The sequence below is a fragment of the Cupressus sempervirens genome, chromosome 2, assembly GCF_028749045.1.
Source record: "Cupressus sempervirens isolate cs-2001-9-10 chromosome 2, ASM2874904v1, whole genome shotgun sequence".
In the NCBI taxonomy this organism is placed as follows: domain Eukaryota; kingdom Viridiplantae; phylum Streptophyta; class Pinopsida; order Cupressales; family Cupressaceae; genus Cupressus; species Cupressus sempervirens.
The window spans coordinates 274,863,345-274,935,433 of NC_143119.1; the positions used below are offsets into that span (position 1 = coordinate 274,863,345).

The following is a 72,089-nucleotide window of genomic DNA, read 5'->3' on the forward strand; positions in this document are numbered from 1 at the left end:
ATCTATGCTTTGGGTTTTTGGTGTTGATTAGGTGTTGACCAGTCTAGGACGTACACCAGAGGTTTTTGTGAGATTTTTGTTATACCATTTATGTGGCTGGATGTTATGATGTGTTTTGTGATTCATATTGGAGATTATATTTATGAGGTTTATCTTGTGGAGCATTTATGTGTACTTGAATGGGAGAGCCATCTTATTATTAGGTTGCCTGTTAAGGAACCAAGTTTGATCTTTATGGGTGTTGTGGTATGGGACACAACTATGTGTTTATGTGCTTAGGAGAGGTTGTCTAGGTACGTGACTTGGGAGTGGCTTTCATAGGGGTCCGGGACCCAAAGTGGTCAGTACCAAGGTAACCTAATGCAAGTTATGTAAGAATTGATAATCTAGTAATTAAAAATTTATGGGAGAAACACACTAAAAAGATAAGTTAGAGATATTTGATCCACCCATGCCTTTAGTGCTTATATAGACTAAGGATGGGAATTAGATGAGTGCCTCATCTTCTTGAGAGGGCTTTCTAGTTTCCATATGTGTGATGTTGAGGGTCCGGGGTTCAGAGTAATCAGTCCTAGGTAACTCAACGCTTGAGGGTCCGTGGTCTCTTAAGAGATCAGTCCAAGGTAACTCAAGCAGCCATGTGATGACACTCCCTAGTATGTAGCCTAAGTCTCCTCTGTAGTTTTTGTGTATCTCTGGTGGTGTAATTATTGTTGGATGTGGTGTACTTATTGTTGGTGGTGTATCTATTGTCGGATGTGTTTATTATGGTTATTTACTTTCATTGATGATGATTGGTGATTCATGGATGTTGTACTTTTGACATGTGGCTTTTGACTTGAGGTGATTATCTTTCGTTGATTTTATCTTATGATCTTGGTATTTGGTTTATACTTGGTTTGTGTATGATGTTTGGTTATGTGGTGTCGGTATTGGATTGAGTGTTCTTTCTTTGGATTATTTTATCTTCTTGAGTAGTATGTGTTACCTTTGAGGTAGTTTTGGCTATTAGGGGTACCTTGCCTAGGAATGTTTTATGTTTGATAGCCGTATGTGGATCATTCATTATCTTCTCTGCATGGTGGGAGTGGAAGTGTGACTAGGTAACCACGCGGTCGGGAGGTAGTGCCTTCTTACCATTTGGGTCCCCCTTCAAATTGCTAGCTGTTGGATGTTTGTTGCAAAAGATGTACCTTTATCATTCTTATTTCTTATCTCAGAGACTTCTTTTCAGATGATGTATATATGTTATCATGTATTTCGATGTATTATATCTATTCTCACATACCCTGCGATATGTGCAGTGGATGTTATTTAGTGGATGTACTTTCATTGTATTGTTTATACTTATGCGATTATGTATCTGTTATTTCTTTATGATCTTGAGACATTGTACTTGAAACTTAAACTAATTAATTTAAAATTATTAAATGTGACTCAATGTAAAGGAACCTTTAAGGAATTGAAACTATATCTATAATTGCAAATGTGTATTTGTTGTGTATGTTCATATTGCTTCCGCATTAACGTTATCTTGATGTTGTTTAAACTTCAAAAAAAAAACAGTTTAGTAAACATTGTAACATGTTAGGTTTATTTCTCTTGGGTTCTCGAGCAGGGCGTTATAGGTGACACCTTCCAGCTGGTTCTAGAAGCATTCTAGAGGTTTCCTGGGAGCTCTTTATATTCAGGCATTGCTTAGAAGCTTGGACATAGTGTGGATAGCGTGGTTAGTGTGGAGAGCAATTGGAGCATTGGAGGATTCGAGAATTTTGATGAAGGGAGCTTGCTCTGTGGGTTATCTGAGGAAGAGCGAGTTAGCATCAGAATTCAGGTAGATTCTTGTGAATTCACTTAAGCTACTTCTACATCTTGTTTTCACTGTCTTCTTTGTGTCTTCCGTATGTCTTCATTATGCATTTTCAATTTGGGCAATTAAAATTTATTTGAGGATTCTATATGCTTAGATCTGAAAATGACACAGGCTAGGGTTGCAATTCATGGACAAACCCATTAGAATTAGTTATTAGAAAATTTTGAAAAAAAACAAGTTTCATAGAGATTCTGAAAATTAAAGCTTGTATTCATAAATTATCATTTTTATAAATATACTGTGATTCTTTATATTATATATATATATACATATACTTATATATATACATATATATATATATATATATATATATATATATATATATATATATATATATATATATATATATATATATATATATATATATATATATATATACATACATACGTATATATATAATATATATTTATATATTCATATGAGTTAAAAGTCGAATACTTTACTATGGGCGGAAACATTTTTTGCAAATATAAAATCGCGATGCGATTGTTTGTTTTAAAAAAATATATAAAAATGCACATTTGGGTGGGGGCGGAATTTCACCCCCGAACCCATGCTCAATATGGTCGCGTGGTACCTCCTACGCAGCGTACCCACGACAATAACAGTCACAGGGTACCTGTGTCAGCAGGATACCCGGGGCAGGTGTCACTTCAGTGACAGCCAACGGCTACTACAATTCAGCTTTGTTAAAGAAAATTTGTTATTCAATTTTGATTGTTATGAGATATGATTTGAAATTAATATTCGATTTTTATAAAATGCGAAAATAAATATTATATATTATATATGTATGTATGTATATATTTAAATATATATATATATATATATATATATATATGTATATATGTAATATATAAATATGTTATTAAAAGATTTAAAATTGCTGATAAAAGATTTAAGAATTCATCTTTATAATGATGAATAGTTTTGTAATTTTATAATTTTAACTATTAAGATTTAATTAATAGTTTTAGATCATAAAATATATAAAGTATATGAAAATTAAAGTTGGTGGGAGATGTTTTTTTTTAAATATTATAATTGGAAACTGAAGTTTAGAGGGAACTTTTAATCCATCCAAAAATAGTACAAGGGTAAAACGTACAAAAGGTTCCCTTAAATTCTTTCTCTAAACTTGGAAACATAAACTGAAATTTGGCATTTGAATTTAAATTTGAAAATTTAGCAAAACCAAAACATGTGTTTACATTGTGTATTCCTTATGCTAATGTTTTGGGTTTCGGGTTGACTAGTGTTGACCAGTATAGGACATCTACCAGAGGCTTGGGGGTTATGTGATTGTGATGTCATGATGATGTTTTATTTCTCGATCTTTATAAACCCAACCATGATTATGTGATGGAATGCTCTATGTATTGGTTGTGTTTACTGATTGTTAAAGTTGAGAATCCTATGTTTGAGACCCTTGACTTAACCATTATTTTTGGTCATCGATCAGTTATCCTTGGTTATATTCTAGTCGCCATGATGGGACTAATATGTGCATTTAATCTTGATGATGTCATGTTGTGACATGTATGACTCAACCATTTTGGAGTCTTCGATCAGTATGTTTTTGAGACATTCTTGGTTGCTTGTTGAGAACTAATGGATATGGTGATCTATTTTGAGATATACATTCTGGTTATTAAGAACCAATGGATACTTTGATTACCAGTCATACTTCAGTTGCCAATAGAGAGCTGTTGTAGTCATGATTTTCTATGGATATTGCTCATGGAGATTTGATGCTTTTATGCGTATTTGATGATTCTTATTGTGGATATTTGATGATTTTATGAATTTTCCTTATGATTATGATACCATGAGCATTAGGGTAGGATATTTGCATGTAGTGTCGGGAAGTGGCTTGCAATGGGGGCTGGGGCCCAAAGAGGCTGCCAGGGTAACTCATTGTAAGTTGGATTAATAAGTGATAACATTCACACTTAATACTAACTGAATGAACCTAAAAAGATAAGAGCTTTGGTTCTCACCCATGCCTTGAGTGCTTGTATAGGCTAGGACGGGAGTAGAGAGAATGCATGGTTGCGACCTTGCATTCCATAGTATGCCTTGTCAGTATGAAAGGATACTAGTGGTTGCATGAGATCTGTATGGACCCATGGAGTTTAGCTAACTGTCAGGGTAACTTGTATAAGATAAATGCGATGACACTTTTTCGCTTGCATAGTAGGTTCCTACATGTCATTGTGTGTCTCTGGGAAGTAGATGTCTGTTTTGTGATTGGAACCTTTGAGTTAGTATACTTTCAGGATTCCTGGACTTTAGAGACTTGTGCTATGTGATTTTGATAGCCTGTTTGGGACTTGAGATTATCTCCTCAGCATGGTGGGAGTGGACCACTTAGGTACCACGTGGTTGGGTGGTAGTATATTTTCCACTCTTATCTTTTGAGATTCATTGAGACATCGTGGTTGATGTGTCCTTCATGATGGTGGATATGTATCCTTTCATTGATGATTAGCATATGTTAGATAGTGTTATCTTATGCTTATATTTTCATGTTAGATTACTTTCTACATATGATGTTGTATTTATTAGGAGTGACATTCCTACTATGTTAATACCAATGATCTCTTCGATGATTTGGGATGTTATGCACAGAGGGATGGCTAGGGCCCACGATGGTCTAATGATGCTATTAACGATTGGGAGGAACCGTGCACTTAGTTTATTTTATTTGATCTTTATGATGGATGTATATGACTTTTATGATTTTGTATCATGTGTATCATGTGATTATCTTTACCTAGATGTATCATGGATTAGAATAGAATGATGTACCTAGTTTCACATATGTATATTCTTTTAAGCCTTCATACCCTGTGACATGTATAGTGGATGAATGAGCATTTGGATATGTAATAATTAAACATTGGACTTATCATTATTATTTCATGTGGATGTTGTACTAGTTAGATTCATGTAAGTAATTCAACGTTAAGGGATCTTAACGAATGTAACCTATTGTGCATATTATGTTTACTCTCTAGATGGACATTGCTATTGCTTCTATTATTGTGAATGAGTTATATGTGGTATTTACTTTCATGTAATTTTGAAAAAAAAAAAGAAATGTTACCAAACTTAAAGAATTCTAAGTTAATTTTTTGGATTCCTTGGTGGGGCATTACATTTGGTATCAGAGCTCAAGTTTCTACATTGGGAGCTCTGGGTAAATTGGAACAACTAGAACTTGAACTAATAAGTATATCTCTTCAACTTGAAACTAGGTGAACTGAAAATAGAACTTGAACTATTACTTGTATGTTTTTCATACTTCAACACTTAGTTGTCAAAACTAAAATTTTACTTAAACCTAAACATAGAACTGAACTTAGTCTATTGTAACATGTGTCTTTTGTTTGTAATAGTACTCTGTACTGTTGCAGGATGGTATTTGGGACTAGGTCTTCTGTTAGAGGTCATGGTTGTGGAAGAACCGTTAGTGCCCATGAGTCTGCCCATGAGGGATCGACTCGTATAGAGAGCAGGGAAGAGCACTCTAATAGGCAGCAGGAAGAGAGCCGTAGAGAGGACCAAGCTGAGTCTGAAGAGGTTGTTCTGAGACAGTTGATGCAAACTATTCTATAACGTCTACCTCTTATTCAAGAACAACCTAAAGTACATCAGACCGAACAAGAGCATAGACCCAGATCTAAAAAGTCCTCAAAAGGATCGTTAGAGGTCCATTGAGTCCACTTAGATGAAAGATCTTTTAAGATCCAAGGTTAAGCCTTTTAATGGGCAAGGATCTGGTTATGTGGCTGAACAGTGGCTTATTTCTCTCGACAGGATTTTTTCTTTGTAGGACTTTGACAACAATGTTAAGGCAAGATTTGTGATCACCAATTTAGAGAATTTTGGGGCCACTTGGTGGACAATTGAGGAGAAGAAGCTAGGGATCGATATGAGCAGTGTCACTTGGGAAATATTTTTAGAAAGTTTCCGTGAACGATTCCTACCAGAGGAATGGAAACAGCAAAGGGAAGATGAATTTCATAAACTCAAGCAGTACACTATGTCAGTGACCAAGTATGAGCGTAAGTTTTATGAGCTCATGTCTTTTTCAGGGTTTAGTGAAAATTCATCTCAGTTGACACAACACTTTATTAGGGGTTTGAACAACCGTATTATTGGGGGTGTCAAAGTATTTGAGCCAAAAACCCTCAAGGATGCGGTACATCAAGAAATCCTTGTTGAGCAAAGCGTCAACCTTGGTCAAGGTGGTTTTGTAGGAGCGCCAGCAACGTCAGGATCTAAAAGCAACTTCAATTCAGGTGGTAACAAGAAGCCTTTCTTTGCTAAGGGAAAACAGTTTCAACAGCAGTCTCAGCAGATGCAACAATAGAAGGGATCAAACTCTCAGGCTCAAGGTGGTGGAAAAGGTTCTAACTTTAAGAAGAACCGCAATACTCAACGCAATAAACAAAATCAGCCCAATCAGCCAGCTCAGAGTAGTCAGTCATTTGTTAGCAGGAACAGCCGACAGCAATCAAATGTACCACCTATGGGTAGAGGATCTGGCAGGAATACAGAATGTTTTTCATGTGGACAGATTGGTCATTATGCAGCTCAGTGTCCACAGTGAGCACCTCAGTTTTTAGGACCTAGGCCTATAGCTTCAGAGCCTATAGTTGGTGATGCAAGTAGAGCTCATAGAGTATTTGCATCACTTGATCACCGTTAGGCAGATCATCAGGGAACAGTGGTTGAGACCACAAGTGCTATTCGAGGTATATCTCTTTCAGTATTATTTGATTCAGGAGCTACAAACTCATTTATTTCACCATCTATAGTTTCTAAGTGTAAGCTGGATGTGGGGAAGCAAGATCATGGTTGGAAAGTGGAACTAGCCTCAGGTATCAAGGTCTCCACGAACTCTGTAGTTCATAAATGCGGGCTTAGCTTAGGGAGCTTTATATCCATAGTGGATCTTCGAGTCATACCCCTTGGTTCCTATGATGTGGTTTTAGGCATGGATTGGCTTGGAACTCATAAAGCCAATATAGATTGTAGGAAGAAGATAATTATGTGCCAAGATGACCAAGGGAATGATGTGAATATAGTTGGGATACCAAGGCCTATATCTCTGCGGATGATTTCTGCTATGTAAATGAAGCAAAGTTTCCGTAAGGGATGTCAAATATTTGCTATTATGGTAAATGATCTTAATGAGGAAGATCCTATGAGGAAGACTTTAGATCACCTGCTTTTGCAAGAGTACGCAGATGTTTTTCCAAGTGAGATTCCAGGCATGCCTCCAAAGAGGGATATCGACTTTAGCATTGATCTAGTTCTTGGAGCGGAGCCTATCTCTAAAGCTCATTATCGCATGACTTCACAGGAACTGAGAGAGCTACGTCTTCAGTTAGAGGAACTTTTGGCCAAAGGGAGCATTCAACCTAGTGTATCACCATGGGGAGCTCCAGTGCTCTTTGTGAAGAAGAAAGACGGTTCCTTGCGCCTTTGTATCGATACAGACAATTGAACAAGGTGAATATTAAGAATAGGTATCCTTTGCCTAGGATTGATGATTTATTTGACTAGATCAAGGGAGCTACAATTTTCTCCAAGATTGACCTTAAGTCAGGATACCACCAGCTTTGTATTAAGGAAGCTGATATTCACAAGACCACTTTTCGAACTCGCTATGGGCATTATGAGTTCACAGTGGTACCTTTTGGCTTGACTAATGCTCCATCAGTGTTCATGAGTTTGATGAATGGTGTATTTAGATCATATCTTGATAGGTTTGTACTTGTGTTTCTTGATGATATATTGATATACTCTAAGAATCAGAAGGAGCATGAGGAACACCTATGGTTGGTATTGCAGTGTTTGAGAGACAACCAGCTTTATGCTAATGCAGCTAAGTGCAAATTCTTCAAATCAGAGATTCCATATTTAGGGCATGTCATCTTAGGTGATGGTATTTCAATGGATCCTACAAAGATTCAGGTGATAATAGATTGGCTGACACTGACTAACGTATCAAAGATTCATAGTTTCATGGGTTTAGTTGGTTATTATCACAGATTTGTCCAGAAATTCTCTAGGATAGCACATCCTATCACTTCTCTTCAGAGGAAATGAAAGAAGTTTGTGTGGATAGAGAAATGTGAGGAAGCATTTTAGAAGCTCAAGGAGCTTTTGACTAGTGCACCAATTTTAGCAGTACCTGATCTAGAGGGAGATTTCATGGTGTGTACAGATGCTTCTCTTGAAGGGATTGGAGCAGTGTTGATGCAAAATGGACGGGTGATAGCGTATGAATCACGCAAGCTCAAGGATCATGAGTTAAATTATCCTACGCATGATCTTGAGTTAGCAACAGTAGTTCATGCTTTGACAAGATGGAGACATTTCTTGTTGGGGCACAGATTTGAGCTACACAGCGATCATCGTAGTCTTTAGTATATTTTTACTCAGCCTAATTTGAATGCTCGCTAGAGACGATGGATGGAGTTTCTATGGGGGTATGATTTTGAGGTTAAGTACATACAAGGTAAGCAGAATGTGGTGGCAGATGCTTTGAGTTGTAGGAGACATGTGGTATCATCTATGACTCTTAGTGTCGATTTGAGGAGTCAGATTCTTTAGGAACTTCCTACGGATTCATGGTATCAGGAAGTGTGCAGAGAGATAGATTCAAGAAGACCCTTGGAAGGGAAGTTTGTAGGTTATGTTCGAGAATTAGATGGTCTTTTGAGACATTTGGGGAGGATTTATGTGCCGTTATTGGATGAGCTTCACACCCTGATTCTAGCAGAAGCCCATCGTACACCATACTCAGCACATCCAGGTGTCAAGAAGATGCATGCTAATTTGAGACATTTTTTCTTTTGGTCTGGAATGAAGTGAGATATTGCTGATTTTGTGGCTAGGTGTCTTGAGTGTTAGAGAGTCAAGGCAGAACATCAGCACCCACCTAGACTTTTGCAACCAAATCTCATTCCTTCTTGGAAGTGGGATATCATTTCTATGGATTTCATTGTAGGATTACCTATTACCGTTCGTCGTCATGATGCTATCATGGTCACCATTGATCGGTTGACTAAGGTGGCACATTTTTCACCTATTAGGTCTTCCTACACAACAGCTTCTGTAGCTAATATCTTCATGCGTGACATATTTAGATTACATGGTATTCCTAGAAAGATCATTTCTGACAGGGATCTTGTATTCACATTTGCATTCTGGACATCGTTGCATCATGAGCTTGGAGCACAGTTAAACTTTAGTTTGGCATATCATCCAGAGACTGATGGTCAGACAGAGAGGGTGAATCAGGTTTTGGAGGATATATTATGGATGTATGTGATGGATAGGCAGACATATTGGGAGGACTATCTCTATCTAGTGGAGTTTACTTATAACAATGGGTATCACAGTTCTATTGGCATGACACCTTTTCAGGCGTTATATGGTCGTCCTTGTCGTACACCCTTGAGTTGGGACAACCTTGAGGATCACATTCTATTGGGTCCTGAGATGCTTCGTGATATGGAGTAACAGGTAGTGCATATCCGTGAGCATTTGACTACGACACAGGATAGGAAGAAGAAGTATGCTGATGCTCATAGGACTGATAAGCAATTTGCAGTGGGAGATAAGGTTTTCTTGAGAGTGCGATCGCGAAAGAGTCTGATCCGTTACGAGAAGGGTTCTAAGCTAGCACCTCATTTTGTGGGACCATTCAAGATTCTAGAGAGGATTGGCCCGGTTGCTTATCGCCTTGCTCTATCGCCCAACCTAGCTCACATTCATGATGTTTTCCATGTTTCAGTGCTTAGGCAGTATATTCCTGATATTGTGCATGTTCTTGATTGGAATGTGTTGCAGGTAGAGGATGGGCAGCTGGCTTTGGAGCCGGCTCGTATTCTGGAGCAGCGGGAGATGACCCTCAGGGGTCGAACCATCGAGAAAGTAAGGGTCTAATGGGACCCTACTGATGATTCTTCGGCTACTTGGGAGGATGCAACTAGATTGAGGGAGTTATATCCCTACTTGTTTGTAGGCTTCCAGGAGTAAGCCTAATCCAAGGGGGGGTGGATGTAGTGCCTACCCTCATTCACATCTTTTCTGGACATATTATTGCTGTTATTATCAGACTATGATAGACTAGCTTTATGCTAATGGATTAGTGGTATTGTTTTGACACTATCAGACATTATGTTATGGATCCAGTTGTTATATGATGAGATCATTTAGACTTTACATTTCATGTATGTATGATGATCATTATATTTTTATTGTTGATGATTAGTTAGATGGTTTATTATCTCATGTGTGTTATTATGGATACTTACCCCATACTTGCATGTGTATGGTGTGCGTGTTTTCTTATTGTATGGCATTTCTGATGTGGTTAAGGAAGGGAGTCGTAGTCACCTGCTTAGTCAGGATCTACACGATGCACCACTTCCTACCATTGTCTGTTTAGTTTAGCATTATATATATATATATATATATATATATAGCATGTACATGCATGGTTTTTCTGCAAGTTGCAGGTACCAGGTATTGACTTCCCTGAATTGCCAGGATGAGCGTACCCTATTATACTATCTCAATGATAAGAGAAGGGAGATAAATTCTCAAGTCCAAATCCCAAACCCTAAAACTATTTTTCCTAGTGAGTTAGGACAACTATCAGAGTTGAGCACCCACTGAATGTGTCAGATGACATATTTCATGATTTTTAATCCTTTAGACTGGTTTTGTATGAATTGTCCTATGATGGGTTTTCATATCTTATCATGAAGGTCTATGGTGAATTTTCTATTAATTAAGTCTTAACAAATAGATTTAATTAATAAATTAATTATTTGAGAAGATTAAATATCATGATTTTTGATATTCTGATTTATAATTAATTCAAGGAGAATTAATTGAGAGAAAAGAATTAAATAAAAAGAAAATTAGGAAATTAAAATAAATAATAATTATAAAATACTAATAAATTAATAAACAAATAATAATAATAAAATTTATCAAAATTACAATGGGAGTTATAAATATTTAAATGGAATTTATTTAAAAAGTAATTGGAGTTATAAGCTTGCATGGAAATTAATGTATTTCTCCATTTTTCATGTGTCAACAACACGGAGGTTAGTGCATCAATTGAGCACATGGTGTCTACAACCCTAGGGCTCATCAAAAAGGTTGGAAAAAGACACATGCTTAGTTGGTGACACCTTCCAGCTGGTTCTAGAAGCATTCTAGAGGTTTCCTGGGAGCTCTTTATATTCAGGCATTACTTAGAAGCTTGGAAATAGCGTGGATAGCATGGTTAGTGTGGAGAGCAATTGGAGCATTGGAGGATTCGAGAATTCTGAAGAAGGGAGCTTGCTCTGTGAGTTATCTGAGGAAGAGCGAGTTAGCATCAGAATCCGGGTAGATTCTTGTGAATTCACTTATGCTACTTTCACATCTTGTTTTCCCTATCTTCTTCGTGTCTTCCATATGTCTTCATTATGCATTTTCAATTTGGGCAATTAAAATTTATTTGAGGATTCTATATGCTTAGATCTGAAAATGACACAGGGTAGGGTTGCAATTCATGGACAAACCCATTAGAATTAGTTATTAGAATTTTTTGAAAAAAAACAAGTTTCATAGAGAGATTCTGAAAATGAAAGCTTGTATTCATAAATTATCATTTTTATAAATATACTGTGATTCTGTATATTATATATATATATACATATACTTATATATATATATATATATATATACATACATATGTATATATATAATATATATTTATATATTCATATGAGTTAAAAGTCAGATACTTTACTGTGGGCGGAAACGTTTTTCGCAAATATAAAATCGCACTGCGATTGTTTGTTTTTAAAAAAAAATATAAAAATGCACATTTGGGTGGGGGCAAAATTGCACCCTCGTACTCGTGCTCAGTATGGTCGCATGGTACCTGCTACACAGCGTACCCGCGACAGTAACAGTCACAGGGTACCTGCATCAGTAGGGTACCCGTGGCAAGTGTCACTTCAGTGACAGCCGACGGCTACTACAATTCGGCTTTGTTAAAGAAAATTTGTTATTCGATTTTGATTGTTATGAGATATGATTCAAAATTAATATTCGATTTTTATAAAATGTGAAAATAAATATTATATATTATATATGTATGTATGTATATATTTAAATATATATATATATATATATATATTTATATATGTAATATATATATATATATATATATTTATATATGTAATATATATATATATATATATATTTATATATGTAATATATAAATATGTTATTAAAAGATTTAAAATTGTTGATAAAAGATTTAAGAATTCATCTTTATAATGATGAATAGGTTTGTAATTTTATAATTTTAACTATTAAGATTTAATTAATAGTTTTAGATCATAAAATATATAAAGTATATGAAAATTAAAGTTGGTGGGAAACATTTTTTTTAAATATTATAATTGGAAACTGAAGTTTAGAGGGAACTTTTAATCCATCCAAAAATAGTACAAGGGGAAAAACGTACAAAAGGTTCCTTTAAATTCTTTCTCTAAACTTGGAAACATAAACTGAAATTTGGCATTTGAATTTAAATTTGAAAACTTAGCAAAACCAAAATATGTGTTTACATTGTTTATTCCTTATGCTAATGTTTTGGGTTTTGGGTTGACTAGTGTTGACCGGTATAGGACGTCTACCAAAGGCTTGGGGGTTATGTGATTGTGATGTCATGATGATGTTTTATTTCTCGATCTTTATAAACCCAAACATGATTATGTGATGGAATGCTCTATGTATTGGTTGTGTTTACTGATTGTTAAAGTTGAGAATCTTATGTTTGAGACCCTTGACTTAACCATTATTTTTGGTCATCGATCAGTTATCCTTGGTTATATTCTAGACGCCATGATGGGACTAATATGTGGATTTAATCTTGATGATGTCATGTTGTGACATGTATGACTCAACCATTTTGGAGTCTTCGATCAGTATGTTTTTGAGATATTCTTGGTTGCTTGTTGAGAACCAATGGATATGGTGATCTATTTTGAGATATATATTCTGGTTATTAAGAACCAATGGATACTTTGATTATCAGTGATACTTCAGTTGCCAATAGAGAGCTGTTGTAGTCATGATTTTCTATGGATATTGCTCATGGAGATTTGATGCTTTTATGCATATTTGATGATTTTATCATGGATATTTGATGATTCATATTGTGGATATTTGATGATTTTATGAATTTTCCTTATGATTATGATACCATGAGCATTAGGGTAGGATATCTGCATGTAGTGTCGGGAAGTGGCTTGCAATGGGGGCCGAGGCCCTAAGAGGCTGCCAGGGTAACTCATTGTAAGTTGGATTAATAAGTGATAACATTCACACTTAATACTAACTGAATGAACCTAAAAAGATAAGAGTTTTGGTTCTCGCCCATGCCTTGAGTGCTTGTATAGGCTAGGATGGGAGTAGAGAGAATGCATGGTTGCAACCTTGCATTCCATAGTATGCCTTGTCAGTATGAAAGGATACTAGTGGCCGCATGAGATCTGTATGGACCCATGGATTTTAGCTAACTGCCAGGGTAACTTGTACGAGATAAATGCGATGACACTTTCCTGCTTGCATAGTAGGTTCCTACATGTCATTGTGTGCCTCTGGGAAGTAGATGTCTGTTTTGTGATTGGAACCTTTGAGTTAGTATACTTTCAAGATTCCTGGACTTTAGAGAGTTATGCTATGTGATTTTGATAGCCTGTTTGGGACTTGAGATTATCTCCTCAGCACGGTCGGAGTGGACCACTTAGGTACCACGTGGTCGGGTGGTAGTGTATTTTCCACTCTTATCATTTGAGATTCATTGAGACATCATGGTTGATGCATCCTTTGTGATGGTGGATATGTATCCTTTCATTGATGATTAGCATATGTTAGATAATGTTATCTTATGCTTATATTTGCATGTTAGATTACTTTCTACATATGATGTTGTATTTATTAGGAGTGACATTCCTACTATGTTAATACCAATGATCTCTTCAATGATTTGGGATGTTACGCATGGAGGGATTGCTAGGGCCCACGATGGTCTAATGATGCTATTAATGGTTGGGAGGAACCGTGCACTTAGTTTATTTTATTTGATCTTTATGATGGATGTATATTACTTTTATGATTTCCTATCATGTGTATCATGTGATTATCTTTACTTAGATGTATCATGGATTAGAATAGAATGATGTACCTGGTTTCACATATGTATATTCTTTTAAGCCTTCATACCCTGTGACATGTACAGTGGATGAATGAGCATTTAGATATGTAATAATTAAACATTGGACTTATCATTATTATTTCATGTGGATGTTGTACTAGTTAGATTCATGTAAGTAATTCAATGTTAAGGGATCTTAAAGAATGTAACCTGTTGTGCATATTATGTTTACTCTCTAGATGGACATTGCTATTGCTTTCGTTATTGTGAATGAGTTATATGTGGTATTTACTTTCATGTAATTTTGAAAAAAAAAAAATGTTACCAAACTTAAAGAATTCTAAGTTAATTTTTTGGATTCCTTGGCGGGGCATTGCAACGTGACTATGGAAAGGCAACAAGCCACTAACTCTTCAAGAGAATTTTTCAGGTAGATATAAAGCATATGAGATCATGTTTTTTGGTATTTTGCTACTTACAGCCATGGAGGCCTAGTAGAGGAAGGCCATATGTAGTTTGAGTCAATGATTCAAGAGCATGTCATTATTCCTTTTTTTCTCACGATGCATGTATGGTAGACCTTCTTGGTTGTGCTAGCTAATTGGATGAGGCATAGAACTTGATAAACCATATTTCATTTGAGCCTACTACATTAATGTGGGAGACCTTACTTGCCACATGCAGAATCCATAATAACTTGGAGTCGGGTAAACACTTTGTAGAAAAGATTCTTGAGTTGGAAATACATCCTCCTACAATGTATGCATTGATTTCAAAAATACATTATGTAGCTGGTAAGTTCACTGTTGTAGAAAAAATGAGAAAATTAATGATATACAAAAGGGTGAAAAAAGAGCCAAGATTTAGTTTGTTTGAGTTAAATAACAGAGTTCATTCATTTGCTATCAATGATAGATCACATCCACAAATTGACAAGATCTATTCAATATTGGAGGAATCGATGTGGCAGATAAAGAAGACAAGTTACTTTCCTAACACAAATTTTTTTGACATTATTGCAAGCACCATGCCAGATAATGCAGGTTCAGATTGTATTGAATATGAATCTTTGGAAACTCTTCAAGTCATATCATTTGACTTATCCCAATGTCCAATGTTTCCAAAGGGCACGCGGGTCGTTGATCATGAAAATGCCTCAGAATATGATCTCATTTGCTTGCCATAACTGCAGAACATCCTAACATAAGGTCTCATGAATGTCACTTTTATAGGAGTGCAAATTATAGGCATAGTAAATGATATTAGAATAATCAAGAAGATGATATTGGCGTAATGTATCAATCTAGGCATAGAAGAAGGCTTATGAATCCACCAAAACATGTTTACATGTGATGAAATTTGAAATCTAACAACCATAAAACATTGAGGACGTCTAGAAATCCTCCCAGCATATATAGTGACAAATGTATATTAAAAATGGTGGTTGGAGGCCATGCCCAAAATGAATTTGGTGCTTTTGATTATATATCGCAATTATGAGTATGTTGCTGAGTATATGAAGTACGAAAGTAATTTACTCAATGACATACTATTTCATTTGAATTTTTATTGTATAAAAGATACAGGTGAACATAAGGTAAAAATAACATAATTTCACTTAGAGGGATTGACACTTTTCTGTTGTTTTCCTGAAAGAAACATCTTCATATGAGAACCAACTCATAGGATATGTGCTACATGGATATTGTTCAATATAAAATGAGTTGAAGAAGAATTTATTTGATCTATAAAAAAATAAAGGCTTTACAAACCAGTCTCTATAACATATGATCACACAGTGTAATATCCCCTTTTTAGCATTCATAGCATGATGTTGTCATTAACCTATTTCTCCACGGTCCCATAGGCTAACCAGGACATTAAAGGGGCTTAGAGGCCATTTGGCCTAGATAGTTTTAGTTGCAGGTCTTTCTAAGGGCTTTTGAGGCAACTTTAGGCATCTTACTATTTATAGTAAGTCATCTTGGGCATGGGTGGACATCCAGTGGCAGCAGTATGTCGATGGTAATTGTTTAAAATTGGCAAGAAGACTTGTTTATCATTGATAAGATTTGTTTTAAATTGATAAAGCTATTTTATAAAGTTAAATTTAAATATTTAACTTTATTAATGCATAGACTATAGTTTGTGGAAAATATCTTAAAATTAAAAGAGTCCCCTTTATTTTATAACACGTTGGAGACATAAGTTACATAAAGGGAGTTATGTTTTATCCCACATTGAGAAAACGAAGGATGGAGCTCTTGTGAGAACACTATAAAAGAAATGAAAGAGCTTCTTTTAAGCATGCTTGAGAAAATCAAAGAAATTGGAAAATTTTTTGGAGATCATGTCTCAATAGTTTGAAGGACGAAATCCCTTCAAGTTGAAAATCTTGATGCCATTGAAAGATATGGTCTTGAGATTCAATAGGGTAGCAGTCTGAAAAAAGAAGATACGAAAAAGCACCCCGAAAAAGCAGAATCAAAAAAGTATGCCGAAAAAGTAGCCCGAAAAAAGCAGAACCAAAAAAGCAGGCAGAAAAAGAAATCCATAAAAGTAGTTCAAAAAAGTAAATCTGAAAAAGCAGTCAAAAAAGAAAATCAAAAAAAGCAAAGCAGAAGGGGCAGCATTGTAGAAAATTATTACAACCATCTACAATCAGGTTCTTCACTTCTCATTTGGCATATTTTCTGAGAAATGTAGGTTTTCAGCCGAGTACAAAATATAGCATCAACACTTCACTATTTTCATATTGTACTTGTCTTTGTTTGCCATTTGGCATTATTAGTATCAAAGGAAGACAATGATTTTGCAATTGAAAGAGCATTGTAATTTTTAGACTATCTATATTGCAAACCTAGAGTTTGATGATCAACTTATTAGTTTGCATGCCAATTGTTTGACAAAATGTCAATTGGCTGTAAGTTCTCTTTTTGGCATAAACAATGTCATAATTTTGCATACTAAGTGTTTATATTAATGTCACTTGGTTGTAATTGCATAATGCCATCTTAGGTTGCATCCAAAGTATTTTTCATAATCACTAGTTGTTGTAGCTGCATATTGTAAGTAGTTTAAGTCACATATTTGTATTGAATATTGCCAAAATTAGTTGCACATTCATGTTAGGTCATTTTTTAGACAAATCTGGAGTCTTGTAAGCATTCTCTTTGATGCAAATCGAAACAAGAGTTATTGCAACAACCTAAAAAGTTATATCATTCATATGACCCCTTGTATGCAAAGTGTTTGACAAAATTCGTTGAGCTTTCATCAGCATTTTTGAGGGCAGATTTGAGGAGGGTCATTATAGTGGTATCAGAGCTTGCTTGCAAAGTGTTTGATGAAATGTCAAACAAATGAAGTATAAAGATTTTGGTGTTTGAAAAAGTTATAACCTATTGGGGTTATTACAGTGGTATCAGAGTAGTTTCCTGCCATCCTGTGGAGGTCTTATTGGGAATTTGGATTAGCCAGATAGAGAGAAAAATGTTTGACAAAATGAATGCCAGTCCAAATCAGGGAAAGGAAAGATTCTTACAATTATTAGACACCTTAGCATAGGGACAATGATCAGCAGAGAAAAGAGCACAGGAACAGAGTCAGAGATTGGAGCTTATGATGCAGATTATGGCTTGTCAAATGGGGTTGAGTGCTAACGTAGGTGGAGAAAATAATCAGAATGGTGATAATCAGAATGGTAACAATCAGAATGGCAATAATCAGGATGGGACACATAATGGAGGCGAACAAGTTGGAAAAAATTTCGTTCATGCACCCCAGCAAGCTAGGATAGTGAGTTCGAGGCCCATGATTCCCACATTTCCTCCTAGAGCTCCAGAGCAGCCTGTACTAGAGCCCCAGATCACTGATATACAAGACCATCTGAGGAGAGATTGGGAAGCTGGAGGTCCAAATTTTACTGCTGCAATTACCTTTAGAGAGTATATAGATGTGCGGATGAAGCATATGCCACATGGACATGATAAGAACTAGAGCTATGAGCTACAGAAGAAAGTAGGGAAACTTCAGTTACCATATTATGATGGCTCAGGAAAGTCTACAGCAAGAGCTTGGGTTCAAAAGCTTGACACATACTTACAATTGAACCTTATGCCTGAGGAAGAAGCTATTAAGTATGAAAAAATTCACCTGGATGGGTTAGCACACAAGTGGTGGCATCATGGTATGGTCACTATGGGTCATGCACACATTACCTCATATGTGGAGTTTATAGAGAGACTGATTGAATGTTTTGATAGGCCTAAGGATCATACTTTCTCTATGATAGGTGAAAACTTGTATGAGGAGTTTAACAGACATGCAGATTCGATACAGGGAGACTTCAGCACATCTTCAGGTAATGGTTTATTTGCATCATTTTCATAGGCAGAAGGGGTTTCAAATGTTGTGTAGGTTGAGCCAGTTGCATCAGAAGGTGATATCATAGGCACATTAGATTGCATGATTGACACAAATAGTGATTCCAATATAGTTGGGCTGGATGAAGTTACATCAGTTGAGGATACTGTCATGTTTGAGGATAGTATGGTTGATCAGAAAGTGAGCATTCAGGACTTTGCAGAAAATGAGTATCAAGCACAGTTGGATGCTTCTTCACATGAGATAGAGGCTAGTAGCTCTTCACTTGGTTTGGCAAGCCAGCTAAAGACAAAGGACAAGGATATTGTCACGACTTTATCTCATCATGACAGGATACATGGATTGATTAAGAATCAAATTTGGATGATTCAACTGCAGGAGAGACAGAAAGGAGTCACAACAGGTTCTTCTTGTGACGACTTACAACAGATCAAGAAAGATGTAGTGAAGAAGGAGGAGAAGGAGGTTGACCGACTTTTTCATGAGCTAGAGGATACTCAAAATTCCTTGGTGTGTACTCGGTTGGCTCTCCAAGATTCTAAGAGACACGTGGATGAGCTTTGTCTTGAGGTGAGTTCAGTTCGAAAGTTAGCACGTATAGCAGGGACTCAGTTTTCTTTTATAGTCGGGTCACATGATGATGATATGAGTATGTCTAGCATTCACACCCTGGATTCAAAGATTGTAGATAGGTGCGTGAAGTCAGTTGGTATTGTTCACATTACTTAGGTGAGAAGTTTACTTGAATTGCCAGCTAGTTTCCATTCATGGATTAGATGTTGGGATCCTTATCTTAGTACTTGGGATCATTTTGACCAGAGATATCTATCATTCCTTGGTAGTAGTATCTATTGCACCATCATGGAATTGATTAGTAGTTTGCTAGGTGTAGTTCTCATCCATGCCATCAACTTGTTTGATGCTGAAATTAGTTTTTACACACTTGTGTTGGGCATTGTTCATATATCCAGTCGACCATTCTTGTTGGAATGTGTTGATGATCTCTCAGATATGACAGAGTTTACAGAAGAGTCCCAATATCCGAGTATTAGAGATGATAGCTATTCTGAGGTTACTCCTTTGGACAGTGTACCAGGGATAGAGTATAGGAGTTCGACTAGTCGGCACAATCATGTGTCTAGTCAGCTAAGAGTTGGCGAGCAAGACATTTCTATCACTTGCGAGCATTTTGATGCTGCTTGTCAGTTGTTAGCAGTTTATGGATGGGGTTATCCTACTAGTGATGAGCAGGGAGGTAATTATCTTTCCTTGATAGAGATCCACTCTTTATGGGAGGCTATCCGGATTCTGAGACAAAATTATATGCAGTTGGTAGCCAATAGAGATTATCTTATGGAGTGGGGGAGTACAGCATACGATGCATTATTGGCCAAGGAAGATGAGGTGAGTGAGCTTACTCAGCAGCTCGAGGTGACTTTTGAGATTCTTGAGAGTACACAGTTGGCTTTTGAGGAGTCATAGTTTCATTTGGCTAAGGTGACCATGGAGTTAGAGCGATTTTAGTCTTTACCAGATTCTGTACAATCATAGACCGTGGTGTCTGGTGATCCATAGATGTCCATGGTCGAGGTTGATAGACACAGTGGAGATGAGGATATATCTGTCCATGACACTACTATTGGCATATTTGGTCCATTTCCACTAGAGGCAGGTTCAACTGAGTTGGGCGCTACAGCTGAGTATTGTGATATGTTTGACTTGGAGGGCACAGAGACTAGTGATGTTGTTGTTGATTCTACACTCTTGGCTATATCATCCTCTGACTTAGCTGATGATCAATCATAGTTGGTCATATCACGTCTGTAGGATGAGTCTTTGACTGAGATTGGTTCTTTTTACCAGCATTATACTAAAGGATATGTTCATCGGTTTTCTTTTGATCCATGTGTTGAGGAGTTGATGGCAGACAGGTTTGGACTGGGCTCTCATTTTTGCTATCTAGCATGTAATGACTATTCACCATCAGCAGTGCATGGGTGTTATGGTTATGAGACAATGGCTAGTAATTTGCAGAGTTGTGTTAACTGCAGCAGATGTACAGTGTGTGGATTCTCTGTATTTGGTGCAGTTTCATGTGGGAGTGGTCACTATTGTAGGAGAGTTGGAGTGTGCATTCCACATAACACGGTGGGTTGTGTGGATGGTGTTTATTATGCTGATAGTCTGGGTGATCTACTCTACTTGGGGTCTAATATTTTGAGAGTTTGTGCCTCGTGGGTTCCTGACTGTGGCAGCAGTGGATTTGGAGTTCAGTTGCACCGTGATTCACGATTCATTTATGGATTCCTCTTGGTTAATTTTCATAGGTTTTTGCAGGAGCCTATGTTGACTGACAACAATATAGTTCATGACTACATTTGGGATCTAGGTGGATTGATTGGATTGTTGTTCGGCCATTGCTTGGGGACAAGCAATTTTGGGAAGGGTGGACTGTAATGTCCCCTTTTTAGCATTTATAGCATGATGTTGTCGTTAGCCTATTTTCCCACGGTCTCGTAGGCTAACCAAGACATTAAAGGGGCTTAGAGGCCATTTGGCCTAGATAGTTTTAGTTGCAGGTCTTTTTGAGGAGTTTTGAGGCAACTTTGGGCATACTTACTATTTATAGAAGTCATCTTGGGCATGGGTGGACATCCAGTGGCAACGGTATGTCGATGGTAATTATTTAAAATTGGTAAGAAGACTTGTTTATCATTGATAAGATTTGTTTTACATTGATAAAGCTATTTTATAAAGTTAAATTTAAATATTTAACTTTATTAATGCATAAACTATAGTTTGTGAAAAATATTTAAATTAAAAGAGTCCCCTTTATTCTATAACACATTGTAGACATAAGTTACATAAAGGGAGTTATGTTTTATCCCACATTTAGAGAATGAAGGATGGAGCTCTTGTGAGAACACTATAAAAGAAATGGAAGAGCTTCTTTTAAGCATGCTTGGAAAAATTAAAGAAATTGAAAAATTTTCTGGAGATCATGTCTCAATAGTTTGAAGGACAAAATCCCTTCAAGCTAAAAATCTTGACGCCATTGAAAGATATGGTCTTGAGATTCAACAAGGTAGCAGTCTAAAAAAAGCAGATACGAAAAAGGAGCCTGAAAAAGTGGAATCGAAAAAGCGGAAGCAGCCCAAAAAAGCAGAACCGAAAAAGCAGGTGGAAAAAAATCTGTAAAAGCAGTTCAAAAAAGTGAATCTGAAAAAGCAGTCGAAAAAGAAAATCGAAAAAAGCAAAGCAGAAGGGGCAGCATTGTAGAAAATTATTACAACCATCTACAATCAGGTTCTTCACTTCTCATTTGGTATATTTTCTGAGAAATGTAGGTTTTCAGCTGAGTACAAAATATAGCATCAACACTTCACTATTTTCATATTGTACTTGTCTTTGTTTGCCATTTGGCATTATTGGTATGAAAGGAAGGCAAGGATTTTGCAATTGAAAGAGTATTTTAATTTTTAGACTATCTATATTGCAAACCTAGAGTTTGATGATCAACTTATTAGTTTGCATGCCAATTGTTTGACAAAATGTCAATTGGCTGTAAGTCCTCTTTTTGGCATAAACAATGTCATAATTTTGCATACTAAGTGTTTATATTAATGCCACTTGGTTGTAAGTGCATAATGCCATCTTAGGTTGCATCCAAAGTATTTGTCATAATCACTAGTTGTTGTAGCTGCATATTGTAAGTAGTTTAAGTCACATATTTGTATTGAATATTGCCAAAATTAATTGCACATTCATGTTAGGTCATTGTTTAGACAAATCCAGAGTCTTGTAATCATTTTCTTTGATGCAAATCGAAACAAGAGTTACTGCAGCAACCTGAAAAGTTATATCAGTCATATGACCCCTTGTATGCAAAGTGTTTGACAAAATTCGTTGAGCTTTCATCAGCATTTTTGAGGGTAGATTTGAGGAGGGTCATTACAGTGGTATCAGAGCTTGCTTGCAAAGTGTTTGACGAAATGTCAAACTGAAGTATAAAGATTTTGGTGTTTGAAGAAGTTATAACCTATTGGGGTTATTACAAACAGGTACTTTCTTTTTACTACCCACCATTCTCTGTCTCCTTGATCTATTAAACTTTGTTTGTAAACAATGGAGCGGTATAAATTCAATTTGATGTCATATGGTTTTATTATTTAATTTTATCCAAACTACAATAACTAACTGTCCCATGCTTTCCTCTGACAGAGATTTTTTATGGTGAAAAGTAATACAAATATAGAATTTATTTCAGCAAACCCACCTACATTATGTTAAAACAGGTCATAAACAACATAAAAATCAAAGTGATAACTGTTGTAATGTAGAAACTAGGGCAAAACAGAGTAAAAAAATAGAGATATATAACTAATAAACAACACTACATTAATCTATCTTGCTTACGTACACCAGATTTTCAAATATCTTCTAACAATGCACAACTTATATGTCCATATCACATATTCATACATGTAATACCAAAATCTAGAAACTCCTTTTCTAGAGTATTCTATATCCTAGAATGTTCTACATCTAATCTGGACTGTACAATGGAAGGCTCTAGGAAGTCTCTTCTCTAGATTCTTCTAGACAATCGTAACCCTTAACATCCCCCCTTAAGATTGGCTACAAAAAAATACAAAAGAGGGGAAGAGGGGAACATTATATGACTATCCACCCTTAATGTTCACCTCAATCATACCGAGCATACTCCGTAGCTTGAGAAATTTAGCCTCAAGCATACTCTTAGTAAATATATCTGTTGTTTGATCTTCACTTGGACAAAATTGAAGATTAACAGTATTTTCTTGAACAAGATCCCTGGTATACTGAACATCAATTTCAATGTGCCTTGTTTTAGCATGAAAAAGAGGATTGCTTGCAACTTGTATAGCACTTTGATTATCACAATACAAAGTAGTAGCCGAACTTTGTTCAAACCCAAGCACACATAAAAGATGTCGATGCCAAACTACTTCTTTTCCTGCTTCTTTTATTTTTTATTTTATTATATATGTAGTAGTCCATTGATATGATTTTGTTCAATTCCTTATACTAAGTATTGTTTAGTTACATTGCACAACAGCCCGTCAATTGAAAAGATCAATATCTTTCATAGATGCTCCATTCTTAAACACCACACATTTTCTTGATTGAAAAGTTAGGCATGATTATGATTTTGAGTACACAGTGCTGGATGAAATTAAGAAAATCATTTCTAAAGATTAGAGTGTCTTTACTATAGGCAGCATATTTGAAGATATGAGAGTTTGTATCATAGAAGGAGGTCACAATCCTCTCTAGGGAATTTATTTGTTTTTACTCAGCCCTGGGGGAGCTTAACGAGAGCCTATAATGGCAGTGAAGTGGACTATGATGGGGTGTGACCATAGAAGGTAAAGAATTAGATAGAAAAGAGAATCAAGACAGTTTGACCTTATGAACATGCAGAATTTAGTTAAGGCATATGGTGTTTATCATTGTTGAATGCTACTTTTCTTCCACTTTGTGGTACCAATTTGTGCGTTACATGTGACACCTCCTTTAAGTCATGTCCAATCACTGTTTGATTTACAATCCAATTATTTCTTCGTTTGCATGATTACCTTGTGCTTAGTCTTTTCAACTTATCTACTACTAGTCATCAATTTGAAAATAGATTATCAATAACCCATGGACAAAAGTCATCCTCAACAAAGCATATGAGAACATTCCTGCAGTCTTCATTGCATACATATTTCTTCATGATAAACACATGTAAACATACAAGTACCACCTACTTGAGTTACAAACTGGACTGTCATTTCTTAGAGACACTAATACCATGCTATGCTAGACACATCAATGGGCAAAGAGATAGCAACAGATGCATTTTAGAACACAACAATAATAAGGTACAACTCAATCTTTATTTTAATCATTATGTATTATTTGTAAAGGATTCCAGCACTACAACTAACTAAACTAACAACTAGTATTGCATATGCACGAAAATCAAAATCTGCATAAAGCTACGATTATTACATGAACATTTTAAAAAAAATTAAAATTTATTAAAAACACAATTTAGGAGCACATGGATGGATGCTTACTACATTGACTTGGATCTATAAACAACAGAGCTTATTTATGCTAAGATTTCTAGAATATGATTTGACCCATTTGCAATGGACCCCTCCAAGCCATCTTCAGTGTAAGAGGTCCAGCTGGTAACTCAAGAAAAGATAGAAAAATGGGAAAGAAACATTGTCTATTATAAAATAACATTCAGAGACGAATAATTTTTTCTGTCTTCTCTCACTATTACATATAATGCATTTCTAAGGGGCACACAGAAATGGCATATGAAATTCATCACTCATTCCCTTATTCCCTCCTCATTCTGAAAATGGGTAACATGTCTAATTCAGAATGTTGATGCAAAATCTCAAACATAGTTAAATCGAAAAACTAAAAATTATCATTCATAGTCTGTCTTCTCTAAAGAGATGAGCTATTGCTCATTGAAACTATAACTACTTAAGTACACGTTTCAATAAAATTCACAAGGAGAACAATGCCCGTGATGATTGTGATAAATCTATCAAAAATAAGGATACCAACGACAACTTGGTATAATATGAAGACATTATAGTTGGAGCTTTCTTAACTCCAAAATGGAAGTGCAAATTTTTTAAAGATAATTAAAAATCAGTTGAACAATGAGAGCAGGCCAAACCATGTTACACCAATATCCATCTATATTGTAAAAGTCATAATGGTCTCACATGGATGCAAGAAGATTCCATATAGTGCCAGCCACATAATATCAGTTCATAACTACTAGTAACAAAACATGCAGAACAATTTTTTATCCAAGGCAGTACTAATATAGGAATTATGCAACCTTAATCTTTGGTAACCTGCAACTCTTTAGTGTTTTGACCACATCAGTCATAGTAGGCCTGAAATTTCCTTCTGTACAAAGACACTAATAAGAAACCATTGATATTATCTTGGCACCCTTCATTGAATTCTGTCCATTCAATTGAGTATCTGTAACTCAAAATAATTTGTACTTATCATTCAGGTAAGGATTTTCAAGTAATTCTACTAGATTATGCTCCCTAATGCTTGTTTATATGTTGTAATTGAATTTGGACAATAGTGAGATATAATGAACCAAGGTCAAATACCCTTAATTTTTTTAAGAAACTTGATTCAAAAGGTCCCCTAATTATTTTCTAATTGTAAAACTTTATTGGGTCCAATACTCAGAGCACCACAACAAACACTATGCTGCAATTGATTATCTGGACTATATAGGCTGTTTTTCTATTATTGAATTGCACCACAGTGAGTATGACAGTAATAGTGTTTATGCTTACCATTTGGATTTTATTCTTTTAATCCCATCTTATTCATCATATTGTAAATCCTTCAAGTTCAATTATTTAGGGCATTCAGAGCACTACAACATTTGATCTGAACATAGATGAATTTGGCATCAACACACCAAATGAGAGAGAAACTAAATATTAAATAGGTAATACTGCATCCATTCAAATTTTGCCACTATATTTGCAAGGTTGATCTTACCAAGTGATGAATGTGCTCATGGTCTTGATATGGGAGTCCATGCTTTCATTGTGCTTCTCAGAGACCTCTTCCTGCGGTTGAAATCTGGGACTATGTCTACAAGGTTGACCTAAATGGAGATGAGAATGGAGCATTGAGGTTTCATTTAGCTAGAATTCCATGAGAAAACCTTCTCAATAGTTTTGGTGATGTTTCTAAAGATGGACAGTATACAAGCAACCTACCAACAATAAACAAAAGGTTTGTTCCAAAACTTGGAAAACTTGTTGGGGAAGGGTAGGCCTTACCTATGGGCTAAGTCACAAGATTTACTGAATTTTATCAATGAAGTTGTAATTTCAACAAACTTTTATCTTTTTCAAATTTCATCCAATTTTTATGATAAGAAGCTCACAATTTACCGTTGTGTTGTAGGCTCTTGTCTATTAATATAAGATTGTTATTAATAATATTAATAATTTATTTTAAAATTAATAGAGTTATTAATTTTAATTATTTAGTAATGTCAAACTATTTTGATAATTTTGTTGATATATTAGTTATATTTAAAAATAAATAAATTTATATAAGTCAAAATTACTGTCAATTTTTTCCAATTTTTTTCCCTTATCGAATTTCATCTGAATGCTATGATCAATGAACTAAAATTCAAATTTGAACCATGTAACTTCATACAGGTCAGTTGGGGTTCTCAAATAGTTGTTACAATAAAAGTCTGCTATTCATTGCTTTGATAATAGCTTTGTCCTCATTAACAACCTGAGATTAGTATTTTAGACTAGCAATCTCAGTAACATAAACTCATGCCTATGCTTGCCTCTCCATATGCATTTCATTTTGTGAACGAATATTTGGTAGGAAAATATGCTGAGATGAAAAAATCACATGATGAATAGGTTCTCACAGATGTTCATGCACAATCTTTACTGGTCTAAAGCTTATGTGACTTCCTATATGAAAAAGTTTGTAACTGTCTGTAGAGAAGCATGTGGAGGGCATGGGTATGATGTAGTAAATAGATTTAGAATTTTATGCAATGACCACGATATTTTTGAAACCTTTGAAGGAGAGAATAATTTTAATGTTAGATTTAATTTTGTTCATTTAGGCCCTTGAATATCTATTGGTAGTAGCAAACCCATTTATAGGACTGTTTGTTGTTTCTGTGAAAAAAAAAATCACAACCCTAAAATTTTCTTGGCACAAGGAGGTGTTGAGTGTCAGTGCCAAGTGAACTTGGCATAAGAAGAAGCCAAGTGAACTTGGCACAAAAGGGCAACTAGGCAAGTTTATGCCAAGTGAGCTCGCCAGTGTGGATTCCAAGTGAGCTTGGTCAGCACTGCAAGGTGATACTCGACAAAAGAGGTTGTCGAGTGAGCTCAGTAAACAAAATGAAACTGAGTGAACTCGATGAGGGTAGAGAGGGAGACTTGGTGGACTTGGTAAAGACAACACACCTTGTAAAAACCAAGTGACCTTTTCATAGACCTCCAGTCTAAACTTTTTCCACCATTTAAATGCTAAGAGCTGAAGGATGAAGCTTTCAACTATGAACTTCTCAAATACAAAAATACTATGCAATGATGAATAGAAGATTGAGACAATAAGGGCGTATGTGTTGGAAATATTCAAGACTAGCTAGGTTATTGAGAGGGGAGGGATGAATCAGTAAACTCAAAAACTTTATCAAGTTAAGATCTTAATTGCAATAATCCAATTGCCATTTAGTTCATTAAATCAAATATAACTACATGCATGAGAAACTAAAAATATAAAAAATTCATAACACTTTGAACACAACAATTTTGGTGACCTAAAAACCTTCCAAATAGAAAGTAAAACTAGGGTGGGGAAGATACCCACAAAACTTCAATAATACAGCATAAAGTTGGCCTATTAAGGCTTACAATTATCACTTATGATGATCTAACCTGTTAGGAGCAATTAGGATTTCTAGGTCCACCTTGTTAGAGGTTTTACAAACACACAATGAAGTATGCACTTGGTAAAGAGATTTTAGAAAAGACTATTAAGTCAACCATGTTAAAGGATTTGGACTAGTTCACCTATTAGGATGGAACAGTAGATCTCTAACTTGCAACTGAATTTTTGATAGAGATTCCTTGAAGTACTAATCACCTTTAGTGATGGGTATGACTTTGCTACTCCTTTGCTGATATGACCTTACAATACACTTTGTCTATTGTCGATTCACATTCACATGCTTCTTTTTCACATTATTATCACACATTCATACTGCCTTGGATATGATACAATACATTACATATATATCAATCCAATTTACATAATTACAAAGTCGGCCAATATACAAGTTAATACCAATATTACAAAGTCAACCCATATATAGATACTCAGGTTTTGAAGACTGACTTGGTGAAGTTTTGATACTCGGCATCCACTGTCATTACTCAACATCATCATGCACTTAGTAGAAGTAGAAGCTCAATCCATACTAATCATCTCAATATAGTCTTGAACTCGATTTGCACTAATGACTTGGTAGATACTGTGTATCTCGATAGAAACTGAATTACTCATTTACCATGACTGCACTTGTTAAACACTAATCATCACATAGCTCGGTTAACACTAACTTCACTTTACATGAACTGCTAGCTTAGTAGAAACTGTAAAGCTTGGTAACCACTAAAATGATTGGGTTGAACTGGTGGACTTCACACTGACTAATTCTACTCAGTTTGAACTGTTGCACTTCACACTAACTGAATTCCCTTGGTAACCACTGAAATGCTCGATAGGAACTGTAGTGCTTGGTGGCTACTGAATTACATGAAAAACACTGTAGATTGTTCAACAAGCACAATAGGCATTACAATTTGAATAAGTGTTGTCACTAATAACAAACTTGACTAAATGTCAACAATCTCCCCCTTTGGCATTAGTGAAAAATACACTTATTAGCCAAAACTTATATACATCACAGTATGGTACTAGCTCAGTATGGTATACTATTTTTGAGATTTTTGAGATTTTGTCTTTGTAAGTATACACAATATACTATATCTTCAAATTCTCTTCTATATACACTTTCTCCCTTTTCATGATTCTCCCCCATACAATATGTATAGTATAACAAATGTCTCTCTCCATATATACATACCAAGTGTCTCTCCCACTTTTTGACAATAATGCCAAAGATTTATTCAAAAGTCATTTACATGGAAACACCAATATAGGAAAGAAAATCAGAATGTACCTTAAGTATGAGTGCTATAGTCTTATCCCAGTTCTCTTGCAAAACGTTGCACATATGTAGAGAAACTTGCACTTCAATAGAGAGTTCTATTATGTGATCTACAATGGAGAAATTGTTGTCATGGATCAATGCTTTTGAATAAATAATATGCTTCTGCATTGTATCCATGATGGGAAGGATCATATTCTGAATATCTATCAGTGTAGACTGGATCCTTACTTCTTCTCTCAACAACTCTGATACCAATTGTTGGAAATATTCAAGACTAGCTAGGTTACTAAGAGGGGAGGGGTGAATCAATAACCTCAATTGTTTTAATCAAAATTAGATATTAATTTCAATAATCCAATTACCATTTAGTTCATTAAATCATATCTAATTGCATGCATGAGAAACTGAAAATATAAAACATTCATAACACTTTGAACACAAAAAATTTGGTGACCTAGAAACCTTCCAAATAGAAAGTAAAACTAGGGTGGAGAAGATACCCACAAAACTTCAATATTGTAGCATAAAGTTGGCCTGTTAAGGCTTACAATGATCACTTCTGATGATCTACCCTATTAGGAGCAATTAGGACTGCTAGGTCCACCTTGTTAGAGGTTTTACAAACACACAATGAAGTACGCACTTGGTAAAGAGATTTTAGAAAAGACTGTTAAGTCAACCCTGTTAAAGGATTTGGACTAGTTCACCTGTTAGGATGGAATAGTAAATCTCTAACTTGCAACTAAATTTCTCATAGAGATTCCTTGAAGTACTAATCACCTTTAGTGATGGATATGACTTTGCTGCTCCTTTGCTGATATGACCTTACAATACACTTTGTCTGCTACTGATTCAAAAATTTGCATGCTTCATTTTCACATTATTATCACAAATTCATACTACCTTGGATATGATACAATATATTAAATATATATCAATCCAATTTATATAATTACAAAGTTGGCCAATATACAAGTTAACACCAATATTACAAATTCATCCCATATGTAGATACTCAGGTTTTGAAGGCTGACTTGGTGAACTTTTGATACTTGACATCCATTGTCATTACTCAACATCGTCATGCACTCAGTAGATGTAGAAGCTCGGTCCATCCTAATCATCTCAATGTAGTCTTGAACTCGATCTACACTTGTGACTTGGTAGATATTGTGTAACTCGGTAGAAATTGAATTACTCATTCACCATGACTGCACTTGGTAACCATTAATCATCACATAGCTCAGTTAACACTAACTTCACTTTACATGAATTGCTAGCTCGGTAGAAATTACAAAGCTTGGTAACCACTAAAATTCTCAGGTTGAATTGTTGGACTTCACAATGACTAATTCTAGTCAGTTTGAACTATTGCACTTCACACTAACTGAATTCTCTTGGTAACCACTAAAATGCTTAGTAGGAACTGTAGTGCTTGGTGGCTACTGAATTACATGGAAAACATTGTAGACTATTCAATGAACTCAGTAGCCATACATAATTTGAATAAGTGTTGTCAGTAATAACAAACTTGACTAAATGTCAACAATATGCTTGCTTGCTTTCTTGCTTCTATTTAAATAATATAAAACTATTACAAAAACTAGAAGGATTCAACTTCACCCAGAAAACCTTAAAATCCTCAGACTGATAAAAATTTAAACTTATAGCACTAATTTCTACAGACAACAATGCTTGGAGCAATCACTACTTCACAAGTTGAATTAATAAAACTTACATAATGACAAAAGTATCCAACACATGCAACTACAATGATGAAAACTAAAACTTCCTTCTGTCTTCTAAACTCTAACTTGGTCTGTTGATCGACTTCCTTCTCTTCCTTATCTACGCTGTAACTCTACTACAACTAGTCAAATGAATCAGATTCATTCCTTTTTTTTTGCTACCAAAAAAATTTTCCCTCTTATTTTGAATTTGAACTCACCTACAATGCATTAATGTTTATGACCATTCTGTAAGCAACTAACCTACTACATTAAATATTTCAACACTACCCCTTTGTCTCGAGCCAAACAAACAAGGATCACTCCTAATCCAAATCAACTACACCAAGACACTCTTTTAGGTGTAAAAAAATTCAAATGCCTAATGGCTTTGTGAATATATCTACTATTTACTACTCAAACTTGCAAAATTCCATTTTGATATCCCCGTTCTCCACCAACTCTTTAATGATGTGATATCTAATCTCTATATGGTTGTTTCTGCCATGGAAGGCTGAATTCTTGGACAATGCAATTGAAGAGATGTTACATAAAAGATTGTGGTTCCATCCTCTTGCCTTTCATTCAAATCTATTAAGATACTCCTTAACCAAATAGCTTGACATGCTTCTGCATTTGTTGCCATGTATTCAACCTCTATTGTAGATTGAGCAACAATAGGTTGCTTCTTAGATGCCCATGAAATTGCACTTTATCTCATATGGAACATGTATCTGAAAGTGCTCTTCCTATCATCTAAACATTGAGCCCAATCACCATCTATGTAACCAACCAACTTGAAATCATTTTCTATAGTATAAAAAATCTCAAATCCCTCGATATCATTCACATACCTTAAGATCCTCTTTCTTGTTTTCCAATGAGAATCTTTTGGTGTTTCCATAAATTTGGAAATCAAACTTACAACATACATTATGTCTGGCTGAGTTGCAGTCAAATACATCAAACTTCCAACCATACTCTTGTATAGTGTTGGAGTCACACTTTTGTTGCAATCTTCCTTGCTCAACTTCAAACCTACTACTATTGGTGTTGGGTTTGCCTTACTATTATACATTTTGAATCTCTCCAAGATCTACCTTGCATATTTTTCTTGTGAGATGAAGATGCCATCATGCATTTGTTTTACTTCTATGCCTAGAAAGTAATTCAAGAGACTGAGGTCTGTCATTTCAAATTCATTCATCATGGCCTCTTTGAACTCACCAATTAGGAAATTATCATTTCTAGTGAAGATTGAATCATCTACATACAAGAAAAAAATCAACACATCACCATTTGTTGCTTTGATGTAAAGTATGGGCTCACCATCATTTTTTTTGAAGCCATTGCTCATCAAATATGAATCAATCTTGTTGTACCATGCCCTTGAAGCTTGCTTGAGCCCATATAGAGCATTCTTTAGTCTATATAGTTCGTGTTCTTCACCTACAACTTCATAACTAGGTGGCTACTCCACATAAACTTCTTCTTCCAATACACCATTCAAGAAGGTAGACTTCACATCCATTTGATGTACCTTTCACTTGTGTTGGGATACAATTTCTATGATAGCACACACAGTTTCCATTCTTGCAACTGGGGCATATGTCTCATCATAATCTCTTCCATATTGGTTCTTGTACTCCTTGACCACTAAATGTGCCTTATGCCTATCTATTTTTCCTTCAGTATTGCACTTGATCTTGTAAACTCATTTCACTCCAATTACTTGCTTCTTGGAAGAAAAAGTAGTTAACTCCCATGTCTCATTTCTTTCAATAACATCTATCTCCTCATCCATGACATTACACAACTTCTCTTCATTCATAGCTTCCTCAAAATAAATTGGATCACTATGAGAGAATAATGCAAAATTTACACTCTCATCATAATCATTCTCATACCTTTCATCTTGGTATATCTCCCTTAGACTTTTGATCTTTCTTGACAATAGGGAGGTGAGAGTGGGATTTGAAATTTCAATATTGTGGCTACTACTATTTTGCATACTAGCTCGAGGTTGTTTTGATGTGCTTGGCGCTGTTGCTTGACATATTAAGGGTTGCTTGTCTTTTTTCCTTTGTCTGCAATCCATGTTTGTTGCTCCATTTTCTTGTTGATCACCAATGTCATCTTATTCCTCTTCAATAGTAGGCACTTTACTTGAAGTGCTTGAGGATTCATCTACTGATCCATCCCATGACTAATTTTCAAGAAACTCCACATCTCTTGAAATGATGATCTTCTTGTTAATTGGATCATACAATCTATAAGCCTTTGATTCTGAGCTATACCCTATGAATATGCACTTCACACCTTTTTCATCCATCTTTTGCCTTTGTTCCTTAGGAACATGTGCATATGCTACACATCTAAACACTCTCAAGTGTTCAACTATCCATTTGTTCCTTGACCAAGCCTCAAGAGGAATATTGTCATGAACATAATTTGTAGGACACCTACTAATCAAATATGCTGCTATTTATAAAACTTCTTCCCAATATTTAGTTGGGAGCCCTTTCGCTTTCATCATGCTTCTTGCCATTTCAACATGGTCATGTTCTTTCTCTCAGCCACCCCATTTTGTTGTGGAGTATAACTGGTTGTAATCTCTTTTCTTATGCCATTTTTTTGCAAAAATTTACAAACATATTGGAAGTATACTCCCCTCCTCTATCTAATCTAAGGACCTTAACATAGTGTCCACATTCTTTTTCAGCCAAGGTTTTGAATTCAACAAATTTATCAAATTCTTCAAATTTGTTCTTCAAAAAATACACCGATATCTTATGACTGAAATCATCCACGAATATCATAAAATAAGTAATCCCCCCAATAGAAGTAGTTTTCATAGGGCCTACCAAATCAAAATGAACCAATTCTAACAATGCTCTAGCCCTTCTAGAATTTCCAAAATTAAAAGGAAGCATATGTTTCTTACCCAAAATACAAGCCTCACACTTGTCATAGGAATCTACTATGCTTGGAAAACCATCTACCATTCTTTTCTTGGACAAAAAATTTAAACTAGCAAAGCCAAGATGTCCATAATAGAGATAAAAAAGCCTAGAGGGGTCTTCAATCATGCTCCTAAGAGCTGATTTCTGATGTACTATCATACATGCATGATTGAGAGGTTTGAAACTGACTTGAGAAGATAAACATGTCTCTATCCTCAATAGGAACATCTGATTCTTTGTCATTTGGAATGCTGAAAGTAATCTGTTACTCCCATCCTTCTCATGAATGACACACTTGTTATTTCCCAGATCAGCACTTTGTATCCATTTTGAATGAGTTGTCTAACACTCATCATGTTGTGCTTCATACTGGGGGCAAAATACACATTCTATATCTCCTTTTTACCTTGCTTGGTGCAGACCATAATACATCATTTTCCCACTATGGGAATGGTTCCATTATTTCCCATTTTTATTTCAGACTTAAAGGTCTTATCAAAGAAAGAAAATAAACTTTCACTACCACTCATGTGGTTTCTACAACCGCTATCTAGGTACCATACCTCAAGGCTTCCTTCTTCACCAATGTTGCACATGATGAAGGCTATGGGATTGTTTTCATTTTCCATGTTCACATCAGCCACATTAGCATTTTGCTTTGACTAATCATCCTATTTCTTCCATCATTCACTTGCATAATGCCCATACTTATGATAGTAGTACATTCAACATTGCTCTTTTTGGAGTTGTAATTCTTCTTACTTCCTCGAGAGCTATTTTGAGAGGTGCTTGCTCCCTCTTGGTTGCTTGCTTGTCCTGAGATTTCTACACCAACATTATGTTGACCATTTCTTTCATGAACTTTACTTCTTGAGCCTTTATTGGAGCCATTTCTTCCTCTCCCCCTACCTCTTGAATTCTCTTGAGCCTTCAAAGAATGCTCTTGGGAAGTAGTTGCTGATCTATTTATCTGGTGCTCATGGGTTTGAAGAGTTTCCATCAACTCATCCATGATCAATGTGTTGAGGTCCTTTTCTTCTTCTATGGTCATGACAAGATTGTCATATTTCTAAGGTAAACTCCTCAATATCTTTTCCACAATCCTCTGCTCATCATAGTCTTCTCCATTTGATTTGAGCTAGTTTATCAAAGTGGAGATTCTTGAGATGAACTCTGTAATAGGTTCAGTGTCCCTCATTTCAAGGTTCTCAAACTCTCTTCTAATAATCTATAGCTTCACTACTCTGACCTTATCAGTCCCCTTGAAGTTCATCTCAAAGATGTCCCATGCTTCCTTTGCATAATTTGCTTTTTCAATCTTGGGGAAAACCATCTCTATCATTGTTGTCTCAATTAGACTTAATGCCTTAGCATCTCTTCTCTTTGAATCTTTCAAATAAGTCTTTTGATTGTTGGTGAGGGCAGCATACTAAGCTAGCTCTATCACACCATTGAACCCATTAATCACAAACTCATAGAAATAATTTGTAATCATTATGGTTTTCATCTTCTTTGCCCATGTATCATAATTGTTTCCATTAAAGGATAGTGGCTGCTGCCATATCTTTCCTACATCTCCTACCATGTCAAATATCCCAAAACAAACAAATACCCTAACTCAGTGTAGATGTGGGGCTTCAAAGCTCTGATACCATGTTTAAAATAAAATCACAACCCTAAAATTTTCTTGGCACAAGAAGGTGTTGAGTGCTAGTTTCTACTTAGCACCAATAGATGTCGAGTGGTAGGCAGTGGGTGCTGAGTGAACACAAGAAGAAGCTAAGTGAACTTAGCACACAAGGGAAACTTGACAAGTGTATGTCGAGTGAGCTTGATAGTGTGGATGCCAAGTGAGCTTAGTTACCACTGCAAGGTGATGCTTGGCAAAAGAGTTTGCCAAGTGAGCTTAGTAAACAAAAGAAAATCGAGTGAACTTGGTGAGGGAAAAGAGGGAGACTTGGTGGATTTGGGAAAGACAACACATCTTGTACAAACTGAGTGACCTTGTCACAAACCTCTAGTCTAAAATTTTTCTACCATTAAAATGGAGAGAGCCAAAGGATGAAACTTTCAACTATGAACTTCTCAAATACAAAAATACTATGCAATGACTAAAAGAAGATTGAGACAATAAGGGTATATGTCTACTTTCTTGCTTGCTTCTAGTCAAATAATATAAAACTATTACAAAATATGAAAGCATTTGGCTTTAACCAAAAAATTCTAAAGTCCTCAAACTAATGAAACTTTAAACTTATAGCTCTAATGGCTACATACAAAAATGCCTGGAGCAATCACTACTTCACAGGTCAAATTAATAAAACTTATAGAATGATATAAGTATCCAACACATGCAACTGCAAACATGAAAACTAAAACTTCCTTCTATCTTCTAAACTTTGACTTGATCTACTAATCAAATTCTTTCTCTTCCTTCTTTGCTCTGCAACTCTTCAACTCTACTGCAACTGATTGAATGAATCAGATTCATTCCTTTTACTCTCTTGCCAAAAATGTTTTCCCTCTCATCTTGAGTTTGAACTCACCTACCATGCATTAATGTTTTTGACCATTTTCAAGTCATTAGGGTGGTAGGTGGGCATTTGGCTCAAGGGGCAACTGAGTTGGTACATTAAATATTTCAACAATTTCATGCAGGCTATTGCTAATCTTAAGAAATAGTACAAATCAAATTTTTAAGGTGGATGTCACCTAGCTAGAACTATTTTAGATATATGACAAGGACATGTACCTTAGAAGAAAGCCTAGTTATTGCTCAATGAGAAGGAGAGGTCATTGCAAAATTTCAAATTCTAGCTAGATGCATTCAAGGTATGTCTATAATTCTTGGAGTCTATATATAAAATTTATCATCCCAAGAAACTATTTTTCCATTCAAGACCCACCTTGTTTACTCTATTGCATTTTTTTCATTCTAGTACTAGAGATCAAGAATACTACATAATGCTTCTATGTGTCTTAGGATACACTCAAAGAATCTTGGCAGTTTTGAGACATGTAATCAATGCTTGAACCATTTTTTGACACTCATTGATTCACATATATAGTTTATGATACTTATAAGACTTAAAGAGATTATTAAAAGGTAGGTATTCAAGAATAGTAAACATACTACACCATAGTTCTAATTAAGTCCCAATGAGAGCAGTGATTCCAAAATATCTATAAGGTGCCTTATAGTTTCAAGATTCTAATCATACTTCTGGCCTTGTAGCTATAAGGACAATAATGCTTGTATAGTATTGAAGCTACTTTGTGATCTTTATCCTTTAGAATGTATTTGGAAGGACATTGGAAGCTAAGGGAATGTTGACTCTGTATTACAAAATATGTCTAATTTATTTCCATTTTGTGGAAAAATTAAGAAGAGCATTTCACATTTGCATAGGTATTAAAAAGAGCATTTCTAACATCTGATAAAAAATTGCTTCTATTATTCTTTGATGGATTCCTTTTTCTCTATTTTGAATTTCCTATTTCGGAACAAGAAGGGACATTCACTATTTAGCATTGCCAACTCCAAGACAAGTTGTGTAGAAATTTAGATGGATCATGTCTTCTCTCTATAGCTACATTTTCCTCAACACTAGTGACAATAATAACACCAAGATCAATTGGAATAGAGGAATAAAGAGATAAATGGTCTATATAAAATCTTCGACCAACCCCATCCCATGCCTCTAAAAAAATGACATGAAATTTAGTCACTAAAAATACTTAAATTATTCTAGTCCATCTAGACTTGCACCAACAACAATTATCTTTTTATGATTTTTAAATCAGAATGTGCATAATCTTTTTCCTCTTGAACTGCATTAAGATTCAATTCTTCTTTATCCATTTGTGAGTCACTTTGCAAATCATATTTACAAGGATTTTGCAAAACATTTGCATTATCAATATCACTAAAATTGTTTTCATTATATGGATTTTTAATCTACTGTAAAGAAGATGGGGCTTTAACAATGCAATATTTTTTAGCTTTTACATCATAGTTCTTTCCTAATGAATTTTGATCTATGGTCCCACCATATGCAGAAATGTTCCCTATTGGAAGCTCCTCCTTTCCTTTATTGTGCATGATGCTTCTACTTTCAATCTCATCCTTCACAATAGGGTTGTTTACTATCCCCATAATTGTATTGCCTTCCTTAAATTGTGTAAGTAAAGGAGTTTCATTAATTTGTATTAGTAAAACTTCACGTTCATCGGGATATTTTCTCTCAAACACTGTTAATCTAGAACTATCATGGGCTAGTTGATTTCTTTCTTTTGTGTTAAGTACCAATATTTGGCTTTCATCTCCCACTTGAATTTGATATGTGATTCTCTCCATTTAAGCTATTCTCCTTAGTACCCTTGATTTGGCCGAGAATAAAAGATACCTCCTCTTCTCCATCAGTTTAAAAAAGGAAACAAGTCTCCATAACACAATCTCCATTTGGAAGCTACAACAAGATCATGCAATGTTGTTTCTAATAGCTTGTGCACAACAATATAATCTTCAATTTCTATTGTCTAGCACCTTCTGAAATATCATCTCATTGGGTAATATTTGTACTGACTCTCCCATTTGATTTATGTAAGTCAAAGTTGATGATTTTTTTGGTGAGTGATCATGATTAGGACCGTGAGTGGTTTACACCCTTCAGGTGATTAGATTTATGTTATTGTATCAGTTTGATTGATTATGCTTATGGCTGATTTATGAGATTATGATGTGTTAGATGGTTTCACTAAGGCTTGTGCCAATAATTACTAGGATTTATGTGGTATCATGATGTTATTTCATGATTACCTAAAGATGTGTGGAGAGATAGTATTGTATATTATTACCCCGCTATACTTGACTATGTTCTATAGTAGTGATTAGTCATGTAATTGACCATGTTCACTTATGTGTTTTAGGTGTCCTTTTATGTTGTTGAAAAATTGTTATTAATTCCATTATTAAATGCTTAAATAATTAGAGATGAATTGTCCATGTTGGATTCATTGGTTATGTGCTATGGATATTTACATTATTCATTTTAGTTATTCATACAAAATGGGTTATTTAAATGATTATTTAAATGAAATTGATTAGATGCTTTAATTAGGTGGTTTTGCATATTATCACTTTGGCTATTATTATTGGGTATCTACACTTGATTGTGTTCATTTATTGTGCATGACTTATATCCTCAATAGTGGCACAACAAGTTATTGACCAAACTTTTCATATTGAGCCAATATCATCCTTGTATAGGCGATGTATCTATATTATTATTTTAATCCTCTGGTAATAGGTAAATCTAGATTCATAATGCATTATTTGATTAGACCTATGAGTGTGTCTGTGCATTTAGGATATGCATTGGTCGCGAAAAATAGTAAATTACATTATGTTTAATGGGTTAAAAGGATTTTAGTTACTTGATTTAATCTTTATTTTATTGCCGACTAATTTAATTTGGGTTAAGGGAGCCAATTAATTTTTTAAATTGAAATAATCTAATTAATATGTCACTTTGTAAAAGTGCATATTTTGGCTTAAACTAAGTTTATTCTCACTTCTCACTTTTTTATTTGAGAGTTTTGGAGAAAATTCCTCCAAAACCCTCTTGTGAGAAATTAGTGTTTTGTTCATTGCGAGAGTTTGGCTTGGTGGACCATTGCGAGGTCAATCTCATTGGATTTGTATTGAGATTTCATTGCTATGCCGAAGGTTTTATCTGATTCGGCATCCCTATTAATTTATGATGGTATTTCTCATTTTTTCCTCTTGGCTACGAGGTAGGGATTTTGAGTTTAATTGGTTTTATTCTATTTCAGTTTCTATTTTTTATCGTTAAATGTTAGGGAGTGGTGAACTAGTTTTCTCCATTTTTATGCATTCATATCACCTGATTGGATGAGGGTGAGCATTTCTATTTCGTAAGAAATTAGAAATTCTAGTTTAAGCATTGTTATGTTGCTAGATTTTGGTGAAGTGTCTAAGACCATGATTTCATTTGAAAAGTGTGATGTTGGGCAGATTTCAGTAGTGGGTTTTTCATTCTATCAAATTCCAAGATGTTTTATTTTTTGGTGTTTTGGCATCGTCTCATTTTCCATGCCATTGGGGTTTTCACCCATTTTTTTGTTTGACTTATTTAGAGTTTTGATCATCATGCAGTTGGTGTACCCACACATGAGAATGTGAGCATGCACTTGTCAGGTTCTTGTGAGAATTGGGCTTTTGGATGTATTTTAGTTGAGTTATATTCATTGGGTTAGGTTGGAAAACTGTATTGCTTATAGGCACTCATCATATGATAACCATGAGTGTGTAAGGTAAGGTTAGTGGAGGGGCTTCTCTCATAACCTGAGGTAGTGTTCCTTGTGACGTATACATGAAGAAGTTTATAATTAAGTGATAATGATATAAATTCATGGGTAATTAACAAAGATCAGAAAATACATTGTCCACACAACTCATCTAGGGACATAATACATTGGCCTCATAACATAGTATCGAGGGGAATGATCTATAATGATGCTAAGCTTGGGAGCACCAAGCTCTTTTTTCTCCACTAGAGTCCCTACATAGTAGACCCATAGAGTGTGTACCCAGGACATATTATATTGCATTGTCTCATGCTCTTGGTTTTAGTCCTTTGTACTATTTGGCATAAGTGTTAGCTATGGATGGATGATTATGTTGCATGTTTGTAGTCAGATTATTATCTCCTCAACATGGCCAAAATGGGCCTATGAGTACCATGTGGTTGGGAGGCATAGCTACCAATACCACTATTGGGAACTTGTGTATAGAGATGATCTATTTCCCATTTGAGGCTGATGCTGGGTATTTTCTTGGTACTTTGGTGTATCTAGAGTATGTTTCCTTGTGATTTATGTTTTAATTTGGATGCATTTGATTTCATGTTTACATAATATTAGTTGTTGTTTGATGCATTCTTTATTATGATATTGGATCTTATGGTTTAGATGAGATTCGTTACCATAACTTTGGATTGTTTTTTTATTTATAGATTAGCATGATTGGATGTATTTTTCCCTTATGTGGTTATTGATAGCATTGGTAACAATGATCTCATGATACAAGTCCAACTATCTCATTAAAAATTTGAGATTCATGCTTGGGGGATGACTAGGGCATTTGAGGTTTAATGATATTGTTATGGATGAGAGGAAATGAGAACAATTGTTTTGAGTTTGGTGCTTTCCTTTTTGTGATATTTGATTTATGCTCATGTATGTTCATTGTGATGTTGATGTTTACATGATTACATTAGATGTTATGGATTAGGTGTGGTGGATTAGACGTTAGATGTATTTTATCTCTTTATGCCTTCGAGTGTTTGCACCTCAATTAAAGTGCTTTTGGTACTTCCCTATGTGTAGGTTCTAACTCTATCTTCCTTCTAGAATTGTTGTTGGATTTTTTCCTTCTAAACCTAGGTGACATTGGGAAACACTACAAAAGTATTACATGACTATAGGAAGAAATATCATGCGATACTAGAAAGTATGGCATGATAGCAGTAATTTCTATTGTAGAACACTAGTAAAGTATTACATGCTAGTAGTAAAGTATATCGAGCGATATTGGAAAGTATTACACAATAGCTCTAAAAAGTATCACTTGATATTGGAAACATATTTCCTAGTACTATTGAATAATATCATATGATACTGGAAAAGTATCACACGTGTCCTATGAGGAAACCTTCTTGGGCATATAGAAAGCATTCTCAAACTTGTCGGATGAGTCATGAAGGGTTTTTTGGAGACCCTATTTGGTTGCTCCCCTTCCTAGGTCCTAACAGTATAGATATTAGTGTTCTTGGTTGTTTGACCTTCTTGGCTGGTTCATCTTTATGTTGGTATGTAGTGACACTTGGAGATCATTGGTTACCTAGATTGTTTGGTTAAGTCATTTGTTGTGATCTTTATATTAGTTTCGTGATGGTGATCATTTGAATCCATGCTAAATACCTTGAAAAAATATGTATTGGCTTTTATTTGCCCTTGTTCAAAGGATCTCTAGGTGGGGCATTACATATTGTTAGTAGAATGTTTGATAATTTCAATGGTTTCTATATATTATGTTTTGTAAGAATGTGTTTGATTGTATTCATTCACTTTAAACAATTTCAAGAACTATTTTTCATCTTGCCATTTTTAGGAGGAAAAGGGAATATAGTTCAATAAAAGATAGAGTTACTTGTGGTTCATACATGTTTGCATAGCATTTTCAAATAGTCCAAAAGTTTATTATATGATTATAGCTCAATAACTAGACAACATTCCACTTTTACATTCACAAATCACGATGACTCTCAAGCTTTGATAAATTTTAAATCTCTTGATACAATAGAAAGTAGAAGGCTCCACAATTTCTTTCAACTCTAACTATTTTAGTAGAGGTGTAGTACCTCTTATAGAGTTACCATAGAATATGGAGACATAGATGATGTCCAAAAATATGTATGAGGTATTTTCCACAACAAGTCAAATTGTGATATTGCTATTAGGACTAAACTGTGTAGTTTCTTAGTCAAATTCATTGACCCATATTTCATGAGTAATTGTTTACACAAACTCATCTACCATGACAATAAATGGAACACTTAACATCCATTGGATCTAGTGCTTCACCTCTATGAGCATCACCTAGATTAAATGTGTGTGAAGTGTTCCATTCATTCTCACAAGAGATGGGTTTGTGTAAACCACTACTCATTAAATATGGATCAAAGAGTTTGACTCAAAAACTACATAGTTTAATCTTGATAGCAATTTCCAAAGCCTAAATATGTGTTCTATGATTTCCCAATATAGAATTTATAGATATACATGTAAATAGCTCAAGAATCTAATTGAATTGACTAGCATTAGGGGATGTGACTTTTGAATAAAAATAATTGACCAAAACATGAAAATTGCCTCTTTCCCCCTATTGTTGCAGCTATGCTGCCATCTTTTGATGAACTTCCTCTTAACAACCTAAAATTAGACAATCCATTCAGAGACTCAATACTACTTATTGACAATATTACATGATGTAGATGTCAAAGAAGAGTACACAAGAAGATATTAAACATTTAGTTGATTTTTCCAAAGCTTGGCTTGATGTTTGGGTCCTCATCCCAGTTATACTATAGAATATTATAGATCATCAGGTAAGTCTTTAGGAAGGTTAACTGTCACTTGCTTCAAAGATATTGCATATTCTATCATGTCTTAAAGTTAGAGTATTGTCTATCTTTAGATTCTTCCAAATATATTTTCTTGTTTTCATAGTCATTGTCTCTATTAGAAATTATTGCCTTGCAAGGCCAAAATCAATCAACTTGACAAGTTTTTGATCTTCAATAAGCAGTGGCTTTTTAGGCTTTATCTACCTTTGAATAATCCCATTGGCATATAAAAAATCTATGGCTTACGTAATATAAAGAGATAAAATTATTGTAACATAAAGATATATTTAATATTTGAGGAGTAAATTGATCATGTACATCTATAAATACATGGCTAGAACCAATTTAGTGACATACATATTTAATGGATGATTACATGCTTCATTGAACTTAGCAAGGTTCATATGCTATATGCTATACATCATTGCACCTAATCTTTTAAATTGTACCTCTTATTCTTTCTCATGTTCAGTTGTCTAAGCCATATGTAGTATTTTGATAGTAATACTCTCATCGTGGTACTTTCCCTACTAGAACTTCCCTTTGTCACTCTATCTAATCTATGGTTGGATAGGTCATTAAGAGTCTATTGAATATCATTAAGAGGAAACTAGATGAAAATAAGAAGGCATGGGATTCCAAGCTTCACTTGGAAGTTTGGGTTGATAGAGTGATAGTTAAGAAAGTAATAGGTGTTTCACTTTTTGATCTAGTGTATGAAATCCAAGCAAGAATGTCTCAAAATAACTTGATAGACCTATACAATTATATCTAGATGTATGATAATGATTTCATAGATGACATGCTGGAAAAAAATTGGATTAATTAGTAGGATTGCCTGAAATTAGGAAGGTGACTTCTACCAAGAATGCAAAGTTGCGTGCAGAGCACCTATATGATAAGAGGGTAATGGCTAGAAAATTTGAGCCCGAAGATCTAATCCTAATGTGGTATGCAAGGATTGAAGATAAAGGAAAGCATGTCAAGTTTGATCCAATATGGCTTGTCCCATACTTGATAGAATCCACATGAAGTGAAGATTCATATATTTTAAAGGAATTATCTTGAAATCTTGTTGAATTACCAATTCAAGGACAATTCTTGAAGAAGTACTTCTGTTGAAGGTAATTTCCTCTCCATGAGAAATAGTTTAGGTTTATCCACATTTTTTAAATCCTTGTATCTGTGTGATTCCTTGTATATATTTGTTGGTTTTCCTGTGTCTTTCTATTACTCTTTGAAAATGTTGTCATTTTTCCAAGTATGTGGTCTACTATTGCTAGAGATTCAAAACCCTTGTATTAATATGCTCTATTCATTGTCACTAGATAGAGCCACTATTAGCCCTATTTTTTTGCCCCATTATCTCAAAAAAATTCTATATTATTCTTGAAAAATATTAATGGTCATATCCTTTCTTGAGGATGGGAGATTTGAATTAAACCCTAAATACTAAAGTGAAATACTTTGAAGAGCCCTACTATTACTTTAAATTTTATTTGGTAGGGTTTTTCCTTTTTTAAATTTTGAAATCATTTGCAAAATATGGTATTTTCCCTAACTCATGTCTCTGCTCAACCTGTGGTTTTATTGTGGTTAGCCCATGTCCCATAAATTTCTTGTTCTTAAGCCTTGGAGTGAGTTATTATTGTAACCATTGATCTACTTGAAAATATATGGATGTTGAATTATCATAGTTTGAAGATGTAATATTTTTAAGCAAAGCAAGAAAGTGAGGGAGTGACACCTGTCTTGTGGGACCACATAAATGCAAAAATATTTTTTTTAACAACCCTATGATCTTGTTAAGATCTATGATTCATGTGTTCTCATAAAATAAAGATGTTCAAACTTTAACTAAAGTGCCATAATGAGATTTTGATGCATGTACAATGAGGGCCCGTAAAAGACTACTTAAAGTGCTTTTCTATCATTAGTCAATTGTCATGCCATGATTGTTTCCCAAGTTAAACTGAGTTTTCTTTCCTAGTTTTTTTCTTGATCATTGATTCAAAGGAAGATCAAGGGTTGTCACATCCTCACAAGATAAAAGTATATGATGATTAAAGAAATTGAAAATGTGAGGGAGCACCATGTGTACTTATAGGTAACCAAAGGATGGAATAATATGCATTTCTCATGACTATTGATCAAATTTTAGATCGATGATCCTTATGTTGTCACATAATGAAGGTGCAAACTATTTAAAAAGTGTGGCAATATGAGAAGCCAACAAGTGTCTCTATGTGCCTATATTAAATTCAACAACCTAAAGAACAAGCACTTTCCTCAACCATAGATTTAGATGAAGATCCATGGTGGTCGTATCCTCACAAAAGGAACACAAAGTTTGTTTAACCAAAGTGAGAAAGAGAGGGAGTACCATGTGAACTTGTGGGAGTAGTTTGTGTTATGAGTTTAAAAAGGGATGATATTTGCATAAAGTACCAAATGGCATGTTTTTATTCACTTTGAGCATTAAGAATAACAATGGTAATAACTCTTCCTAGTTGTCAAATCAAGAGAAGATCAATGATTATTACATCCTTGCAAAATAAAGATGTTTGAAGTTTACCTAATTGAAGAATGGGAGGAATTTCCACATGTCCCTGTGGGCTAGTCTTTTAATACAATAGCATGCAAAGATCTTAATTGTCTAGTCTTAGAGGATGTATCATGCTCACATTCTTGCAAAATTGAAGTGAAAATTTTTTAACCAAAGAGAGAAAGCAAGAGAATGATGCATGTCTTAGTGGGCCCATTTCTCAAAAGGAATGTAAAAGAAAACAAGGATGTTTTATGATCGTCGGATACAAAAGGATCATGGGTTGTCCTAATCTTGCAAAATGAACATGTTTAGATTTTAACCAAACCAACAATTTGAGAACTTGACATGTGTCCCACTAAGTAAAAGTGATTTAGTATAAAGTTTGAATCATAGACATCAGATTTTTCCTAGATCAACTACTAGTTTTCAAATTCTTATCATAACATGCACAATTTGACTATTGGAGCACTAATGGTGTTTCAAGGAAACCTTGTGTGAATGAATTTTGCATAAAGTATATAATGTATTCCATGACTTCTTAAACAGGAAAAACAACTTTGAAGCCTAATAAAGTAGTGCTTGTATTTTTAGCTTCCATGTAGAAAAATATTATGGATAAATTGTCTTCCTCAAATTAAAAGATTTGTAAGTGCCCTGACATTGCTATGCAGAGTTTTTAGTTTCAAATATTGCATGATTTGATAAAATGCCTCCCCAAAGAGACTTTTTTAGAAAGATGGATTATCATCATTGAAATTTACATGATTATTTTCTTAAACAAATGTCCCTTTATGCCAATGAAACACAAAAAAAGGAAAAGAATTGGTTCCCAAGAACCCTAAATTGATAATTAATGAGGGCTTCAATGATAAGGGAAATTGGTTGAGAGATGTAGAGACATCAATGGGTGGTTTGGAATTATTTAGGAACTAGTTTTCATAGAGAAATCATGATACACCATTGAGCAATGTCTAGGAGTTTGACATTAGGAAGTTGGTTTGTCCTAGGTGTCTTCATGGACAATGATTTGCTGACAATATTGGTAAAAAGGTATGTTCCTTTTTTGTGGGTTGTGAAAAACCATACTGGAGATAACTTTTTTAGGGTAATAGTTGATTTAATTAGAGAGATATTTATGCTAAACCCTAACCTTTCTTTGCATGAAAAGATCAATTTGGATGATCTATAGTGAAGGTATGATGACCAAAGAATATATCTTCAAGGAGGACCACTACAAGAGTATTTCAAAAAGGTAGGGCATCTTACACTTGTGACATCCCTAGAGCCCTTAGTAAAAAGGTATTTCAACCCTAGGGAAAATTCCCTTCATATTTCCCTTTGAAAAATCTTTGGCATGGATGAGCAAGACCACATCTCAAGTTCTTTACTTTTTATGATTGCTCAAATTTTGCAATATGCTATGAGCTCCATTTTTTATTTTCCATCTTATTTTTTTTAAGAGATATATAATGGGGTAATTGACATTAGCAAGGGTAAGGTTGATAAGCCCTTTTGTTGGTATTCATTTTTTATGTATATGTTCTTAAATAAGGGTATTTTTGTCTTTGCTAGAGACATGAAACTAGAGCTAGAAAAAAATGGAGAGAAGCTACCAGTTTAGTGTTAGCATGAATGTTGATGGTATTCTTTGGGGGAGTATCCCAAGAATTGGAGAGAATGTGGGAGTATTGACATGTTGCATTCATGACTATATTCATCATTAATGTTAACATAGTAGTAAGTTTGTGAAGACTAAAAGAGTAGTAGACAAAGATCAAGATCATATGTCCAAAGCTTTGTTTGTCAAGTGATGACAACCTTCAATAAACATTATATAAGTTGCATATATACAAAACATATGCTTGATATACAGAAGAGTAGTACTAAGATAGATTACCTAATAAATGGTTTTTTGTTATCACACTATATTTTCTAATAGAGATATAATTTGGAGATGTGCAGTTTGTTAATGATAGAAGATATTCTAATGGTAATGTTAGCAAGTTCCCAAGACCTAGTATCACACATGTAAAAAGTTGTATAGATTGTGAGCTTACATTGCTATTGTAATTGTGAATTAATTAGTTATCTTATTATAATTAATTAGGAAAGCATCAAGGCTGACTCAAGGAATTTTTTTGAATATATGGTATAAAAGAGAGATGGTTTACTTTTTTTTAATAAGTATCAAGTGAAAAGTGTTAAAGGAATTAAAAACAAGAGAAAAGTCTTTGGTGAATGTGAGTAAGCAATCTAAGGGGTTATTGGATGCAAAGTTTTTGATCAGATAACAAGATCATAAGGAGGAGAGGTTCAATTGATAGGATAGAGAAAGAGGAAGGAGCAATACAATTCAATTCTATTATTTTTCAAGGAATAACATGGAGATAATTTGGATAGTGGGTTCATTGGTCTTGCCTCTAATTTTTTTTGGACAATGTGTACATCTTCCTTCTACAACTCCTAACTGGGTTGGTATAACTCCTAATAGGCTTGGAATATCCTAACAGGGATTCAAAGACTCCTAGAAGGGACTCATATGAACTTAATGTATTTCATTAAATCCTAATAGGGTGCATCCTCTAACAAGGAATATTTATCTTAGTACATCATCTTGTAGGTACCATCTCAACTAGATTTTTCCCTCGTATCAAGGGTTTTTCTAGTTAACATATCTATTGTTGTTGTGCATGATTATCTTGTTGTGGTTTCTTATTATATTTCTCATATGGTTAAGATCTAGTAAGGTTGACAATTTTTATAATAGTTGGGAAGTTTGACATTGGGAAGTTGGTTTTCCTAGGTGTCTTCACAGACAAAAAATTATTAACAATGTTGGCAAAAATGTATTTATGAAGAACCACACTGGTGACAAACTTTTCAAGATAATAGTTGTAGGAAATATATAGTGGGCTTGGCAACTGAGAGGGGAGGGGTGAATAAGTAACCAATAAAACTTTAACTTCAATTCACCAATAAATTCTTCATAAGTTAATATGATCTAATTGCATGCATGGAAGACCAAAAGTAATAAATTCATAACACTTGCCAGAATATTTTGCAATCCAAAAACCATCGAAATAGAAAGTAAAACTAGGGTGAGGATGATACCCACAAGCTTTATTATTACAGTATAAATTTATCTTGTTAAGGCTTAGAATTAATTACTTGTAGTGATCTACCATGTTATGAGCAATAAGGACTATTAGGTCCATCTTGTGAAAGGATTTATACAATATAATGAAGTATGTACTTGGTTAGGAGATTATGCATAAGACTATTAAGTCCACCTTGTTAGAGGATTCAGCTGATCCACTTGTGAGGATCATCCAGTAGTTGATCTCTACTCTGAAACTCAATTTTTTGCATGTGATTCCTTTGATGTAGAATGATCACCTTAATGTGATGGATTAGACTCTCCTTTTTCTTATACAACTTGTAACCTTTAGTCTTCTAATTAACATACATATTTATGCTTCTTACTTGATACACACATACTTGGATATGACAAGACATCTTACATATATACCAATCCAAATAATTCCCTTATGGAGTTGACTAATAAACCATATTAAAAAATCTTTCACCAAGTCAACTCACTTCTGATACTCAGGTTCTAAAGACCACTCAGGTGATATACTGACACTTAGCAACATAGTGAACTCGATAAACTCTGGCACTTGGTTAACACTAGTGCATGGTCCACATTGATCACTTTGGGGTAGGAGTGAACTCAATTCACATTGATGACTCAACAAACACTATTGAGATTGATATACACTACAATAACTTGGTTGACATTGCGAAGCTTAGTTGACACTACAACAACTTGGTTTGTACTATGAAGCTTGGGCTATACTATAACCAAACAAATGATTAAGTGTGTTTGCACTAATTGACAAATAATTTGACCATAAGGTCAACAACCTCCCCCTTTGGCATTAGTGATAAAAACACTTATCATACCAAAAATTCTTGACTACTTGAAAATGATAAGTCAAAACTCCCCCTATCAATATGCTTGGGTTTGAAGCTCAGTTTTTACCATTGTGCTAATACTCAACTTACACAGTTTTTTTTTTTTTTTTTTTTTTAAATTGTAGCTTTGTTGTACATAAATTCTTTCTTCCTCCTTCATGATGTATAACTATATTTCCCCTTTTATAGCTATATTATATATTTTCCCATTGTTTTTGACAAGAATGCAAAAATTGTATGTTTACAAGGTAATACCAAAATGTGAGAGGAAATTACTATGCACCTTCAAAATTAGAGACATTGCTTTATCCCAATTATCCTACAAAAATTTAGAACTATGCAAAGCTATCTAAACTTGTAATGATAACTCCATCATATGATCAACAATAGAAAAGTTCTTTTCATGGAGTAATGTTTTTGCATGAGCAATGTCTTTCTACATTACATCCATTTTTGGAATTATCATACTCTGGGTTTCTACCAGTGTAGCCTTGATTCTTACTTCTTCTCTTAACAACTCTTCCTCGAACTCTATCAAATATATGATCTTAAAAAAATGTGTTGAGCTACTATTTGGGTCAAGTGACAACTGGTGTACACTTCCCTTTAGATCATTATTAATCTTTCACAAAATTTCCTTGATTTTCTTGGTAAAATTTGTAGTATCACTTAACTTTAGAAACACAAAAAAAACATTATTTACAATATTCTCAAGATAAATAAGAATGGTGGATAGTTCCATTTGATCTATGGCAATTTTTTGCACTAGCTTCTCCAACACTTTATTATCAAATTTTTATTTTTCCCTTTGCAATAGTTTCTCTTGACCATTCAAATCTTCATTAAACTTGTGAATTATGTCAACAAGTTGGGCCAAAAATAGCTTTCTTTTCATCAATTTGAGTACTAAGTGCATCAATAAATATACCTTTGATATCTTCTAAAACTTGATTTCTCTTCTTCTTTTCTATTATTAGTTTCCATTGTTTGGCACTTTTCTTCCAAGGCTCTCCAAGAGTTTCCATTTCTTCAAAAGTAAGATTGGAAGTATCCCAACCTAGAATTACTATATCCTCATCTAGATAAATTTCATCAATAGTAACTTCTATCTCTTTGCCTTTTATATTTGGAATTGATGAAGGAATAATTTCCTTATCTTTACTTGAATCCTTAGTGCTTGGTTGAAGCTTGACTTCAACTATCATTATACTTACTATGGAAACCCATGTAAAAGAAACATTATTTCTAATTGTAGAGAAAATAATAATACTACTTACAATACCTTGCTATAACTTGGTTTGGCTTGATGTTGTGATGAGTGGAGCTTATATCTCAATAGATGCAATGGTTGTAACAATACTTATCTCAGAACTTGATAAGATAGCTCCAATAGTCAATTGAGTGCTATGTTGAATTATGCTTAACCTGATTATCTATGACTTGGATGCAGTCTCCACTAAGCTTGACGTAACTATTAATTTTCTCAGAGAATTAGGGAGGGAGGCCATTACCTTTTTTGCAATATTTTTAGGATCTGAACCTTGAATATTATAAATCTTAGGTAGATCCTTAATGAGTCATTGATCATCCTTGTCTTCATCATCATCATCCACATCATCTACTTGTACAACTTCCTTAGTGGCCTTTATAACATGTAACCCATACATGTTCTTCCATGAATTTGTAATTTATTACACAAAGAATTCAATATCATTTAACAAAATTAGGAATGCATTGAATTTAAGAGTTATCTTTTGCTCATGCTTGGTCAATTCTTCCTTCACTTCCTTGTTTGAAAGATTTGGCATTATCTTCCTCAAGGTTTCTTCATGGATATCTTATGCAACCATCACAACATTATCCCAGTGACATAACACTACCTTAAGTAGAATATTTGGAACTTGAATGCTTAGTTCACTCAGGGAGCATTTTTCATTTAGCCATCTTTCCCACTAAGGCTTCTTCTATATTCGTTTCCTCTTATTTACTTCTTATTTCATATTTAAGAAACTTGAAACCAATCATACCTCCACCTTCTATTAATATTCTTAGTCTTTATTCAAAGGTTCAAGTTGACCTTTTGAATGTTATCTACTTCTTTTCTTCATCATCATCTTCTTCATCTTGAAATCTAAGCTTCTTCTTGACATGGTAGGTCTTTTGGGGGAAAAGGTAGGAGAGGACTTTGTAGCTTTCCTTGTTAATTTTTTCCCTGCCTCCTCCTCCTCCTCCTTCAATATTATCACCCTTACAATCTATGAGAAGAAGAGGAGAAGCTAATCTAATTTAATTACATACATGAAATATTGAAAGCAATAAAACATTCATAACACTTGACACAATATTCAGTAACCCAAAAATGTTCCAAATAGAAAGTAAATTGGGGTGGGGATGATATGCAAAAGCTTTATTACTTAGAATAAAGTTGGCCTATTAAGGGTTATAATTGATCACATCTCATGATCTACCCTATTAGGAGAAATAAGGACTATTAGGTCCACCTTGTGAAAAGATTTATACAATACAATGAATGATGTACTTTGTTAGGAGATCCTACATAAGACTGTTAAGTCCACCTTGTTAGAGGATTTGATTGATGCACCAGTTAGGATGAACTATTAGTTAACCTATACTCTACAACTCATTTTGATATTTGAGATTCCTTTGATGTAGAGTGATCACCTTAATGTGATGGATGAGACTATACTTTTTCTTATACCTCTTGTAGCCTTTAGTCTTCTAATTCACATACATACTTATGCTTCTTACTTGATACACATACAAACACACAAACACACACTTAGATATGATAAGATATCTTACATATATACTAATCCAAATCATTACCTTATAGAGTCAACTACAATACCACATCCAACAATCTTGATCGAGTTAGCTCAGTGTTGATACTCAGGTTCTAAAGACCACTTGAGTGATAGACTAACACTCAAAAACCTAGTGAACTTGGAAAAATTTAGCACTTGTTTGATGTTGTTGCACAATCCACATTGATAACTTTGGAGTAGGCATGAAATTAGTTAACATTGATGGCTTAGAAAACAATGTTGAGCTCAGTTTATGGTGCAACAACTTGGGTTACATTGAGAACCTTGTTTGACACTACAATAGCTCAGTTTACATTACAAAGCTTGGTTGACACTGCAATAGCTCAATTTATTCTATAAAGCTTAGGTTATATGTAACCAAAAAAATGATTATGTGTGTTGGCATTTATGCTAAACCCAAACCTTTCTTTACATGAAAAGATTAATTTGGGTAATCTGTAGTTAAGGTATGATGCTCATAGAATATATATTTTTGAGGAGGACCGGTACAAGATATTTTGTAAAGGTAGAGCATCTTAAACTTTTGACATATCAAAACCAATAGCCTTATTAAAAGATTATTTCAACCCTAGTGTATAAGCCCTTTATATTTACCTTTGTAATATCTTTCTCATGGATGAGCAAGACCACATCCTAGGGTCTTTAGCTTTTATGATTGCTCAAACTTTGCAGTATGGTATGAGCTAACATTTTTATTTTGCATCTTATTTAGCTAAGTAGATACATAATGGGATAATTGGCATCAACAAGGGTAAGGTTGGTAATCCCTTTTTCTAGTATTCATTTTTTATATATATTTTCTTATACAAGGCTGTTTCTATCTTTGGTAAAGACATGAAACTAGAGCTAGAAAAAGATGAATATAAGCTACTAGTCCAAACTAAAGTGTAGATATGACTTGGGAAGTCATAGATGCTAGCTTTGTCCATTTTGATAGGTATTTTGCATTGAAGATGAGGATTTTTTTGAGTGGAGACAACCCTCAAATTTCTTAGCCCTAACTAGAGATGATTAGGCCTAAAGATCATGCTCAGGGTCTGAAGGTTAGTCATAAGTGGGGAAACATTATCCCTTATTTGGTCTCAATTGTGTTCAAAGTATATGGTTTCCAATGGAAACATCATGTTCTTCCATACAAAGTTCCTTTGAAAGTAGGAATTGTTGAGTTCTTGTAGGAGGTTGGAGGACTTGAAGAGAGGGAATCAATGGGAACATCTAGGGGAACCATCTTTGAAAATTTTGTAGTCATTCTCAATTTTGTGCTCACCAAAGGAGGATGGAGACATTTGGGTAAGTTTCTTGACAAATATCAAATGTCCCAATCTCATTCTCACTTCATTGATTCAGATGGGTTCTATGAGATTTTTAAAGAAATAACTGGAGCTAAATCATATTAACAAATAGTTTGCTTTCCTGAAGATATAATTAGAAATGAGTTTCTCTATAAGAGTAGGAAGTAAAGAAAGAAAAGTGGAAGGTTTATAGAAGGGTTTTGGAAATTTTCAATGCCTTAGATAGGAAATATGACCCCTTGGTGGACATCAAATTTTGGGGAGGTAAAATAAATATACTCATGACATATTTTTTTGGTATTATGCAAACTTTAGATGAGAAGAAGGAAATATTGATAAAGGAATACCCAGATCAGGCCAAGGAGGTAGAGAGGAGAATGGAAAATAAGGTTATAGTCTAAGGCAATATACCCTCTAGAGGAAGGTCAAAAATGTAATTACTAGAAATGTGGGGACACAACCTATACTAGTTTATAAAGGGAAACATTGAGAGAGCCCACCCTCAACACCAACTAAAAAAAAAGTAGAAATTGGAGGAAGGGTCCTTATCAAGGGAAAAATTATATTTTTCATCCCTAACTCCTATCCATTTTGATAGTGAGGACTCCTTGAGGGAGAAATTAAAATAGATAGGGAGCTATGATGATGTTTTAATTAAAAAATTAGAAGTGGAGGTGGGGATTCCTGAAGAACCTCTAGTGCCACTCTTAACCCTCATCGTTGAAGTATTTAAAGGGAAAGATATGGGTCCTATTGTGGAATAGGCTACCAAGAGATTCTTAGATGATGACTATTTTGTGAAATCTAGCACCTTTATCCAATTTTTGTGGAGAAGAAATATAGCTAATTTTGAGGCAAAATGTAAGAAAGTAAAGGAAGAGAAACCTAGTAAACAAGAATCTTAGATAGAGGAGGAAATGAAGGTCAGTTTGATGTAGGATTTTGGTCAAATAACCCCTTCAAGGGGAAGGAAATTATTGAAAGATTCATAAGTACTTATTCTTCTAGAGTGGGAAATTGCTAATGCAATGATTTTTGATGCCCTAAGGAAGGAAAAATAAACCAAATTTAATACAAAGGAAGTGGTTAAATAATCCCAAAAAGGGATCAAATACATCAATCATCACAAGGCCCTAGTTATATGGTATATCTAGAATAAGGATAAGTCAAGACTCTAGGAAGCTTCAGATGCTGAGAATAAATGGAAGCCTAGTGCTAATAGAGTTGGTGAAGTGGATAGTGTGAAAGTTGCATGAATAAATAACAAGGTAGCTAATTTTGGTGTAGAGATAGATTTGAAGGATAAATATAAGTTTCTTGAGTTAAATACAAAGTTTGAAAAAGAATGAGAAGCATATGATGAAAGGGGAAGGAAAATTCATGAAATGGATTTTTTTTTTTTGTTAAATTTGCAGAAGCAACAAGGAAAGAAAAAAGTGGGGGAAGAACCTAGCCATCTTCTAATTACAACCTCCCCTATTCCACTGCCTCCTATTGGACCTATTTTGGTAATCCCTAGTAGACTCCATCATCTAAAATTTCATACTATAGATGAAGTAAGAAAGGAGAAAGCAAAGCCCAAAGCAACAAAGGTAGAGGTCTGAATTCAGTATGAAGACAAGGTTAGGGACACAATTTTGTTCTTGGTAGATAGAATAATTTGGCCTCTTTTTATATAGAAATGTTAAGGTTAGTAAATATTTGGAGAGAATTAGAGAGAAACGAGATTACTTTAAGAGAAATCTTGAATAAATGGATCGGTAAGGAGGATGACATCATTGCTCTATGTTTTTCTATCATTGACAAAATTGATGATCAGATTGAGAAGACATATGACCAAGAAAGTGACTTACTAAATTTTGGCCAAAAAAGAGATATGATGCAAACAAAATTGAGACTATGTTTCTCTAAATATCTTAGTAGGAATTTTGATCTCTTTCCCCATGTGTTAAAAGGCTTAGGCTTCATGAAAAGTAATGAGGAGTGGGGAAATGAGTTAAAGCAAATATTGAGTGTTAGAATGAACGATATTATAAATAAAGATAATTATTTTTGGTTTGCAAAATTTTTTTAGGAAGTTGTTCATTTCAAAATATTATTTGATTCCTTCCAACAAGATTTTGATGAAATAAAGAAGTTGGGAAAGGATATTTTGAAAAGAGAAAATGAAACCATAAGTTTTAGTGGGCTAGATGACACAATCTTCAACAAGTGGATGTTAGAGTATTCTTCCACCTCATAACTACTATGGGTAGCATCTGAGGCTAAATTTGTAGAAAAGTCAATATCTATAGAAGAACTACATTTTTTTGAAAAAGTTGTTGAAACAATTGATAAAGAAGATAGTCAGTTTCCTAGTACAAATGATAAATAATCAAATCAAAGCATAGTAGAAGAAGAAAGAGTAGTCTCACAGCTGAAAGACAAATAGAAAGATAAAGACCAATCACTAGGTATTGTGGGAGAACAAGAAATAGATAAGACATAATAGGCCCCACCACAAAGTAGCAAATGAAGTTGATATTTTTGTATCAAGAAAAAAGTTACAAATGTTTTTAGTTTTCTCATGTAATATTGAAAATGACATTCTTGTCTTATACATAAAACTCTTATTTTTAAAGGACATCTATCCTTTCCACTTTAGGCTTGAAACTTGTTGCAACTTACACTATATAAGTGAGTTTCCTGTGCTAGAGGAATGGTCTAAATTTCATTGTTGCTGAACTAAGTTTTGTCCATTCTGTGTTGGTCCATGCATATTGTATTTTTTTTACAAAATTGAATAGAAAGTTAATAGTTGTTGGTCTATTTGTGTTTTTTTCTGATAGGGTTAGCCATTGAATTGTATAGAATTTCATAAAAATTAATACAAAATGCAAAAATCTTACTGTTCAATGTAGATCTTATTTCGTCTAGTATCTCTATTTTGTTCTTTGAGATTTAATGGAAATTTTTTATCAAATTTCAATTGTAATTCATTTTGAATTATATTCCACTCTTTTTTTGCTAATAATATAAACGGTTATGTAATTTCTTAATGTAAATTGCAAGAACTTTGTGGTTTTAATTGAAGATTTTGACAAGTATGAGATCTATAAATGAATTTTGATAATCTTTTTACAAAGGGTCAAGATAAGATCCATAAGTATTATTGAAAACAAATTGATACAAGTATGATAAATGTGTTTCAATAATTGTTTTGTCATTGATGTCAAACCTGCTATTTACTGGTAAGATAATTGCATATATGATTTGAGTACAGTTATCATTTATTTGATTGATGAAGAGGATTTGATCAAATGAGGAAACAATAGCACCTATAGGAAAGGTGATATGAATTATTTTGGCAATTCAGAGGACAATATTGGAAGAAGAAATAGTGGCATTATTAACACATAATAAGTCATATGATGACTTTTATTTACTCATAATACTACAAATTTTGAATAAATATGGAGAATCTCATCAGTGAGATGTATGCCTAAGATTCAATCAATCTTTAGACAAACTCAAGGAGGAGTTGTATCTCTAAGCTCATCAAAGTTGGGCTATCCTATGAGTGAGATGTATGCCCATGAAATCTATAGGAGTTGGGCAATCTCATGGTTGAGATGTTTTCCCATGAACTCTGTATATAAGTTTTAATACAAATTTGCAATTTCAGCAAACAAGATTTTTCTCCATCTCCTTTTGTTGTTTAATTCATCTTGAGCCTCTTTATACATCTTCATGGAAGTTGAAAGGTCATACCATTTAAATCCTAATTAGAAATTGAATGGATAATTCAAAATTGAAAAATCATTACTTAATATAATATGCCACCTTAATTCTAAGCATTCCTCCCCTATTACAAGGCAATGGACCTAATTGTCTGATCACCTTTTGTGAGATATATACTCAATAATGATTCTACTACATAGCTTAAAAGTGAGTGTTATGTAGAATATTAATTATTCCTTTTCATAACTATTGGAAATTAGGTTTGAAAAATACAATGTCTAAAATTAATAGCCTTCAAAGGAGAATGTTCCTTCACCCAATGTATGTGGCATACCAACATACAAGAAAGAATCTAATCCATAATGTGATCGATTGCTTATTGATAACAAAAATAAAGTTTCTCATGTACTTCTTTACATTTTTCAATTTTAGTCTTAATTATAGGATCCATATGCATGTTCTTATTGACTTCCTGAACCCTTCTACATAGGTGGACGAATTAGTTAATGTTGTACTTACCCATGTCTGAACATCCCATCTCACTTTGGAAAGACCCTATACTTAGATGTGTCAATGTTAACAATAAACTATTTAACTAATCAACTGTATCATTAAAAAGGTTGGCATAACCCTTTAGAGCATTTTGGTTTCTTGAATTTTTCTACTACATCCTCAGCTCATCTACAAACTTATATACTTTTTTTGCATCACCCAATAGCATTCTGGTTTCTTACATTTGTTGACTGCATCCTTATATCCTTATGTATCACCCAATGTGTGTGGCACACTTGAAAAATTTTGATAATCATATTAGTAGCATCTAGAAACAATACTATCAAATAATTCCCCTCCTTCATAGAGCTCCATGACAAGACACACATCATGGTCATCCTCATAGATAACCTTGAGCTACATAATATTGTTATGTTGAGACAAGTTATCAAACCATCTATATCGATGATTGTTTGAATCTTCTTCTTTGAAATTGAGTTGTAGGCAAAGGTGACTCTACTCTCTTTATCACTACAAAGGTACATAATGCCAAGTTTTCCTTTGCCTAATGCATGTTTTGCATATGACCATTGGTGTTTAAACTCCCATCACAAATTTATTATTAAGTTTTTGTGACCCTTTCTCTCTTCCTTCCATAATAATGTGTGACCACTTGTAGTGGTTATTTCCACATGTCAAGGAGTCTATTGAAAATAATTATAAGATCTATCATTAAGTAATTACTCATGGAGGACTTTTCTCTTTCGATTGATCGAATCTAGCTATATTATTATTGATCTAAACTATTTTAGTAATTTAGAGGACAATACCAAAAGAAGAAATAGTGGTATTATTACCACATAATAAGTAATATGAAAACTTCTATTTATTCATAATACTACAAATTATGTACAATTATGGATAAACACATGAGAGATGTATGTCTGAGATTCAATCAATCTTTCGATAAACTCACTAATATAGGAACATCATAGGTTGATGTGTTATATTGCTCATTTGTATTTATTCTATGAGTTGTTGCCAAGTTTCAGTCATTTTTGAGTTACAACAATTACCACGTGCCAGTAATTTTGTAGTTTTAATCGAGTTGAGGTTATCCCACATCATGTTAGCACTCAGGTTAGTGTGCTATCCCATCTTACTTTGTAGTGTGTGCCAAGTTCTATAGTGTGTTCCAAGATATTCTTCATGTACTGAGTTACCTAGTGTATGCTGAGTGACTCTTCATGTGTCAAGTTATCCTATTGATGTCGAGTGTTAGTATTTTGGACTTGATTTCTACATTTTTGGTGTGAGCCAACTTGCAAGATTTATTTTGAGCGTGACAAGGTTAAGATATTTTCTTGGGATCTATCTAGCCCATTGCTAGGTTGGCCTCTCTATTATGTAATAGTTTACAATATTTTGTAAGTCATTTTGGAAAGCATAGATAGAGTGTTTAGGATTAGTGTTGGGAAACTTTTTGGGGAATTTAGAGTAGAATGTGAAAGTTTGGGAATTTGGTGATGGATCTTTGATCTTGAATGTATTTGTATCTGGCTATAACCTAAAAGGTCTTATAGCTGGGAATGTATGTTGATCATTTGATGAATCAATAAAAGAATATTATTCTCTCTCTATGTGTGTTTACTTCCACTATCTTTACTCTATAAGGTTAGTTTTGGATTGTTGGGTGTACCTTTGGCTCTAGTTTTCCCTACCCTCCTTGTGTTAGTTGGTATCAGAGTTCAATTGTTCCTAAGTGTGCAAGGACATTGCCAAAGTGTGATTCATTTTGTACAAAGACTTTGGATTGTGTCGAACCCTAATTTGAGTTTGGTTGTAGGGTTATAGATCTATGGATTTAACCTATAACTTGTAGAGGTTATGATCTTGTAGGAACCTCATCTATAAAGATGGTTCATGGTAGAGAAAATGCCAATAATTCTATATTGGACTAGTTGAGACAAATTACAGATAGATTAGATGCTATGGAGATAGACTAGAGGAGAGGAGCACATCTTGAGGATGTGAGTGATGATGAAATGATAACACCAAACCCTAATCTAGAATTGGAAGAAGATGACATGGATATATCTCCTATATTTATTGTTGCTAATCTATATAGGTATCATGAGTTAGATGATGAAGTTGTTATACCTAATGATTATACTAAGAAGTAGATTCAAGAGGTTGAACAAATATTGGATCAAAGAGTTGGTAAAAGCACAAGAGGAAAGGACTACTATGAATATTTGGTAAAATGGAAGAACAAACCAATTGAAGATGCTACATGGATTTCTCAATCTGAGTTGGATTTAGCTTAGGTTGTGACACTTGCATGATTTAGAAGAATTATTTATTTCTACCCTAGTTGTCTAATGCAAGAGCATCTTGGGTTGATGTATTATCCTAGTCATTTATGTTCATTCTACTAGTTATTGCTGAGTTTCAGTCATTGTCAAGTTATCGTAATTGTTGAGTGCTAGTAATTTTGTAGTTTAAGCTGAGTTGAGGTTATCCCATGTCATGTTAGCACTTGGGTTAATGAGTTGTCCCATCTTGCTTTGCAGTGTGTGTCGAGTTCCATAGTGTGTGCCAAGTTATTCTTCATTTATCGAGTTACCTAGTATATGTTGAGTGACTCTTCATGTGCCAAGATATCCTATTGATGCCAAGCATCAATATTTCAGATGTGATTTTTGCATTTTTTTTGCAAGGAAACTTGCAAGATTTATTTTGACAGTTAAATTTATGTTAAGATCTATTCTTGGGATGTGTCTAGGCCATTTTTGGGTAAGCCTCTCTATTATGTAATGTTCTAGAATGTTCTCTAAGCCAATTTGGAAAGTATAAATAGAGTGTTTAGGCTTAGAGTTGGGCAAGTTTTTGGGGAGTTTAGAGCATTACATGAAAGTTTGGGAATTTTGTACTAGATCTTTGATCTTGAATGTATTTATATCTGGCTATAACCCAGAAGATCTTATAATTGAGCATGTATACTATTCATTTGATAAATCAATAAAATAATATTGTTCTCTATGTGTATTTTCTTCCATTGTGTTTAATTTGCAAGGTTGATTTTGGATTTCTAGGTGTACCTTTGGCCCTAGTTTTCCCTACCCTCCTTGCATCACTCATCAAGGAGTTATATGTCTAAGCTCATAAAATTTGGTCTATCACATGAATGATATGTATGCCCATGAAATATATAGGAGCTAGGAAATCCTTTGGTTGATATGTCTTCCCATGAACTTCATATATAAGATCTGATATAAATTGGCAATCTCAACAAACAAGATTTATCTCCATCTAATTCTATTTTTCAATTCATGTTGAGCCTCTTCATACATCTTCATGGAAGTTGAAAGGTCACACCATTTAAATCCTCATTAGAAATTGAATAGAAAATTCAAAATTGATAAGTCATTACTTAATATGATATGCCATCTTTGATCAAAAGGTTGAGTTATCATATGAAAAGGAGTACAAGAATTAGTTAAGACAATGATATTATAGTGCATTGATAATATACTTAAGGTTGCAAAGGTTTGTTACATTGATTAAGTTTAGAAGTACAAGTTAAATAGAGTTTGTATACCAAGCTTGATCGAGTGGACAATAGGTGCCAACTAAAATTAGTTCAAGCTAGGTAGAAAATTAGTTGGAGCTAAGTAAAAGTCTATTTCAGTGTAAGAAAAGTGAAATAGTTGAAGCTAAGTAAAGTTTAGTTGATTTCAAGCACCAATAAAATTTAGTTTGTGCCAAGTGATTTTTCAATGGATCTTAACAAACACAATATTTTTTGAGCATCAACAACAAGTTAATGCCGAGTGTCAACATTATTAGAATGATTGAGAATTTTATGAATCTAAGAAGAGAAGTTTGATTTCTTGAATTATGTGAATCATGTGGAAGATAAGATTGATGAACTAGTGACATAGAATTCAAGATGAACCATTTTTAGGTGAATTTAAAGAGTATTGAAGGAGAAGTTTCTAGAAGGGAATGAAATTAAAAAGGGGTAGATTTATTGAATCCTACCTAATCTAACCCAACCCTAAAATGGATGATGGAGGATGAATGAAAAAGTATCCTAATTCTCTATTTATAGAGATGGTTGGTTAGAAGCAAAGGTTCTCATGTGTGAGAACTTAAGGAAGATAAGTATTTGAAGATATTGCTTCATTCAGTGACCTAAGAGAAGAGTCTACATTGGCAAGTTAAGAAAGAAGGCTTAAGGGTATGGATGCTTGAGGGGTGAACAAACTATCAAAGTTAAAGTGTGTAAAAGCCAAGTAGAATGGATGAAAAAATTAGAGATATGTAATCTATAAATGGAGTTGTAAGTTATTATCAAATCAAGCCTTACTATTACTCTCTAATAATTGTATCAGTCTATCATAAATCCTTTGGATTAAGGTTGACTTAATAGTCATTTGTAAATCCTTTAACCATGTGACATTTCAAGTGAATATTGTAAAGTTCTCTAATAAGGCTCACTCCTAATAGTGTGATTAAAATTCTTTAACCTAGTCACATTTAATGGTGTGCATTATAACCTTTAATAGGGTTGGTCTTTCATAGTGCATCACTTCACAAGATTGATAATGAGTATCATGTTACTAGTGTTTTTTCCCAAATTGGGTTTCCACATAAATCATTCTGTCAAGTGTGTGATTGAATTTGTTATATTTCATGTTTGTATTTCTACAAATTGATTTGATAGTAACCTATAAGTTTTAATAGATTGCATAATCTTATGGATGCATGCATGATAATAAATGTTTTATGGGTTCACTAAGCTATGAAAAGTTTTAATAGTACATATGAGCCTTCAATAACTAATTCACCCTCCTAATTATTTTAAAGAATTCCAACAATTGGTATTAGAGCCATCTATTTAAGAGGATTAGTTTGAAGGTACTAGAAGCACAAAGATTAAGATGTCAAAAAGAGAAGTAGCCAAGCTTAATAGAGATAAATTTCCTACATGGAAAAGTTAGATGAAGCTATACCTAGGAGGTCTTGGAGATCATGCATAATCTACCATCACCATTGAGCTTACTGATCCTGCTAGAGCCCTAACTACCAAAGATCTTAAAAAGAAGAAAGAACAAAAGTAGATAATGTTGGATATTGTCTCTTCCCTAAGCTATGCTAAGTTTGATGATATCAAAAGTCTTGACAATGCAAATAAAATGTGGGATGCTCTACACACTATCTATGGAGGTGACTACAATGTTCTAAGAGTGAAACTTGAGAGTTTTAGAGGTAAGTTCAATGATATAAGAATGCAAGAAGGTGAAAATATTGCCCAATATTCTTCAAAGATAAAAGATGTTCTTAATGCAATAAGAGGAGCCATTTCTACAATAGATTATGATACATTACTATGAAATTTTTTGAGAACATTGCTGCCTATATATGTTGTTAGATTTTTTGCAATATAAGAACTAAGATGTATACTAGGAAGTAGTCTAAGTCTTGAAGGTCTATTAGGTAGGCTCATTTCTATTGAGCTGTCTAACTTTGATAATTATAAACCTAAAAATAAAGAATTTTCTTTCAAAGCTAAATTCTCATTAAAGGAACCCGATGAGAAGAAGAGGAAAATGGAAAAATATGTTTCTAGTTATAGTGATATAGATGAGGAAGATGTAGATCAACTTTGAAGCACTATTAGGAAGGAGATTTCATAGAGGTAAAGGAAAGTTTAAAGGTAAATTACCTTTTATTTGTTTTAATTGCAATGAGTTTGGTCATATTGCTGCTAGATGTCTAGAGAAGAAGAACTATAGAGGTGATGAGTACAAAAGTAGACGAGATGGAGATAGAAAAGATTATAAAGAAAAAGGAAAGAAGTCTTTCTACATTGTTGAAGAGGAAACAAAAGATGAATCTGATGATCATGATGATGAAGTGGTGTATGTTGCAATGGAGGATGAATCTGATGAAGATGAGACAACTACACTTGTGTCTTGTATGAACAAGAATGCTAGATGGATCATTGATAGTTGGTGTTCACATCACATGACTAGAGACAAAAGTAAGTTCATTACCTTGAATTTATGATGGAAATAGTGTAAGATTTGGCAATGATGCACCATGCCTGATAAAAGGAAAAGGTTCAATCAAGCTCATAGAAAAGATTTTATGTGACAATGCTTACTATGTTGAAGGACGTAACTATAATCACAACTAAATAATTCAAGATGTAAGGTGGATTTTGAAAAAAATAATTGCATATATATATAATACTGATGAAAAACTAATTAGAAAGGGTGATTAAACTAGAAGTGATCTATTCTACCTTGATATAGAGGATGCTAATTGTTTAGTTGTAGAATTTGATGATGTGTGGCTATAACACAAGAGGTTATATCATGTTGATTTTGATAACTTCATTAGTATTAGTAACATGAGAAGAGTCAGATGTGAGGCCTCACCCCGACCCATCATAGCATAGTGATACATTACTATTATTTTGATATTCATGACTCGAGATGTCGAGACATTATCTGATGCTTAGAACATACTATATTATTTCATGTTGTGTGATGTTACTTTCAGATATATTTGATGTTTGTCATTTAATGTTTCATGTATATGTATGTTGATGAAATCAATAAATGTAGGATTGAGACTTTGACTTAAGATATTTTAAATGGTTAAGAATTAAGCAAGATGAAGAAACTTTTATTGATGTATGTTTCAATTTATGTGAATTTTTGATACATATACATATATGTACATGTGATTTTACGAGACTATTGATGTGTGCAATGAGTGTGCAAATATTTTAGCCAAGAAACCCTATGGAGGAACAAAACTGATCTCTATGTGCTAATTTTGGAAACATTGTTGTTCGTAATTCAAGTATTGTATTGTGAGATGTATGTATGTATCTTTCTATGTTCAGTGAATGTTAGTGTTCGTAACTATGTTCTTTTGGTGTCGCTTGACACTCATAAATTGTTTATGTTCTTCAGTGTGCTGATTAGGGTTAGTTGTATAACCTTTGGACCCAAGTTGGTTTAAGTTGGTGTCAGTTTGCTATTTGGTTCTTAATCGAGGTTAGTCATCCCTTAATCCAGATTAGTGCTTATCTGCAATGTTAGAGTAGTTAGATGGTCCTATTTTATTCTTAGCTTTTGTTTGGCTCTAAACCTATTGCTAAGGCTTCAAAACATGAAATAATTATACCCAAGGGGTATGGGTATGGGTTGGGGGTCTTTTCCAACCCCTAAGCCCCTTTTATTGACTTTTGAGGTCACTTATAAAGTCTCTTTTTGCCTTTGTGCGAAAATTGACTATGGCTACCATGACTTGCATCACCCCACCTCCATTTAGTGTTTAACCATAGTGTGGGTTGAGTTAGGAGCTTCTAGATTTGTAGGTGGGTGGGTGAAGTTATTGATCATTTTGGGTGGTTGAGTTGGAGGCTTATTTAGAGGCCTTTCTTGGACTCGTAAGGGTTGTTACCCAATCTATACATTTAGAGAGGAGTCTTGGAAGATTGGAGCAAGGAAGGGAAAAGCTCTACTCAAACTTATTCATTGCCATTACCTCTTTGTGAAGGTAGGAATTCTCATCTCCCTTGTACAGATTTTCATGTTTGTTTCATGCTTTTGCTACCTTGTTGTTGTTTGAATGTTTGTATGTTTGTGGGTATGTTGGGAAGATTTGAAAATCATGTTATTTTGGATGATTTCCTTTCATGTTTATGTTTGCAATTTTGAGATTTTCTTACATGGATGTTTTGGTATTACTCACCCTTGGATAGGGCAGAAGTGACCAATTTTGGGAAAGGTCTGTTTAGTTGGACTCCAACTAGTGTAGAGTCTCTTCTCAGGATGAGAAGAGGGAGAGAGGGTAGGGTGTTATGGGCCCCTACCTATTAGAACAAACCTCGTATGAGTATGGCATGTTAAAATGGAAGAATGAAAGTTATTGGTTTATTGCCCCGATTGGGCATCTATTTTAGTGTTCTGCCTGACTTCTCCTGTTGGAAGAATCCACCTTTCCCTAGTGTTGATTCATTGTGAATCAAATTGTGATAACCTTGTATGTATATGCATGTTTGAATTGTTCTTGATCGTGCTTGTGGTCACCTAATCAGATTCTATTCCCTCCATGGTTCTTGAAATGTGTTGCAAAAATTGTTATGAATCCCTTGATGAGGGTCATGAAGAAAATTCAATTTAAGTGTTGTAATTTAGGATTGAAATCCTATGAAATTTTTATTTTAAACTTTGTTTTAAATGGCAACGAAGCCGAGTTTTCTTCCTGGTTCTTTCCTGGCTGAGCCTTTGAATCAGGTTTGCCAATAAAATTGGTGTTGAGTATAATTGTTTATCATGTGATTCAATCATAGTTTTAAGGTAGATGGATGCATATCAGAAATAAGATGTTAAGATGATGGTTTAATTAAGCAATTTTTTTAAAGTTTCCTTATATGTTAAATATGAAAACTATTTTGAGAAAAGAAAATGATTAGGGTTGATGATTCAATTTAAGTTGTTTGAGATATCAATGAATCTTGTATGAATGTGTCACAAGGATTAAATCTATGTTTTAAATCCATCAAAAAAAGAAGAAATCATATTATGGATGTACATTCAGCTTTCATGATTATCAAAATCAAACAATTCTTACATCATTGAATAAAACAGATAATTCATATCCTTGGTATACTAAGTTGCATCAATCCTTTCGACTTACTTTTCAAAAGAAAATTACCCCCTCTAGAAAAATATATCAACTTCAAAAAAAATCTATACTTAGAAATTTTAAGACAAAACAAAAAAAAAAAGTGTTTTCAAGAGAGTAAAAACTCTCTGCCTTTTGTATGGGAGAAGCAATTAAATGGTTTTTGGGCAACAGAGAATCCTTTAAAAATTCTTTTTATATTCTGTTTCAAAAAAAAATTTTTTAAAAAAATAAATTTAAAAAAAAAAAAAAAATATATATATATATATATAATTTAATCAATTTTTAAATAAATATACAATCCTAAAATAGGCTATGCATTTTAAAAAAAATATACCCTAAATATCCAAGTCTTACCTAATTAACTTTTAGCCTTAACTTCTCCTTGGTAGGCATCAATCTTGGGTTGTTTTCTTTTTTTAAAAAAATGTTGAAAAGCTAAGACAATTGTATTTTTTGGGGGGGGGATGTGATGTCACCCTACCCCTGTGTCCCATATCCCATCCTCTTCTTCTCATTTTGGGTGCTCACCTCATGATGGGATGGGTATTATATATATATATATATATATATATATATATATATATATATATATATATATATATATATATATATATATATATATATATATATATATATATATATATATTAAAAGACATGTATTTACACTTTGTCCTTTATCTTTTTTTTCCTCCTTTGCTATTGGTTGCCACCTCACCTAGCAGTACGCATCCCACTTGGGCTTGCATGACTTGCCACCCACTCAAGGTTAGGGGGCCTGACCTGCCATGTGTAGGCCTCGGGCAGTGTGTGCATAGGCCTAGGGTGTAGGTGGGGGCTTAGGGAGTAGGGGGGCGAGTAGGATGTTGAGTAGATAGATGTTAGCTTTTTTTATTTTAGTTATAAGTTTGATGTTAGTTAGGTTAGATTAGTTTGTTTGTTTATTTAATTTTTAGTTTGTGTCATGTTATATGTTTAATATTTAGTTTTATTTAATTGTAGTTTAGATTAGTTGTTTGTATATTATTAGTATTAGTTAAGTTAATGGTTATAATAAGAATTCAATTAGTCCTAATTTAAAAGTATAAATGTAAGTTAGTATTATTAAATTTGTTGATAGTATGCAGTTTTAGGAGCAATGTCAGTTAAATTGATATTGTTTTTGGAAGGCTTCCAATCTTGAAATGTAATTAGTAGATTTAGTTTAGGTAAGTAAAGTTTAAATAATTAAAGATAGTTGATTTCAACTCTTTCAATTTTAGATATTATGGATGTAATTGTTCATTTAGATTGATTTCTTTTAATTAAAATTTTAAATATATTTAGTTTTAGTATTGAAGTTAGTTAGAATTTTTTTTTTTGAGTATTAATTGGTTTTAAATTTAACTTGTTATTGTTTATTTAAAATAAGTTTAAATGTAGATGTTAATTGATTAGATTTTCTTTAACTAAGCTAATTTGAAGTCATCTACATTATTATTTAAATAAATTGTACTATAATTTTGTGTAAGAAATGTAAGATCATAAATTTATCGATATAAATCTAATAATGGAATTTTCAAAATCTTATCAATGTATTCATCCTCTAGAGTTTTAAACTTAAGATGTAACGTAGAGAACCTATACTTAAACTATGATCACAAACTTATCAAACTTGAGCATTTAATTATGTAAAAAAAAAATTGTGTGTTTTTGCCCTCGTAGTTTGGGCATGACATTAGAGGTTTGCCTAATTTGAAGAAGCCTAACAATATAATGTGCAAATAATGTCAATTAGGCAAAATGACAAACTCTAATTTTAAGAGCAAGACTCATACCTTTAAAGGAATATTAGAGATTGTTCATATTGACTTGTGTGGACCAATTGAAGTGAAAAGCTACCAAGGAGATAAGTATATTATGCTACTTATTGATGATTATTCTAGAATGATGACAGTTATGTTTTTAAAATGGAAATTTGATTCTTTCCAAATGTTTAAGTGGTACTTAGAAAGAGTTGAAAAGGAAATAGGTAAAAGTCTGAAATGTTTGAGATCTGAAAAAGGAGGAGAATTTACATCAAATGAGTTTGAGATGTTTTGTAATGCCAAAGGAATCAAAAGAAAAACATCTTCTCCTAGAACCCCTCCATAAAATGGAATTGCTGAAAGGAGGAATAGGTCTATAATGGACTATGCTAGGACACTCATGATGGAGAAAAATATTGCTTTAGAATACTGAAGAGAAGTTGTAAGTATTGCTGTCTATACCTTGAATCATGTGCAAGTCAAGAAAGGTACTCATTCAACACCTTTTGAACTATGCTATGGATAATTACCTGATGTAAAATATTTTAAGGCATTTGGAAGAAAATGTTATATTCTCAAATATTTTAGGAATGGTAATCTAGATGAAAAAAGTGAAGAAGGTATATTTCTAGGTTATTTCATAAGAAGTAAATCTTATAAGTGTTAAAATGCTAATACTAACAAAGTTGTGGAAAGTGAAACTATGAAATTTGATGAATATACATAAGTATATGAGGCTGAACCTATGAAGGAACCAAGAGAATACAAATCATTTCTATACTTTTATAATGGTATGTTTATTGAAGAAGATGTTGCAAATCAAGTTACAAACCAATAGCAAGTTTTAGTGATTGCCAAGTCACATACTATGAATGTCGAGTTGTATTCAAGAATTGAGCTACATGTAGGTGCTGAGTTATAGATTGAAGTTGAGGCACATTCTCATTCTAAGATTAGAGTACATGAAAGAGATGCTAAACTACCTGATAGAGAGGTACATAATGATTCAAAATTTGAGAGGCCAAATGTAGAAGCTAAAGCTGAACCTAGATTGCCTAAGTATGTAAAGAAGTGTTATCCTACTGCACAAATCATTGGAGATAAAAATGCTCCACCAATTAAAAGGAACAAGTTGAAAAATGATACATGTTTTATAAACATGAAAGAGCCCAAAATAGTGAAATATGCCTTAGAAGATGTGGATTGGAGTAAAGCCATGAAAGAAGAGATTGAAAATTTTGAGAAAACTAAAACATTGACTCTAGTTCCTACACTAGAAGACAAAAATGTGATTGGTACCAAGTGGGTATAAAGAAACAAGTTAGATGAAAATGGTGAAGTCACAAGGAACAAGGAAATATTAGTTTGTAAAGGATATGCTCAAGAATAAGGGATTGAATACGGAGAAAGATTTTTTGATGTTACTAGATTGGAAGGAGTATGAACTTTGCTTGCTTATTCTGTATAAAAAGGTTTAAAATTTTATCATATGGATGTTAAGTCTACATTTCTAAATGGTATATTAGAGGAAGAAGTCTATATAGAATAGCTAGAAGGATTTCTTGATGTTAATAATTAAAACATGGTATGTAGAATACACAAATCTTTATATGGTTTGAAGCAAGCACCAAATGCATGGTATGAGACAATTCATAATTATCTTGTGAAGATTGGATTTGAGAGGATTGAATTTGATAACAACAATATGTAATTGAAGAAAAAGAAGGGAAAAGGTATTTCATTATCTAAAAATTTTGTGGATGATATCATATTTGGAGGTCAAGATACTTTATGTAATGCTTTTGCAAATGAAATAAAGAAATAATTTGAGATATCTATGTTTGGAGAGATCAAGCTCTTTGTGGGTTTGCAAGTACATCAGATGAAATATGGTATATACATCACTTAGTTAAAATATGTTAGACAGATATAGAAAACTTTTGGATTGGAAGATCCCAAACTAGTAAGTACACCTATGGTGATAGGACATAAATTATCAAAGAATGATGATTCAACTAAGGTGAATTAAATATTATATAGGTCTATGATTGGAAAATTACAATATGTAGTACATAGTAGACCTAATGTAGCATTATCCATACAGATAGTTACAAGATTATCTACTAATCTTAGGAAAAATTATTTGATGGAAGTAAAGAGAATAATGAGATATCTAAAAGGAATAGAGGACTATGGTCTATACTACAAGAAGAATGAGAAATTTGAATTAAAAGCCTATACTGATGTTGATTGGGCTAGAAATATTGATGATAGAAAGAGCACCAATGGAGGAGCATTTTTCTTAGGAAAAATGTTGGTTTCATGGACTAGTAAGAAACGAAACTATATTTCTCAATCTACTACTAAAGCTAAATATGTTGCCTCTACAGTAAATTACGCAAACATTGTATGGATCAAACAACTACTCAAACATGTGAAGAAGGAAATCACTAAACATGTGATACTTTATTATGATAAGATAAGTGTGATAAATATATTAAAGAATCCTTTGATGCATACAAAGATTAAGCACATTGCAATAAAGTATCAATACTTATGAGAATTAGTTCAAGATAAAGAGGTGAAGATGGAATATGTTAACACAAAAGAGAAAATTGTTGATATCTTCACAAAATAATTACCCAAGGATATGAATGAGTATCTAAGAGGTAGACTAAAGGTGATACCCTTATCAAAGTCAATCTAAGAAACAAGAGGAGTTCCCTACATCAAATAAGTTGATTGACGTATGTTACACATTGATGTAGTAGATCTTACTTTAGGAGCTACCTAAAGTAATCAAAGAGTTAGATTTACAAATTAGTCACAAGCAAGGTGATAGAGGGAGAAACCAAAATTGTTCATATCTACATATTAAGATGAAGAGTCTTTGGCATTATTGTCAAACATGGAGACATAACCAAATAGAATCCTATGAGGGAGATATATATTGTTAACATCACATAAAGGAACTGAACAAAGAGGGAGAAATTCTAACACATAGTATGAGGGAGGAATTCTAACTACTGAGAGACAAAGTGTATCTGGTATCTACATCTTCCTAGTAAGAGGGAGATAATGTAGAGGGAGATATAAGAAGTATTCTATAGGGATTCATAAGGATGAGTTGATTGTCTATTAATTAGATCAGAATTTTGTAACCTATTTAGAAGATGGAAGTTCCTAGTAGAGGAAGAGATTTCAATTCAAGGAATTATTTCCTTTTTGATATTTTATTGGAAATACTATTTAAACCCAGTTAGTTTGGTTGATCAGTTTTCTTTTCCATTAATGCCAAAGAGGAAGATTGATAAAAATAGATTGATACAAGTATGATAAATACGTTTCAATTATTATTTTTTCACTGATGTCAAAAATGCTATTTTCTAGTAAGACAATTACTTATATAAATTAAGTACTATCATTTATTTGATTGATGAAGAGGATTTGATCAAATGAAGTAACAATAGCACCTAGAGGA

General features: G+C 33.8%; 1 pseudogene; it reads left to right on the top strand.

Annotated features, from left to right (window-relative positions):
* Positions 1-11,779: 11,779 nt before the first annotated feature.
* On the top strand, positions 11,780-37,347 carry LOC149572116 (acyl-coenzyme A oxidase 2, peroxisomal-like; annotated as a pseudogene).
* The last annotated feature ends 34,742 nt before the right edge of the window (positions 37,348-72,089 follow it).